We start from the raw sequence: 72,089 nt of genomic DNA, 5'->3' as shown, positions 1-72,089 counted from the left end.
TTACAAGATAAACAGAAAGAAACACGAAAAAAAATTAGACTTGAACAATTAAAAATAAAAAAAGAAAAACTAGATAAAAAATCCTGTAATAAAAAGATAAAAAGTAGAAAATAAGTAAAAAATAAAAGTATTATTATTACAAAATGAAAGTATTATTATAATAAGTATTATAAGTATTAAATAAAAGTATTATAATAACAAGTATTATTATTACTTATTATTTTCACTTATTTTTAATTATTAATAATAATTTTTATTTATTAGTTTAAGTATTATATTATCTACTTATTATAAATAATAATATATAAAATAAAATAATAAAAAATTTTTAATTTCACTTTTTAAAAAAAATTTTTTTTTTAAATAAAAATTACATTTAAAAACATAATTTAGATTATATTTGATTAATATATATGTATAGTTGATTATATTGTAATGTCTTAATTTTTTTTTAGTTTCTTCTCAGTATAAAGATTAAGAAAAAAATAGAAAAAAAGATTATTTAATATAATATAAATATAACATAAGTATTTAACATATAATATGAAAAATTGACAGTAATGTGGTCACTTAGTTGCCACTATTAGGAACGATATGATTTAGAGGTTACCAGTATTAGGTGCATTGGATATGTTCAGTATTATATTAATTGAAAAATAAAAAATCAATTTTATTAAATTTTTTTCTATTTTTTTCTTAATCTTTATACTGAGAAGAAACTAAAAAAAAATTAAGACATTACAATATAATCAACTATACATATATATTAATCAAATATAATTGAATGTCTGCTTAATATGCCAGTAATTGGGTCTTTTACCCTAGCACTTAAAAACTCCTGTATTCTATTTGGTGCTGTCCCGTCGATTTCCGGTATTGGGCTTCGGGTTTCTTTCAACTGCATATAATTGTTAGAATGGGTTGGCCTATTCCTTACGTCAGCGGGGCCTTGGCCGTACGATACGTTTACTTCTGGTGCGTTCATCGCTCCACGTGACGCGTTATTTAGTTCACGGTTACTAGTTGATCCTTGTTGCTGCCCTTGTATACCGTATATTTGTGCGTTAAATCGTTCGTGCAAGTTAAGTATCTGTTGGTGTAAATGTTCTTGCAGCACTTGCGTTTGCGCTCGCATCTCGTTTATCGCGTCTGCTAGCACTCCGATCTGTGTCTCTATTAAATTCTCTTGTATGTCGTTTGTGGCATTGGTCACATTCCCGTCTATGTTGATCTGTCGCCGCGGAGGCTCTCCGTCCTCAATTCGTGCGGTTACGTCGTTTGGCGGTTGTGCCATTGTTATTTCGTTGTTTAATTCTCGCGGATCAAAGATACTACTATCGTACGTAGTCGATGCAGTCTCAGTGCGCTCCGATATTCTACTCAATGGCCTCGTGGGTGTAGGCCTATCCTGGCGCGAATCTTCGCTTATTCCGGATATTAAGCTGTTATCTAATTCGCGGAAAGAATATTCTCGCGTTGTTTCAACGTTTTCGTCGACGTTCGCGATGCTTTCGTCTCTATCGTTTACTACGAATTCTCGCGGTGTTTCGCGCGGTTCCCTCTCGGGGTTACTCAAGGTGTTTATTGCGCGTCGTCCTTGGTCGCTTAACAACCAGGATTGATTCGGTTGTAAACTGGGGTCGTTTTGACTCGGATTACCGCCTAGCCAATATGGAAAACCGTGTCCTTCGCGTCTTTCGGACATTCGCTTTTATTTTACTAATGTATCTTTATTTCGACTTACATTAATACGCTCGCTCGCATGGTGTTGCGTTGCTCGCTGCCCAGTGCTTCGCGGTGAGGTAGGTCACGTTCCGTTCTGGCTGTGCAGTGGCCCTTGCTCGGATTTCGCTGACTCTGCTTGGTCGTTGTGCTCCGTCGGACTTTCTCAGCTGCTTATTGCTCGAACTGCCTTGACTGGACCGCTTCCTCGTGGAGATTTTATTTTCTTTTCTCGCTTTCACTTTTCGCACTTCTAGTTTCTGCGTTATTTTCGGCCACGCTGTTCCCTTGGGTTGATCGTCTTGGTCCTGCTGCCGTGCCCAGGCCATCAGGGTGTCCACCAACAACCGGACTAAGCTGTGTGAAGTTAGCCCCCAATATTAAAAAATTAAAAATTTTTTTTTTGCAAACGTTTGCCCATCGTTTGCCCACGAATGCCCCATCGAAATTTCCGTTTGCCCTCCTCTAGTTCAAAAGTTATAGGCAAATCAATTTTGGGGGGCCAACTTCACATTGGCCCCCCAATATTAAAAGTTTTAAAATTTTTTTTGCAAACGTTTGCCCATTGTTTGCCCACGAATGCCCCATCGAAATTTCCGTTTGCCCCCCTCTAGTTCAAAAGTTATAGGCAAATCAATTTTGGGGGGCCAACTTCACACTGGCCCCCCAATATTAAAAAATTAAAAATTTTTTTTGCAAACGTTTGCCCATTGTTTGCCCACGAATGCCCCATCGAAATTTCCGTTTGCCCTCCTCTAGTTCTAAAGTTATAGGCAAATCAATTATGGGGATGTCAACTTCACACTGGCTCTTCCATATTAAAAATTCGAAATTTTCTTTTTTTGCAAACGTTTACCCTCTAGTTCGAAAGTTATAGACAATTGAATTTGAAAGGGGAGTCATCTTCACTTTGGTCCACATAATCTTGCTCATTTAAAATAAAAACTTTCCGAGTCATGAGTCGTCAAAGTTTATGATACCGCCGGCATTAGCTTAACCCAAGGTGTACAACGTGGATGTTGCGCGGTCGGATTTACACCTCTTGTGTGTGTGTGTGTGTGTGTGTGTGTTTATGTATGTATGTATGTGTGTGTGCGCGCGCGTGCGTGTGCTTGTGACACAGGCAGAGATCAGGACCCCACGGTTCGTCACTTCCGCGGTATTTAATGACTCCAAACCTTCTCTGTTGTGCGCGCGCGCGCGCGTGTGTGTGTGCGCACATGTGCGCACAGGCGCATTATTAATTTTATTCATAAATTTCTGAAATTATGTAAATATCTCTCTCTCTCTTTTGTTTTAATTCGACTTATATTTTAACATACCCTATAATTGCTGGTCGAACAAGCGTGCTTGATAGAGATCCATTGGGAATTAGATCTGCTTTAAATTTTACATCATCACACTGTTTCCATGATCCAGTTACTGTCTTACAGAAAGCAACATAATGGCCAATACCATTTTTTATTTCAGGTGGAATAAAATGTATAACACCGATTAAAACATATTTAATATTTCTTATCATAATAAAATGCGGTATTTCAGATAAAGGTATTTCAGATGAAAATGCGGGATCTATTTGAAGCATACTGATAAAAGGATGTTCTGTATCAATTAACAGGTGTGAGCCTGGTTCACTATATTCATACCCATAACCTTTGCAAGAGTTACAATAAACTTTCTTCTTTGTGGTTGAAAAATATTTATTAACACTTTTCTCTAAACCAGTTTTCAATACTTCGGTCCATATCGGCTTTGAATCAATTTCCAGAACTGATTTAATAATCTTAGAGTTAGTTTTACATTTTTTACAGGTAAGCTCGTTTGTTGTACTTGGTACATCATGTAATAACTTTGAGATTAAACTTGATATATTATAGGAACAATCAAGTATGCTTGCGAGAGGTTTGTCAAGGGCCTTAAATAAATAAAGTGCTCTTTTAATGTACCATTTGCTTGTAATATTGTTCGTTGCATAATCAGTAACTAAATTAAAAAATTCAAAATCGGAAAATTCTATTCCCACCCGTCTTTGATATTCAATATAATCCGAGTACCCATTGGTCATGAGTTCAATGAGTGAATCGAATGAGCAGGTATTCATAACTTGAACTTTTGTCTTTTCTATCTTTACAGAAGCAAGTAAATGGCCATTTTGTATTATGATATCTTTCCGTTTGCGTAAAGGACGATTGTGCATTAAAGTAACGTTTGGACAAGCCCGTAAATATTTTCCTCTTTTAGAAGGAATACTTTTATCATTAGTTCGCATACTTCTTTTATTTTGTCCACGCCAGTTTTCTTCTTCCTGTAAATGTCGCTCTGGAAATTCTAAAGTATAACTCATATTTTCTGATAATTCGACCGCTTTTGTCGCAGAAGTAGAACAATCTGAGCTTTCGGCGGCTTTAGATATTTCCGATAAAACGTCATGTGTATTTAAAGTCGCATTATAAGCAGCACGTTGAATTTTACATGTGGCTATAATTGAACGAACATGTTTTATAATGAATTTATCGAGCCTAAGAGGTTTATTATCGTCACACAGTATAATATTTTTTATTTCATTGAAATATGATTCTGATCTTGCTGAAGATGCTACAGTATAATTTCTCTTACTGCATTCAGACATTACGTTTGTCCACAAAACATAATAATGACATAATCGCATGAAAGATTTTGCGAATTCTGGAGCGTAATAAGGATTGGGTCGCATTAATGAACGCGTTTTTTCAGCTATTAATTTAGCATTATCGTATATTTTGATTAATTGTGGACAATCGTAATCAAATTCCTCGTCGAGATCTTCACTGGATTCTATAGAGATATTTATATCATCGCTTTCTTCATTTAATTCTATTGAAAATGTTTGAATTGCGTTTAAAAGGAAAGTTTCTTGTTTATTACAATCAGTTCCATTGTCATCACATTCACTAAAACAAACTATAAAAACGGCTGATATCATTTTTTCAAAATCTGAATTGGTTTTGCAAGTTGTAATAAGACCAATACACCGGACATAAAAATCTTTAATGCGCGGAAGCTTATTATTAAAACACTTCCACTTCGTGATTATTTTTATCAGATGAGCTATATCTACACGAATGTAGCATCTTATTGTGGTCTGAACACTTTTGCCAGAAAAATGACGTAGACAATAGTCTACATATGTTTTTAAATTACATTCGTTAAAGGCTAAAGAAATTCCGTTTAGTAAAGCAAACGAAAAATCTGTTACAGTTTCATACGGCGCAGAAGCACCGGATCGCAGCCATTCTTTTATAAAATAAGATATAGTATTTGCATCATGTTTTTCTGAAAGAATCTGGAAAACAGGAAATATTCCTTCTGCAGTTGGTACAACAGCTTGATACAAGAAAATTGCATTGGATTGATTAGTAGGTCTTTTTAAATTGTGAACTATTGACCCAGTGGCGTCAATCGATAAAGGTACTTTAGTTTTTATAATATCTTTATACAAGTCGAGCTGCATCGGCGACCAATACATGCAATAAAATTTGTCTAGCGCTATTTCTCGTATTATGCTTGCAAATTCTACATTATATTTCATTTGTTGTAATGACATAAGAGGATCAGGAACCTTGTATAATCCTAAATCTTTATCCTTAGCTTCTTGACGGGCCTTCCTAAGAACACTGCTACTGTATAAATGACTAGGTTCTGGATCTCCATATGTCATAATTTTTGTTGCTTTACAACGCCAATTAGCAGTCTTTGTAGAAAGCAATTCTTGCTGAACTTCCTGTCTTTCTAATCCTTTAAGCATACGTTTGCTAACGTGGGGAACCCCTCGAGTATCTATCGTTTTCACAGAAATTTTAATACCGTGACCAGGAATGGGCTTTTTTAAACAATGTCCTTCAAAAATTGCGCCACATTCATTGCATTTGCCAACTATTTTTAGGTACACGCTTTTTTCATGATCGAAAATCTTCGCTCTCTTAAAAGAATATGCGCAAGGTAATTTACTTTTTTCCCAGCATGCTTTCTGTATAACATCTGTCCAACCCTGTTTTAATACAGTATAGCGACGTTTATTACTGTATCGGCTTTTCTCTTTGTAAACGATAGAAAAAGGTGCAATGCTATTCCATGAAGCATCATCTATATCTAAGTCAAATAATAAATGTGGACAATTATAATTATTTTTGCTGATTCCACTAACATCGCTACTTGCGATGCTTTCAGTAGATTGATCGATTGAGTCTTTCGATCTGTTTACACTTACTTCATTTATATCTGCTATTATATTCATTTGTTGCTTGATTTTAGTTAATACCATATTTCTGTCTTTTTGTACATGAAGGAATAAAGTATCACGTTTAATTTTATTATCTAATAATGCACAAACATTGTTCCAAACTTTGTCGGAGCGTGGCTTAAGCGTCCCTTTAGCGTTTTGAAAAATTTCGGCTTGTGCGAGAGCATTAATAATCTCGTTTGTGGAGACAGCAGCTGCTCGTGGCATTTTTAAATACGAGAAATCAAATGTAACTGTCGCTAAATATGAACAAACAAGTAACAAAGAGCAAAAGTAACAAAGATAACTATTCAAAATAAATTTGCTTCTATAATGTTAAAAAGCCTATTTTATTATTACAAAAGGCAAGAAAAAAAGTCAAAAGTGTGCTGTGTAGTCAGTTCAGTTGTGCGATTTGCTCATACATTTTCGTCAGTCGACGAAAGCCGTTTAAAGTGTAAGCTGCGCTGTGTAAGACAACGACGCATCGGGCGATACTGATAGTAAGAAATCCCCTCTATCACCCAGCATCGCAAGATTACGCCAGGCCTGGCCAAAAGCTTGCTCGCGAGCAGCCTTCAGAGTCCGCTGGATGGGGACTCGGCCCCCACTATCTCGCCGTCCTCACTTATGTTTGTTCGCTATCTTTTGTTCTAAGGCTTAGAACAAAAGATAGCGAACAAACATAAGTGAGGACGGCGAGATAGTGGGGGCCGAGTCCCCATCCAGCGGACTCTGAAGGCTGCTCGCGAGCAAGCTTTTGGCCAGGCCTAGGTTACGCAATGGACGGGACTATGTGCCACCACTGCGCGCGCGCATGCACATTACGCATGCACGCACAGAAAGAGGGGGTGAAGAGTGGAGGGAGGAGGGAGGGAGGAAGAGAGAGTGAGAGAGAGAGAGAGAGAGAGAGATTTTAGATTTTTTAATATTGGGGGCTCAGTGTGAAGTTTGCCCCCCCCCCCTAAATTGATTTGCAAAAAAAAAAATTTTTAATTTTTTAATATTGAGGGGCCAGTGTGAAGTTGGCCCCCCAAAATTGATTTGCCTATAACTTTTGAACTAGAGGGGGGCAAACGGAAATTTCGATGGGGCATTCGTGGGCAAACAATGGGCAAACGTTTACAAAAAAAAATTTTTAATTTTTTAATATTGGGGGGCCAGTGTGAAGTTGGCCCCCCAAAATTGATTTGCCTATAACTTTTGAACTAGAGGGGGGCAAACGGAAATTTCGATGGGGCATTCGTGGGCAAACAATGGGCAAACGTTTGCAAAAAAAAATTTTTAATTTTTTATATTGGGGGGCCAGTGTGAAGTTGGCTCCCCCAAAATTGATTTGCCTATAACTTTTGAACTAAAGGGGGGCAAACGGAAATTTCGATGGGGCATTCGTGGGCAAACGATGGGCAAACGTTTGCAAAAAAAAAATTTTTAATTTTTTAATATTGGGGGGCTAACTTCACACAGCTACCGGACTACGGTGAAGAAGACGGATCCCACCGCTGCCACCAAAATTGTTACGCCGTGCCCGTGACTCAAAGATCTCGTCGCGGGCCAACGCAGGATTCGGGATCCGTCGTGTAGGGCCAAGGGGGTTGATCCAAGGGAGATAATTATTGAACGATGTTCAATGAGAAATAAAATATCTTTATTCACTTAGCACTCGCGTACACTTGATTTAACGGCTTCCTCACAGTCGTTACGATCGCGTAAGATACAAACTCGGAGTTCGCGATACCGACGTGCAGCTCGTGCTTAGATCAAACTTAAAAACCCGTGGTGACGATCGAGTCACCTTCTTTTATACAGATCAGTATCAAGGTTAGCAACGTCTGCTTTCCGTGAATGCTGATCTACTTCGCTTGTTTGTGAGGCAATCCGCCGATCGTTTCCTCATGCGGTTAACGCCTCAGCGTTTAATTATAATCGATTGTTACTTGTCTAAAGAATAGCATTAGTCAATATCTTTGTTAATTTTAAATACCTTATTCGTCTTTCTAAGAACGTGCTTCGAGTTGAAAGTTTTATTTGCTAATTCTTTAAACAATAGCGTTGCTAAATTAAAATATCTCGTTGTAGTCTTTCGACACACAACACCCCCCTTTCTGGTAATATCAGAACTCCCTCTTTATTCTATCGCTTCGGGTACCTACACGACTTTGTGCTGATAATTCTTTGGGCACATTACCTTTGCAACCATTTGACTGAGTTTACATATTTATTCTTTTTGATTTTGACATTTCAGTTTAAGTTTTAATTAAATAATTTTATCATGAGTGTGGAAGCCGAATTTTGGGGCAATATCTTTCTCTGGCTCTTTCATTCTTGTTTGATGTATGAAACTGAGGCTGATTATAAGTACGTATTAGTTTCTGTATAATCATTTTATTTTATAAAATAAAGACCAAAAATGTTAGTTTACACGGGCAATAATATTGTTACAGTTCCAAGTGTCTATCTTCATACATTGGACTTTAATTATTAAGAACTCACTGCGTATTTTATGGTTTTTATTTATTTACTTTCGCAATGTTTCGACTAGCAAGACACTGATTTATTATGTATTTTTTGTAATGTCACTAAGGAAGGCCTAACATAGGCAGAAACGTTTGAATGTAATTGTTATTTGTATTTTTCATAATATAATTTGAATCTTATGCACGAACACCTTGCAACGGCTTTTGTCGCCTTTTAATCATTTTTGACCTCAAATTTATTGAACTTTCAGAATCTATCTTTAGAATTTTTCCAAAATGCGATCCGAAAAAGTTATGTTTGTTTATTTAAAAAAAACCTGATTTTTTTACTCATTTTTTTTAATCGTTATTTTCGCATCGAAATGAGGATGTCTCTGGGAAGTAAAAATCTTGCATCCATGGACCCTAAGCTTCAAAATGTATGGGTGAGTATTTTGAAATTAAAGATGGCGATGTCCAATATGGCGGTCCAAAGTCATTAATGTTACACTTTTTTCGATTATTCCGAGCACAATTTTTTTTGATAAATTTTTAATAAAAATGGGTCTACTGAGGTTTTTTGGGTCGCTGATTACAAATCTCTTATCAGATTTCTCGAAGTCAAGATGGCGGATCTAACATGGCGGACAGAAATTCTGAAAATTGTTCAATTTTTATAAAAATTTGTATATAAGGGTTTTTTAGATCGCTGATTACAAATCTGTAATCAAATTTCCCGAATTCAAGATGGCGGACAAAAATTCTTAAAATGGTTAAATTTTTATACAAATTTGTATATAGGGGTTTTTTGGGTTGCTGATTACGAATCTGTTATCAGTTTCCCGAATTCAAGATGGCGGATCCAATATGGCGGACGGAATAACAATTTATATATATATATATATGGGGCATTCTTTCTCAACTTTACACCCATGCTGCCCATTTTCTAATTAATCTAAAAATTTTTGAAAAAATCTTAAAATTTACAGAAAAATGTAAGCTTTCCAATGGCGCGTGGCAAAATTATCAAATTTAATTGGATCATACTTAAAATTTCAGAAAACCGAAAAAAAATAAAAAAACGGTGATTATTCAAGTGTAGCGATTATTCATTTGACGTTTTTCTCTTCCAATTAACACTTTCGAGTACTCTGTTTATCTGTGCACTGTCACATGAGTCTAAACTAAAATGGCGGATCCAATATGGCCGCCAAAAATTTAAAAAATTTAAGAAATTAACTGATTTTTATAAAACTTGGTATCAAGGGGTTTTTCGGGTTACTGTATACGAGTCTAAAGTTATCTTTCAAAAATACAAAATGGCGGATCCAATATGGCCACCAAAACATTTTGAAAATTTTTAGAAATTAACGAATTTTTATAATACTTGGTATCAGGGACTTTTTCGGGTTGCTAATAACGAATCTGAAGTCGCATTTTGAAAATTCAAAATGGCGGATCTAATATGGCAACTAAGAATTTGAAAAATTTTTTAAAGTAAGGGAGTTTTAAAAAATTTGAACAAAGAGTTTTACGGCCAGCTAAATACAAATCTTAAGTCGGATTTCGAAAATGTCAGATCTAATATGAAAACCAAAAATATTGAAAATTTAGGAAATTGACAGATTTTTATAAAACTTGATACTAGAGATACCTCTGATTCTGATGTCGCCTGAGCTCTTACCCCCTACTTTTTGAAATTTTGATATGAAAAAGTCGAATTATTACCAGCATTGGAATATTTTTTAATCACCATTTCTTTGTTGATTGGGACGAAACAGTGATTTCTCAGAATCTCTGGAACTGGTGGAGCTACATCAAATCGTTTTTTCAAAAATCTTTTTGTCTTTTAGTGCTCTTTGTCATTATGTGACAGTATACTAATGGGGCATTCTTTCTCAACTTTACACCCATGCTGTTTCGTCCCAATCAACAAAGAAATGGTGATTAAGAGATATTCCAATGCTGGTAATAGTTCGACTTTTTCATATCAAGATTTCAAAAAGTAGGAGGTAAGAGCTCAGGCGACATCAGAATCAGAGGTATCTCTAGTATCAAGTTTTATAAAAATCTGTCAATTTCCTAAATTTTCAATATTTTTGGTCTTTATATTAGATCTGACATTTTCAGTTTTCGAAATCCGACTTAAGATTTGTATTTAGCTGGCCGTAAAACTCTGTTCAAATTTTATAAAACTCCCTTACTTTTAAAAATTTTTCAAATTTTTAGTTGCCATATTAAATCCGCCATTTTAAATTTTCGAAATGCGACTTCAGATTTGTTATTAGCAACCCGAAAAAGTCCCTGATACCAAGTATTATAAAAATTCGTTAATTTCTAAAAATTTTCAAAATGTTTTGGTGGCCATATTGGATCCGCCATTTTGTATTTTCAAAAGATAACTTTAGACTCGTATACAGTAACCCGAAAAACCCCTTGATACCAATTTTTCTAAAAATCAGTTAATTTCTTAAATTTTTTAAATTTTTGGCGGCCATATTAGATCCGCCATTTTAGTTTAGACTTATGTGACAGTGCACAGATAAACAGAGTACTCGAAAGTGTTAATTGGAAGAGAAAAACGTCGAATGAATGATCGCTACACTTGAATAATTACCGTTTTTATTATTTTTTTTTTGGTTTTCTGAAATATTAAGTATGATCCAATTGTGTGAGTCCAATGAAATGAGTCCAATGAGTCTAATTGAATTTGATAATTTTGCCACGCGCCATTGAAAAGCTTACATTTTTCTGTAAATTTTAAGATTTTTTCAAAAATTTTTAGATCAAATAGAAAATGGGCAGCATAGGTATAAAGTTGAGAAAGAATGCTCCATATATATATATATATATACAGTGTGTTTTATTTTAATCTAGCCAGGCGAATATTTCAAACGCTGTTGAGTTTAGAGAAAAATGTTTCAGACAAAAGTTATAGGGTTCGGAGGGGGACATAAGCTGGTGGGCTTGAGTTTTTGATGAAGGTAAAATTGAAGGTCATATAAAGGTCAACTTTTTTTTTAAATGAAATGTAGTATTTTTTATTGCATATTCTGAAAAAACATAAAATTTTGCATTAAAATTGTCTGACACGTTTTTCATGAAAATCCATAATTTTTGAAAATTTAGCAAATTTAGCAACCCCGAAAGTGAGAGGCAAGGGGACTCACGTAAATCAAGCACTCCGATAGAATCAGATTTTCGTTACGTCTACGCCGTTGATTCCGGATAAGAACGAGAAATGTTCATGAACATGTACAAATTTATGCATGATTCTCTTTACGAAAAACAAACATTTTTTTTTAATTGCTAAATTTCCTCAAAAATTATGGATTTTTATGAAAAACGTGTCAGAAAATTTTAATGTAGAATTTTATGTTCTTTCAGAATATGCAATAAAAAATACTACATTTTATTTAAAAAAACAAAGTTGACCTTTATATGACCTTCAATTTTACCTTCATCAAAAACTCAAGCCCACCATCTTGTGTCCCCCTCCAAACCCTACAACTTTTGTCTGAAACATTTTCCTCTAAACTCAACAGTTTGAAATATTCGCCTGGCTAGATTAAAATGAAACACCCTGTATATATATAATTATATTTAATATTTAATTTATATATATATAACATAAATATAAAAATGTTTAATTATTTATATTAAGAGACACGGTAGTGTGTCGCGCCAAGTTCACGCGCAGCAGTGATGCGATCTTTCCCACAGCGGTCCCGGCTCCGCTGCTTCACACAACCTTACAGAAGCGCTACGTCACGTATCCGTTTGAGCTCGGCCGTTCAACCAATGGAAGAGAGTGTATTAATATGTTTTTTATTTATTAGTATTAGAAGAGTTTTAACAATATTTTTGTTCATTAATATATTTTGTAGATTGGTAATTTTTATGCGTGGGTTATTACCTCGAATATGATATGATGAGTTGATGTAGTTGTGTTGGAAAATTATTTTGCCATTAGTGTTAAATATAGTTTAAATTTAGCTCTGCTAGATTTTTTTTCTTAAAGACAACTATGTGTTTTTTTTATACCAATTGATTCCTCTCATTATTTTGCGCATAAAAGTGTTGATAATTGAGTAAGATAATTGAAAAATGAATATTTAACGATGTAACGGGGCTCCTTTTTCGACGCCGCGGATCGGCTCGCCGGAGTCAGGGTACGAGAGAAGGGGAAGTCCAGACTGATGTAACTCGAGCGGATATAATTCAGAAACTTTATTGTCCAATACTTAACTTATATTTATATATACATTAGTCGCGTGGTTGCGTGAATCGCGTCGCGAGAGGATAGGCGGAAACCTTTACAATTTGCGTGCGGGGGTACTAGCTTTTACGCGTCTGAATACCGGCAATACTCCGGTCGCGGAGAGGGAGCAACCGCTCTTCGTCGGCGGAAGCGGCGAGAGTCGAACGCCGGGAGCATCCTGGCTTCGAAGAGGGAGCAACCTCTCTTCGTCGACGGACGTAGCGGAAGGCCGAACACCGGGAGCACCCTGGCTTCAAAGAGGGAGCAACCTCTCTTCGTCGGAGGAAGTGGAGATGCGGTTGACTGCCTCGGGAGCTCCCTGAGGCAGTGCTTAGGCAGGATTTCGGATCGAGACAGGTGTCGTTATGCTGGCCGAGCCGGCTTATATACCCGGCTCGGGCCTCCCACTCGCGAGTATCGGTCGCGCAGTGGGAGCAGTCCCCACGCTGGGGCGTCGCATGGGCGCGAGCGCTCGTGGGTATCATAGGCATCGGGCCTATTTTCGGGCGGTCGGGTACTTTAGGGACGGTGTGTGCAACGCATCGTCACAACGAGATATTTCAAAGTTTATGTAAAATTATGTCAAATTAAAATATAAAATATTTTGTAAACCATTCAATTTTTGGCCATTCTAGTCTTATAACTTTTTACGACAAATATTACAAGAAATCGACTTATATAAAAAAATTAATGTCTTTTCATTTGAAAAAGTAAAGATGACCTTTAAATCTCAGAAGCGCCTCCATCCAAGGTCAAACTAATATCCCTATATTTTTTCCCTCTTCAAACCCTACAACTTTTATTTGAAAAATTTTTTTATTTAACTCGGTGTTTCTGAGATATTTGAGTGGATCGTTTAAAATGGGACACTTTGTATTTCTCATTACTCTTGAGCATTGCAGGCATAATAAATACAAAATATATTTTGTATTTATAGAAAATTATAAAGTAAGTAATTCTCCCAATTCGCCAATATACGCGCAACGCGCGTATATCAAAAGTACAAGTACAGTGAGTATACAAAGTACAGTAAGTATAATATAGATACAAAAATACAGTGTCAACTACTGTAAATTATTTTAACCTGTAAATAACAAGTGTAAAAAAGTGGCACAATAGGGCTTCAGGCGACGATCCACTTAAAAAAAAATCGAACGCGCCATAAGTGGAACCTCAAAGGTGGTGCGGAAGACCACTACTTATTAATAGTACTAATAAAATTACTAATCTTACATCTATTTGACTGCATTTTTAATATGTTACTGTGTTCCTCCACTAATCTCCACAGTACATGTATATGTAATTACTGCAGTAACTCTTGCTAATATGCAGTAGTTTAAAATATATAATTAAAAGCTTTGCAGGTGTGTAATCTTTTATGTTGATAAATGTAAAATAGCAAGCATGGCTAAACGAGTAAGGCGAATGGCAAGAATATTAAAAATCTCGTGTTTGAAAACTGATTTTGTAACTTTTTTTCCTTTTTCGATATTTATTTTAAGTAAATTATTAGATAATGTTTTTGGCTAAAAAAAATTATTTTATCTTTATTAAAAATATTCGCATATGTTAAATTAGCACTTTGTTGCAACATTGTAAAATAACTTTTCATTTTTCTATTGACAATAGCAGATCTGTATTATTTATAAAATTGTTAGTTTAACATATGCGAATGTTAATAATAAATAGAAAATATTATTTTTTTGGGCAAAAAAAAAAGATCTAATGATTTACTATGTTAGAAACAAATGCGGAAAAAAGAAAAGAAAGTTGCACGAAGCAGGTCTCGAACAGGTGATCTTTAATATTTCAGCCACTCGCCTCAGAATTTCTTTTCTGAATCAGAAACGCTTGCTTTTAACATGCAAGTAGCATGCATTTATCGTCTGTGTGTCGGCTCGGTGGAAGGGAGACGTTCGCTCTCTTCCATTGGTTGAACGGCCGAGCTCACACGGATACGTGACGTAGCGCTTCTGTAAGGTTGTGTGAGGCAGCCGAGCCGGAACCGCTGTGGGAAAGATCGCATCACTGCCGCCGATGCTTGCCGATCCGAAGTCAGTCGGCCGCCAGCCGGGTATAAAAGAGGCTTGGTTGTACGTCTTTTCACCAGATCCTGTTCGCTGCTAGACAGTGAACATCTCTCTACGAGCGTTCTCGTAGTCCGCCGAGCGTACTCGGCTTCTATGCCTTTTTCCAGCACACGAGCGTTCTCGTGTACCGCCGAGCGTTCTCGGTATTCTCGCCTCAGCATACGAGTGTTCTCGTATACCCGCCGAGCGTACTCGGCTCCTCTAGGCACCGATCTTCGTGCAGCGGACATTCCCGTGTACCTAGCCGGATTGCCGCTCTGAGTCCGCCTTCGTACGAGCGTTCTCGTACTCCCGCCGAGCGTACTCGGCTTCCTGATCCGAATATCGCGTTTCTTCGCCGGGACTTCAAATCGTAATCCTTCCGGCAGGCAAAACCGCGTCGACCAATCCGCGCCGCCGTGCAGTCCGTATCGATCTATCATCGAACGGACTCGCGTCACTGCTACGAACGCACTCACCGACAGGCGCTCCGTCGAGCCAACTGTTACAACTCGATCACACGCGCTTGCGCCGATCGTTCCGCCGATCGCACTAAGACGCCTCACGTCAAAACCGATCATACTTCGCCGTTACTTTTATATTCATTTCGCCGTACCTTTATATTCTTCTCGCATCGCAATCATACATCTCATTTATACAAATTTCACCAAGTACATTTATCGCAATCATACATCGCATTTATACAAACTACACCGAGTACATTGATCGCAATCATACATCGCATGTACACACAGTCATCAGACTCATTATTTTAATAAAACCATTTCTTATTTATTATCAACATACACGTGCATTCTCTTTTTACATACCCCCCACCGAACGAACCCGGATTCCAGCGAACTATACCGCGTCTGAGAAAGCTCACACGGTTTCAACCTTGACATTTAATTTTATTTATTTTAGACTGAAACCGTGTGAGCTTCGGCGGACGCGGAGTAGCTCGCCGGGATCCAGGTTTGGTCGGTTGGGGGTATGTCAACGAAATAAAATGCTCGTTTATAACCAAAGTAAAGAAACAGTGTTTATTGAGAAAGATGTTGATATGATTTGTTTCGAATGATCTGCTTTAATGCTCGTGTGTACATGCGAAGCGTGTGCGGAATGAATTCGAAAGAGTATACAAGGTAGCAAAATATCGGTGCAATCGGTATATTAACAACGGTGAAAGAATTAATAAGTGACAGCGAAATAATTCTTTAAAGCGGCGTGAAATAAATACAAAGCAGCGTGAAAATAAAGGCGAAGTATCGGCAATAGCGAAATAATTATTTGAGCACGGTGAAATAATTATTTAAAAGCGGTGTAAAATAAATGCGAAGTATCGGCAATAGCGAAATAATTATTTGAGCACAGTGAAATAATTATTTAAAAGCGGTGTAAAATGAATGCGAAGTATCGGCAATAGCGAAATAATTATTTGAGCACGGTGAAATAATTATTTAAAAGCGGTGTAAAATAAATGCGAAGTATCGGCAATAGCGAAATAATTATTTGAGCACGGTGAAAAATAATTATTTAAAAGCGGTGTAAAATAAAGGCGAAGTATCGGCAATAGCGAAATAATTATTTGAGCACGGTGAAATAATTATTTAAAAGCGGTGTAAAATAAATGCAAAGTATCGGCAATCGTGAAATAATTATTTGAGTAATGGTGAAATAATTATTCTAAAGCGAAACTATAAAGTATGACGTGAGGCGTCCTGGTGCGGTCGGCGAGAGCGCAAGCGCGGGCGATCGTGTCGCAACGGTTGGTACAAGACGGAGCGCTTGTCGGTGAGTGCGTTCGTAACGGTATCGCGAGTCTGTTCGATCGTAGATCGATGCGGACTATTCGGCGGCGCGGATTGGTCGACGCGGTTTTTGTCTGCCGGATGGATTACAATTTTGAAATCCCGGCGAATAAACGCGATATAAGGACTTAGGCTGCCGATTATGCTCGGCGGGAGTACGAGGACGCTCGTACGAAGGGGGAATTTAGAACGGCGATCTGGCTAGGTACGCGGAAATGCCCGCAATACGAAGTTTGGTGGCCTAGAGGAGCCAAGTACGCTCGGCGGGTATACGAATATATTCGTATGCAGGAGTCAAGAATACCGAGGACGCTCGGCGGTACACGAGGATACTCGTGTGCTGGAATAGGCATAGAATCCGAGTATGCTCGGTCTGGACTACGAGGACACTCGTAGAGGGATGTTCGCTGTCTATCAGCGAACGGGATCTGGTGAGAAGACGTACAGCCGAGCCTCTTTTATACCCGGCTGGCAGCCGAATGGTTTCGAATCGGCAAGCATCGGCGGTTTCGGCGGCGAGTCCCCCACAAAACGGAATTTTGGAACGGTCGGGTGTGGGGGATTTTCGGCGGTTGACCGCCGTTGTTTCGATAAGAAATTTATCGGCGCTCGATGCGCCCTTGGTGGGCTACGGACGATGGACGGTCCGTAGCCGTAACGATGCAGCTTGCGGGCTGCACCGTTACAAGACAAATCATACACTAAAGTCTCGAATCATGTGCTTTTTTGACAGAATGTATGGTAAAATTAAAATTTATATAATCATACCAATTATCACTATGCCTTATGTGACAATTATTTAGAGACTTTAGTGTATGATTAGTCTAAAATAAATAAAATTAAATAGCTTAAAGTTTAATATTTCTGTTCTATGTATACTAAATTAGTTCTAACAATATTTATCATTTCCAGTCAATTTTATTTTGTGTATTACAAAATTTCTTGTCGAGTTTGTGTTTATTTTTCTATGGATAAATAAAATTCAATAATATATCTAAAATATGATCTGAACATTCTCTTACATTTAATTATCTACCCACACTATGTTGTGAATTATTGTTGTCAGCCATAGCGTTCACTACAGAAGGCGACTTATGCTATATTTTTATAAATATAAAATTGACTGGAAATTATAAATGTTGTTGAAACTAATGTAGGATACTCAGAACAGAAATATTAAACTTTGAGCTATTTAATTTTATTTATTTTAGACAAATCATACACTAAAGTCTCGAAACATGTACTTTTTTGACAAAATGTATGGTAAAATTAAAATTTATACAATCACACCATTTATCACTATGCCTTATGTGACAATTGTTTAGAGACTTTAGTGTATGATTTGTCTAAAATAAATAAAATTAAATAGCTCAAAGTTTAATATTTCTGTTCTATGTATACAAAATTAGTTTCAACAATATTTATAATTTCCAGCCAATTTTATTACAATCAAAACAAAACAGTGTTTTACCTTTCAAAAAAATTGTTGTATATATTAAATTAAAAAAAGCTGTCGTATATATATTATTAAAAAAAAAATAATATCTATCAAAAAATTACCTTTTTAAAAAAAAGGTAAAAAAAAGGCGCCAAATACACGCTTTTGTCACAACTAAAACAAAACAGTATTGTTTTACTTTTCAAAAAAATTGTCATATATATTAAACCTTTCAAAAAAACCTGTCGTATATATTAAAATTTTCAAAAAATGCTATTCTATATACTTTTTACAAAAAGATATGATATCAGGAAATGGCACCAAGTGGGACTAAAAAACTATGAAAAAACTTGTACACTATTTCTATAAAACTCTTGTACATAAAGCTGTCGTATATATAATTAATTATATTATATACTATATTTTATCATATTTTACATATATTATACTATATATACTATACATATACTATACATATATATACTATATATATTATTAGATATACTATATATATTATAAAAAAATAAAAAAAATATTTAAAAAATAAAAATATTAAAAAACGCAAAAGAATTTGGCGCTGCTACACCTCCAAGTAATGAAATTAACATGTAGTTTACTGTAGCAGCGCCAAGTTTTTTTGCGTTTTTTAATAAATATTTTTATTTTTTAAATATTTAAAAAATTTTTTTATAATATTTATAGTATATTTAATAATATAGTATATCTAATAATATATATAGTACTATATATATATGTATAGTATATGTATAGTATATATAGTATAGTATATGTAAAATATGATAAAATATAGTATATAATATAATTAATTATATATACTACAGCTTTATATACAAGAGTTTTATAGAAGAGTTTTATAGAAATAATGTACAAGTTTTTTCATAGTTATTTAGTCCCACTTGGTGCCATTTCGTGATATCATATCTTTTTGTAAAAAGTATATAGGATAGCTTTTTTTGAAAATTTTAATATATACGACAGGTTTTTTTGAAAGGTTTAATATATATGACAATTTTTTTGAAAAGTAAAACAATACTGTTTTGTTTTAGTTGTGACAAGAATGTGTACTTGTTTATTATTACATCAAATTAATAAAATTAATTTAAAATTATATTGCAACAACAAATTTTACAATAATCTTTAACTGTTAAATCTTAATTCATTATTTACAAATTAATCAATTTGAAATATTAAATAATTTTTAAAATTTAAATTTACAATTAAAAATAAAATAACTTTAATTCTTTCCGTGACTAAAAATGGCAGGTTTTACAAACTGTCAATTAACTGAATTTTCATATATTTAATAACTTTTTTTTATTAAAATATCAAATTATACATTTGGGTTATTCGCCGTTTCCTCCTCATTTTCTTCTGCGCTGTATTTTTCTTTATCATTTCTCTTAGGTTTTTTTTACTTTTCTTTTGGCACCGTTGTTTCACTGCCCTAAGCACTTCCTGTATTTCTGTTTTAAATTGGACCTTATTTATCGGCCTCTTAAAAAGGGGGCATTTCTGCGCTGCAACTGAAAAAGAAATCAAACGTATATATACATTAATTACATGAGCACGCGAATTACGAGCATGTTAAAAGATTAATTTACGGTATGTATTAAGTATACGTATACCTTACTATGCATTATGTTTACCAGTTTGGTATCACCAAATTTTTCTGTCCTGGAATCTCCAAGCCACGTAAATTGGCAGACAAGCTCGTTCTTCTGGTCTCTTTTATGCACATGTATAGAAAGTATCGCAACTTCGTGCCACCCAGACAAAGAAAATGATGGTACTGAAATAAAATTAAGATCGACAAAGTTACAGAGTAAACCCCACAATAATGTGTTCACTTAAGTTAAACATTTTCGCACATTGTATGTAATGAATTTAAAACGGTACTTGCCAATTTGTTACGTTTACTTTCGTTTGATTCGCTTTTAAAGTCATTAAATTGTTCGACAGTCTCCAACGGAAAGCCCTCCAGCGCCTCATAAAATGTATTTGTCGTATTGACGGCAATAGTGCTGCAAACAATGCCCTGCCCTTCTAGTAACTTCATCATAAACTCTATTATATTATCTTCGAATATCCTGCAAGGTATTAATATAAGTATTACAATTAGATAATATAAAATATAAAAGAAATTTGTTTAACAGTTAAACAATATTAGAGCATGGGGGATGTCACGTTTTTTTTGCATGATTTTTGGATACACGGAATATTGATCATAATTTTTTGGGGGACCTCTGAACACACCCTTTGAGCGTGGCATGCATGTCGTTTACTTGAAAATGTAAAAGTATCTTCCCGAGTAGAAAGGAGGATGTTAAATATAGGTCGATTTTGGCCCATGGTGTGGAACCAAAACTACAAATAATTTCTTATAGATTTCATACCGTAGAATCTTGTGGTAAAGTTTGTTTTCCTTCAGACACCGGGGAAAGTACGGAAAAATTGAAAAAAGACCATAAAAAATGGAATTTCCCGAGCTGGTTGAAGCTTGAAACATTCCTGCAGCGATTTTAAAAAAATGATTTGTCGCTCTTGTCCTTTTGCAGGGAGGAAGTTCTGAGGCCCTCACATGACATACAAAAAAGACCGATCCGATACATGCGTTGGAAGACACCCTTATACCCGAAAAACCACCCCCAAAATCACTTAAACGATTCTCGCCAAACTAGAAATGATTTGTCGCTCTTCTCCTTTTGCATAGAGGAAGTTTTGAGGCCCTCACATGACATACAAAAAAGACCAATCCGATATATGCATCGGAAGACATCCATATATCCGAAAAATCACCCCCAAAATCACTTAAACGATTCTCGCCAAGCTAAAAATGATTTGTCGCTCTTCTCCTTTTGCATAGAGGAAGTTCTGAGGCCCTCACATGACATACAAAAAAGACCGATTTGATACATGTGTCGGAAGACACCCTTATACTCAAAAAACCACCCCAGAGTGCCTAAAAAATTCTCGCCTAGCAAAAAATAATTTGTCGTTTTTTTCCTTCTGCACTGAGAAAGTTCCGAGGCCCTCACACGACATGCAAAAAAGACCGATCCGATACATGCGTCGGAAGACACCCTTAGCTTGACGAGAATCGTTTAAGTGATTTTGGGGGTGGTTTTTCGGGTATAAGAGTGTCTTTCGACGCATGTATCGGATCGTACTTTTTTGCATGTCGTATGAGGGCCTCAGAACTTTCTGTATGCCAAAGGAGAAGAGCGACAAGTTATTTTTTGCTAGGCGAGAATTTTTTAGGCACTCTGGGGTGGTTTTTTGAGTATAAAGGTGTCTTCCGACACATGTATCGAATCGGTCTTTTTTGTATGTCATGTGAGGACCTCAGAACTTTTTCTATGCAAAAGGAGAAGAGCGACAAATCATTTTTAGCTTGGCGAGAATCGTTTAAGTGATTTTGGGGGTGGTTTTTCGGGTATAAGGGTGTCTTCCGACGCATGTATCGGATTGGTCTTTTTTGTATGTCATGTGAGGGCCTCAAAACTTCCTCTATGCAAAAGGAGAAAAACGACAAATCATTTCTAGCTTGGCGAGAATTGTTTAAGTGATTTTGGGGGTGGTTTTTCGGATATAAGGGTGTTTTCCGATGCATGTATCGGATCGGTCTTTTTTGTATGTCATGTGAGGGCCTCAAAACTTCCTCTCTGCAAAAGGACAAAAGCAACAAATCATTTTTTTAAAATCGCTGCTGGAATGTTCCAAGCTTCAATCAGCTCGGGAAATTCCATTTTTTATGGTCTTTTTTCAATTTTTCCGTACTTTCCCCGGTGTCTGGAGGAAAACAAACTTTACCACGTGATTCTACGGTATGAAATCTATAAGAAATCATTTGTAGTTTTGGTTCCATACCATGGGCCAAAATCGACCTATACCCGAGTAGAAATTTGATCAGGCGTGCCTTGTGTCATATAAGGCCCTAATAAGATATAAATAGGGCATGCCTAACTACGGCATGCCAGATCAGTACCTTTATAGGACCGTTTTTACTCTCGTATGTAATATATAATTAAGGCATATCTAATACGGCATCAGTCAGGACCTTCTCTAAGTTGCCCTAAAAAATCTTTACAGTAAAATCTGGTAAAGTAAGAATCAGGATCTTTATGAGTTTTTTTTTTCAATATATAAATTTGAAAGATGTCACTCTGATATGCCAGAGTAATGAAATCCTTATGGCAATTTTTCTCAATTTCTTTTAACAAAAAATTTTCAAAAGTAAATTTGTCTATGATAAAGCATCAATTAGGGCTTTTTTATTTGACTAATATTATTATTGTAGACTACGATTTTTTTTCTTTTATTACGATATTTAGATTTATTTTTTATATACTTGATGTATAATTAATAAAAGGTACTGTGTAAGAATTTTTTTTGGTGTATGAATGATAAGTAATATTTTAAAATAACTTGAATTTAACTATATATTTCTGATATTAACAAATTTAAATTTATTAAAGTTAAAATTATTTCACAAATTTTGGACTCTCTGGTTCATATTTGGCGGAATTATTGCTAATTGTTTCATAATTTGCAAAAGACTGGGACGGATTTCGCTTTATACGGCACCAAAACATAATAGAAAATAAAATTCTCAATTTAAAAAAGCCACAGGATAACAAACATGATAATGATAAAGAGAATAAAATAACGAATCAAGTAATTGAGAGCTTCAGCGAAGAAGACAGCAACGATGAAGAATAGTGAAATAGTTAAAAAAAAATTAAGATTTTTAAACGTAAGAATATTTTATTTCGTTTTTGTTATTTTGTGTGTTTTTTTTTATAAATGATAAACGGATGTTATGATTTGAACAGATGTTTATGTTATGTGGATTTATATGCCAGCTTGTTTATATTTTGTTTTTAAGCGTGCATTTTTTATCTCTTGAAAAATGTTTAAAAAATGTAAAGATTAAATTCTTAGTATTATTTTTTTACTAATTCTGTAAATTCTTTAAAAATCTTAATGTTCTAAATAAATAATAAAAATATTAAAAATATTCAAATTTATAGTTATTTATTTTAGAGCCCGACAGCATCCTTATGTCAATCCTATTAAGGCTCTTTTTCTTTATCCTGATATTGTTCTGATAATATGCCTGAAAAGGTCCTCATAAATCCGGCTAATGTGGTCCTTATTAGGTAAATGAAATCCGGTCCTGACTATGCAACGCGTTACACATCTTGTCAGAACCAAATCAGGTGACCTTACCAAGGCCAGATTATATATTACGGCACTCTGATTTGGACCTGCTCAGACACTTAATAAAATTTCTACTCGGGTGACAGCATCCTTATGTCAATCCTATTAAGGCTCTTTTTCTTTATCCTGATGTTGTCCTGATAATATGCCTGAAAAGGTCCTCATGAATTCGGCTAATGTGGTCCTTATTAGGTAAATGAAATCCGGTCCTGACTATGCAACGCGTTACACATCTTGTCAGAACCAAATCAGGTGACCTTACCAGGGCCAGATTATATATTACGGCACTCTGATTTGGACCTGCTCAGACACTTAATAAAATTTCTACTCGGGTATTTAACATCCTCCTTTGATCAGGCGTGCCTTGTGTCATATAAGGCCCTAATTAGATATAAATAGGGCATGCCTGACTACGGCATGCCAGATCAGTACCTTTATAGGACCTTTTTTACTCTCGTATGTAATATATAATTAAGGCATATCTAATACGGCATCAGTCAGGACCTTCTCTAAGTTGTCTTAAAAAATCTTTACAGTAAAATCTGGTAAAGTAAGAATCAGGATCTTTATGAGTTTTTTTTTTCAATATATAAATTTGAAAGATGTCACTCTGGTATGCTAGAGTAATGAAATCCTTATGGCAATTTTTCTCAATTTCTTCTAACAAAAAATTTTTAAAAGTAAATTTGTCTATGATAAAGCATCAATTAGGGCTTTTTTATTTGACTAATATTATCATTGTAGAAACTACGATTTTTTTTCTTTTATTACGATATTTAAATTTATTTTTTATATACTTGATGTATAATTAATAAAAGGTACTGTGTAAGAATTTTTTTTGGTGTATGAATGATAATATTTTAAAATAACTTGAATTCAACAATATATTTCTGATATTAACAAATTTAAATTTATTAAAGTTAAAATTATTTCACAAATTTTGGATTTTCTGGTTCATATTTGGCGGAATTATTGCTAATTGTTTCATAATTTATAAAATAGAGGTCAGCTTAGTAGTCAAAACTGTCATGGTGTATGTAGTACACGAAATCCCATGTTTATGTAATTCCTATGTTTATGTAAATCATAATTTTTTTCATGTGATTTTTGAAATATAGAGCAAAGTTTTTGCATAAATTATTCAACTTTAATATATATTCAGTGTTATATTATACTGTGATTATACTGTTTAACAGAAGATGAGTGATAATAAAAGAAAACGAAAGCAAGAGCTGACAAGATTACGGGTGAAGTGGCATAGAAAAAAGAAAGGTTGCAATATATTTGGAAACGAGGAAGAATCTGATGACAGTTCAGCTGCTTCTATTTCAAATGTGCAGAAATGCTTTATGAACATTGAACAATTTGATTCATATGATGAGAACGATATGGAAAACAGTAGAGAAAATGTAAATATAACCCAGCATTCCATGGACAATATAGATGATAAAAATAATTTTAAGGATAGTGATCAAGCTGATTTTGAAATGGATGAACTCAATAACACAGATGAAGAGATGGATTTATTGGAAACCAGTATGTCTAAGAATGAATGTGACAACGATGCAGAATTTGATGAAATCGCAGAGCTACGAGCCTGGGCATTATCTAAAAATCCTACTATACCTCACACACGCCTTGATGCATTACTGCGTATCTTGAGGGTCCGCTTACTTCCAAATTTACTAAAATCTTCAAAAACTTTTTTAAAAACAGCAAGTGTGGATTATGATATTTAAATCAATGAAGATTCTAGCGAGTTTGTATACTTTGGCTTAAAAAAGATACTACAAATGTCTATCAATCCAGATCTTTACACAAATAATGTTGTCAATTTAAAAATCAATGTGGATGGTGTACAATTATTTAAATCGTGTTCAAAGCAGTTTTGGCCAATTTTATGCCAAATTCACTCCGAAAAAGATGTTTATCAGCCATTCCCAGTGGCTATTTATTGTGGTACTCACAAACTACGTGATTTAGAACAATTTCTAAAACAATTTATTGAGGAAATTAATTATCTTCATAAAAACGGCCTCGAAGTGAATGGACAACATTTAGAAGTGAAATTAATAGCATTTATTTGTGATAGGCCAGCTCGAGCATTTATTAAATGCATCAAAGGTCATGGAGCATACTGGAGTTGTGAACGTTGCACGGTTTGTGGTGAACGTGTCGAAGGACGAATTGTGTATCCAGTATCAGAAGAAGGAATAAAAAAAAGAACGGATAATTCATTTCGCAGTCGAGAAAACCTTGAACATCATCAAGGCATAACACCCTTATTAAATATTCGTCCTAAACTCAACATGATATCGATATTTTTATTGGATTTCATGCATCTTTTATGTCTCGGTGTTATGAAAAAAATATTGAATTACTGGTTATATGGAAATATAAAGGTACGATTAAGTCAAACTGCCAAATCTCTTTTAACAAATTTACTTGTAAAACTTCAACGTCAAGTTCCTCAAGAATTTCAACGAACGACACGTTCCTTTGCTGATGTGGAGAAGTTTAAAGCGACTGAGCTAAAATTTTTGCTTTTATATTGTGGGCCAATAATTTTTAAGAAAGTTTTACCTATAAATATTTATAAACATTTCTTACTTCCACATGCTGCATGTAGAATATTATGTTCCAAGAGATGGGCTGTAGAAAAAAGAACACATGCAAAAAAATATCTTATATCATTTGTAACATTGGCAACATGTTTTTATGGAAAAGCAAGTCTTATAAGTAATATGCACAGTCTCATTCATTTAACAGACGATGTACGTTACATGAATTGTTCGTTGTCCAGCATATTAGCATTTCCGTTTGAAAGTGCATTAGGAATAATAAAAAAATTTCTTTGAAGTGGCAATAAGCCTCTGGCACAAATTGTTCGACGGTTACATGAATCATTTTTCCTAGGTATTCAAAAACCTTGTATACAACCACGAATTCAAATCTTACGACAATTATGTCCAAATAATGAGGGAGAAATTGTTATTAAACGCCTCAAATATTTAGGAGTTACGCTGACATCTCGTGTACCTGATAATACAGTGTTACTTGATAATGGTTTATTATTGAAAATTGATAGAATCTTTATATTAGCCCATGGAGATGAGAATAATATAAAGATAAGAGGTACTATCTTAAAAAAAGTCAAACCATTATTCACGTACCCTTGTAATTCTGCTGATTTACACATGTGGGTTGTGAATGAGCGAAATACCACATCTCACACTTGTTCTCTAAATAAAGTGAATCAGAAAATGGTTACTCTTGACATTAGTACAGAAATAAAAGAAGAAATTTATACAATGCCACTCCTTCATATGTAATTTTATCATTTCTCTTAAAAAATATTTTGTGCTCAAGTTATATGCATTGAAAAAACAAAACTAAAAATAAAAAAATTCAATACAAATCAACCTGTTTCATTTTTATAAAAGTTCACTTGAGTGTGCTGAAAATATGCAAGCGAAAAATATTAATTAAATTTTTCTTGTGCAAATCAAAATGAACAAAAAATATTGTGATTAACAATTATTACAAACAATTAATGTTGAATTCTTACTTCCAATGTTCAACATTTTATCAGATATGTTATATGAAACATTAATCTTTGTAAATTTTCGTTTCCCATAAACGAAATTTAATTTTTTGTTCCATTCTTATTTTTATTTGAAAAATATAAAAAGCAACTTAAAATATTCAAAAAACTACTAAAACAATTTTTATTTTTAACAAATTTGAATTTAAGCAATGAAACAGATGGAACGACACTACGGCTTTTATTAATATTCCTTATAATTTTGTTTTGGAATATCTTATAAAATCTGATTTGTTGCATATTTTTTATATTAATCAATCTTTAAAAACAACTTAATCAAGAGAGAATATTGCAATATTTTTAAGTTTCTTTTCTCTTTCTCGATATCATTAGTAGTATATGGCAGGTATGGGGCGTCACAACAAACCCCCACCACCTACCCCATATTTGACCCACTGACCTACATTTGGTCTGGCGTCAAAACAAATGACGTCACAGGGAGGGGAGAGGGAAAAGATGGCGGCAGTGGGTCCAACATGGTGGACGTCTACAAGATGGCGGCTGTTGACAAGATGGCGACTGTTGACAAGATGGCGGCTGTTGACAAGTGATTTTTATTTTTCGGAATTGAGAAAAATCCAAGCTGGGTTCGAACCTGGATCACTGGATTTCTAGTCCTGGTCCTAGTCTGCTGGGCTACCTATACATCTAATGATAGTAAAATGGTGTGTCGTATTTATGGCTATGGGACCTGGCAGGGAAGGGATGTACATATGCTGGGACCGCGTCTATATGATGTACCCCGGACTCTGTGGCAGGTATGGAGCACGTAAACAAACGACGTCACACAGTCGCCTCTAGTCTGCGAAGGGAAGGGATGTATATATGTTGGGGCCGCGTCTATACGAGGTACCCCGGACTCTCTGGCAGATATGGAGCACGTAAACAAACGACGTCACACAGTCGCCTCTAGTCTGCGAAGGGAAGGGATGTATATGTGCTGGGGCCGCGTCTATATGAGGTACCCCGGACTCTCTGGCACGTATAGCGAACAAAAGAATGACGTCGCAGCGACGAATGATCATTCGACTTTTAGTTTGATATTTGGTGTGATGGTTAAGGGGTCGAGCGCGCGATATTGCGTGAACGGGGTGAGCGTCAGCCACCCGTTTTTGCAGATTGAACGTGCTGTAAGAATTGACGATGGCGAGTGGAGCGTGCAGGAACATGCGAAAAGGGAAGGAAACAAATGCAAGAAATGGAATACAAAAATATGTTTATTTGCAACAATTTTTCTTAAAAGTACATGGTCGAACGTTATAGACAAAAATATTTTATTTATTTGGAGAGTTTTCAGAGAGTCATAAACAAATCCATATATGCAAGAAAAATGTACGTTCGTATAGATTACAATTTTCGCTGCAACTTGATTATCCGTACAATTTGATTGAAGTAAAGTGCAATTAATTCTAAAAATATTATTTCAAAGTACGTATCGAGAAATGTTAAATCTTTTAGTTGCAAACGTACATTATGTTGAATATTGTGACAGTTAGTGTTTATAGTGTGTTTTACAATGTTACTTTCGATGAAGTTCTTGTTGGGTAAATTTACCTGTATTTCATTAATAAGATATTTAGAGCAATCATTAACACTGTTTGCGATTATATTTAACTGATTTAAATTAGCGTTTACGCAATCGAGTAAGTTTTCCAGTCCGAGAAAAGTAGTCTTTTGCATTGCTGTTGCGTAGGAATATGTTCGTGGTTTCTTCGGAGTATGGATGATTTCTTCTGCAGCCAAGTTACTTCCCGAAGAAGGCTCTTCTTGCTCCTGATATTTCAATAGCAGGGCTCTTGCTCCATAGGTGGTGGTGAAATTTATAATTATCTTCTTGATAATAATAGAGTTAGACTTAACACTATTTCCATTTAAATAATCAGTCATAAGTTCCATGTTTTCTTGAAATTGCTGCCACTCCACCATGTTGAAGCAAATACCCTCGGCTCCCTTGGAAGTAAATTTAACAGCGGGTTGGAAATCAAACTCGTCATCGTTGATTGAAGTTTGCAACCCAACATGAATTTTTTTCGTATATGAGGAATTGAGTCCGTAAGTGGTGTTGGCTAACATCATATAATTTTGCTCAAATTTTTCTCCATTGAAGTATCTTGCTCCGGAAACGTCACCGCGCACTTCGTGATGTTCAGAATTTAAAATTTCTTTGCGTTTACTCATGATACTAGTTTTCACGTAGACACAAAATGAAATACAAAAATGCTGTATCTTCTTTATTGTTGCTGCTGTTGTTACTGCTGTTGCTGCTGCTGCTGAACCCGCACGTTCGAATGTCAGAAAACGAATGATTAAAATTTTCCCAATCGCATGGAGTAGAAAATCGGAAAAGTAGTGGGAAAATGCGTGCGCATAAAAATTTTGAGTCATCTGATTGGATACGATGTTTATTGCTTCTACATTTTCTCGAACTCTCTTAAAAACGACCGTTGATAAAAGAAGGAGTAAGGACATCGGTTCGTGCGCTGTTACATCCTGCACAGTCTCGCATTACAATTATTCGGAAAAAAATCAAAGGGTACAAAAGGAAGAGAAACTGAGGACTGAGGAATGAGAAAAAATTAAAATATTGCAGTCAACGGAATTTTTACGAGCTTTCATCCTAAAAAGCTCTAAAACTATAAATCTCCAATCCGATAAAACTATTTATTTACACTTGGACCCTGGAAAAATTACATTTTAAACATATGGAATCTAAAGGGTTAGACAAAAAAAAGATCGGAAATATCCGTACCGTTAAAAAAAGAAGCAATTTACAATAGGGTAAGCAAATGTAAACCTTTTTATATTACACGTGAAAGTTTATTACTGTGAGTTTTCGAAATTAAGTTTTGCTCACGTACTAACTCTCAATTAAATTGTAAAAAGTTATAGGAAAAGAATATCGACATCGTCCGAAGGGTATTTTTTGTCTGATAAACCCTTCGAACACTAAAGTAATATACACCTTGTAAAGTTGCCGCCAATGTGCGGAAATCTTTGTGAAAGATGTACAACTTGAAACCGATTGATTTTTTTGATCCGACTGAAGGTATAAATAGGAGGTTTGAGACGGAGAAAAATCGCATTTCAAAATTCTCAGTGTAGTGGACAACACGCGTCGTGTTTCTTCGTATCGTGAATTCGGGCGAGATTATCTTGAGTACGCGAAAATGGTTGAGAATTTAAGAAAAACCGTCGAGACATGCTTACTACTGTCACGCGCTTTGTGCGGACTCGATGTGAGCAGATATTTATCGCTGTTATCAGACAACGATGAAAAAAATTTTGAAGTGTTTGCGAAATTTGCGGGGCTGTGTCCTAGTGCAGTGCTAGCGGTGCTATTTCGCTTGGGGCATTTTGCCTCCTATCAGAGACTTGTAATCTACGCGGGTGAAGTTATCGAAATGAGAAGTATTTTCGGTGATGGAGAAGTGGAGGATGCGGGTGGGCATATAGCTTTTCTATTATTTTATTTTCATCGATCGATTTCGGAAGCGAGTGAAAACGGTGAGTTTATATTCCAATTTTTATTATATATATATGTATATATAATTTTCAAAAATTAAAAGAGTAAAATCTTTTAGGAGTAGAACATCGGAACGTATCGCCTCGCAGGATCGCGGGGGTGAGAGGAGTGCAACGTATTGCACGTCCTGAAGAGTATACTCCTCCTCACGGAATAAGGCGACGGGCTGATACTTCACCCGAAGCCGGACCCTCACGTGAGTCTTATCACACATTCTTTTATGAAAAATAAGCATTTCATATTGGTAAATTTTTTTAAAATAATGAAATATTAAATGTTTTTAGGGCGTGCACGTATCGAGCTCACACCTGAGCCACCTCTCGTTAACTTGGATAGCGAGAGCGAGGAAGAAGAAGTTGGAACTCACGAAGTGAGTTCATTTGACGAGGAAGAGATTTTTTCACCAGGTGAGTAATGAGAAATTTATCGCAGTAAGAAAATGGATAAAAATTTTTTATCCGCTAAAAAACAATGGTGAATTTTTTAGAGTTTAACCAAGAAGGTGAAAATACAATAATAATAGAAGATTCGGAGGAGGAGGAGGAGGATGAGGATGATGATGATAATGAGGTACAAGAGGAAGATATGGGGGAGGAGCTGAGTGGAACGGAAGAACAGACTCTAGAGGAACTTTTGAGGGAAAGAGGTAAATACAATTATACATTTTTGCATAGATAACGCTTTTTCATACTCGAATACCTTTATTCTAACCGGACGAAATTTTTAGGAATTGTTTTCCCGGAAATTTCTTACTCGCCGGAATATTAGTGATCAATGATCAACACGATCAACGGTGAACAAGAAAGGGAATAATCCTGTATAAAGGTGAGAGAATTTAATATGAAATGTATTACTATTTTTAATTTTAACAACGCGTAAAATTCGAGTATGGAAGTGTAAAAACAATAATTTTAAAGATAAACTAATTCGTTTGTTTTCGATTTTTCCAGTTCAGTTTGGTGGAGGAGGGGGAGGAATGGAAGAAAACACGCAGCAGCAGCAGCAGTCGGCGGAAAATCAAGCCGAAGAAACCGACGACAACGAGATAGGAGTTCGTGGGGAGGGGAGACTGGAGAGAGAAGAGGATGAGGAAGCGTTGTTTCCGGAGAATCAGGTTGGTGCGCCGGAACAGATCGCGAATCATAACGGGGATAATTTTAATTATTTAGATTTAATAAGGGAAAACGTGCGTGAGTTTAGAAATTTCGGTGTAGTAGGGAGAGAGGCTGGTTTTCGCCTTCGATCATTACCAGAGGGGGAGGAGGTTTACGCGTGGTTAGAAAACGCGTTTCGCGAGCTTCACGCGTACGCGGTACTTTCCTGTGTTCCCGGTGATTACATCGGACTTAGTTTCGATTCCCCGAATCTTTCACACGGGCCCGCGGGTATTTCGTTCCGACCATCTCGTGATTTGACTCACGAGAATATCTGGAACCTCGTGAGTTCGTTAGCTCAAAGCTCCGGGGGCTTGAACGTAGCGCAAGAATTCAATATCCACGTTTACCGTGTCACTCCTCCTACGGGTCGTGCGGGTAATGCGCTTGATATCGCTGGTAAACGCTCGATTTTAACGATATCCAACTCGGATAACTTATGTTTTCCTCGCGCACTCGTAACGGCGCAAATTTACAATGAACGTGGTAATTTACGTACGGGTAGCCTACAAGAAAGATGGAACGCCGTGAGATACCGTCATTCCTCGTTACAACGTGAGTTGGCACGTGATTTAACGAGGAAAGTCGGTATTACAATTCCAGAAGAGGGTTGCGGTATTCGCGAAATCGAGCATTTTCAGCAATATTTAGCCGCGGAAAACATCGCGATAATGGTTTATAGCGCGGAAACTTTTGGTCACGGGGGTAAAGTCTTATTTGATGGAAATGCGATACTAGCCTCACTACATCGCGAACCGGTCGCGTGTTTAAACATATTACATCACGCTGAATTACGACATTACAGCGTTATTTTAAATTTAAGAGCCGCCGCGGGTAGCCGAGGTTATTGTGTACCGTGTAACGTCGGTTACCGCAGCGATGTAAGGGGACACCGATGCTCAAATAAATGCCCTCGGTGTTACGCGGTACCTTCGTGCGAGCGATTCGACGCGGAGCGTATTCATTGCGAAAATTGTAATCGCGAATTTTTCAATCACGCGTGTCTTGAGCATCATCGTGCGCAAAAATCATACGATGGGCAATCGTCTCGTAGCGTTTGCAACACCGTATGTTTTTGCGAAGAATGCGGTCGTTTAATCGAGCGTAATAGACAACACGAATGCGGCGTGACTTACTGTTCAACGTGTCGTTCTGCCCAGCCGTTGAATCATCTTTGTCACATGCTTCCTCTCCCTCACAAAGCTAATTTCCGTACTAACGACACGGAGCACATTTTGGGAGAGGGAGGAGAGCAACAACAAAACGCGGGTGAGTGCGTACTTAAAACAGAAAGTCGCGTCGCATTCGTGTTTTACGATTTCGAGACGCGACAGGATGACACGCTTCAAGGTACCGCGAGTGTAAATATTCACGTACCTACACTTTGCGTCGCGCAGCAGATTTGCGAAACGTGTGCCGAGATTGAGGATACTTCGGTGCGCTGTCGGTGGTGCGGTATTCGTGAATACATATTTCGTCGTGATCCTGTAAAGGAGTTTGTAGATTTCGCGACACGTCCGACTAAATATTTTAACCACATAATTTGTATAGCTCATAACGCGAAAGCATTCGATGCGCAATTTATCCTACGCTATATTGTTGAGAGCGGAACCGCCTTAGAACCGCGGGTAATCTTAAACGGGACGAAAATTGTAGTACTAACAGTGGGACATACGAAATTTATCGATAGTATTAATTATATGCCAATGCGTTTATCGGAGTTACCGAAGGCTTTTGGCCTGACGAATACTTCGGACAAAGGCATTTTTCCGCATTTATTTAATACCAACGATAATCAGTCATATGTCGGTCCGTTGCCGGATATTCGATATTATTCACCCGATAGTATGAATACGAACGAGCGAGAAAAGTTTTTAGCGTGGCACGCGGAAATGATTCGTACGAATTATGTGTTTGATTTCGAATGCGAGATATTGCGTTACTGTCGCAACGACGTGAATATTCTGAGACGCGCGTGTATGTCTTTCAGAAAGATTTTCTTGAAGTGCGGTCGCGTGTGTCCGTTCGAGGAATGCACAACAATCGCTTCCACGTGTATGAGGGTTTTTAGAAAAAACTTTTTACGTGAAAGAGAAATTGGAATAATTCCACCGGGCGGGTACAGACGCGCGAATACCCAATCGCGGAAGGCGCTTCAGTGGCTGGTGTGGAAGGAGCGCGAGCTCGGACATAACATCACCCACGCAGGACGCACTCGGGAATATCGTCTGCAAGACGGCACGCTAGTCGATGGTTATTACGAGTCGGTGGAAAACGGTATAACACACTATCACGTGTTGCAATTCCACGGTTGTTTTTGGCACGGATGTCCGTCGTGTTTTAAGATTAATCGCGATAGGGAACTAACGGTAAACAACGAACGCGGCGATACGATTGATTTGCGTTATGAGCGCACCATCGCAACAACGTATCGTCTTCGAAGACGGGGGTACTCGGTGATAGAGAAGTGGGAATGCGTCTTTGATCGCGAAATGATGGAAAATAGGGAAATGCGTGAATTTTTACAAAATCACCCGATGATAGAAATTGAGCCGCTCAACCCGCGCGATGCGTTCTACGGTGGACGTACGGGGAACATCGTGACGCGGTACGAGATTACGGATACGGAGAAGATACGTTACGTGGATGTGTGTTCTCTGTACCCGTACGTACTGAAGACCGGGGTTTTCCCGATCGGACATCCCACGGTGTACGTCGCGGAGGAATGCTCGACTCTAATTGGCATAGGACCGTGTTACAATTTTGATTCCGTCGAAGGTCTCGTGCGTTGCAGGGTACTCCCTCCGAGTGATCTCTTTCACCCCGTATTACCCTATCGCGTGCGTGGAAAGCTACTATTCGCGTTGTGTCGCAGTTGTTGCGAAACATTTTCACACGAAGAATGTACCCACGAGCCGTCCGAGCGAGAATTCGAGGGTACGTGGGTATCGCTTGAATTGCGCAAAGCCATCGACAAAGGTTATCTCGTAACGAGGGTTTGTGAGATTTGGCAATACACCACAGCTCGCTACGATCCCGATACACAGCAGGGTGGATTATTCACGGAATATATAAACACATTTTTAAAATTGAAACAAGAAGCCAGCGGATGGCCGAGCGAGTGTGAGGATGACGTGTCTAAAGAACAATATCTTCGCGACTACGAGAAAACCGAGGGTGTCGTTCTCGATAAGCAAAACATCGCGAAAAATCCTGGTTTGCGCTCGGTCGCGAAGCTATGTTTAAATTCTTTTTGGGGGAAATTTGGTCAACGATCCAACCTGCCGAATACCGAGATCGTAAAAACTCAACAGCGTTTAGCGAGTTTACTCACGAGTCCTCAGCATGAGATAATCGAAATATTACCCGTAAACGAGGAAGTGATGTATGTTTCGTGGCGACTGCGAGAAGAGCTGGACGTACCCTCGCCTCTTACTAACGTGGTTATAGCGGCTTTCACGACGGCACAGGCGCGTCTTGTATTATACGAATATTTAGATAAATTGAATCGTCGCGTTTTATATTACGATACCGACTCGTGTATTTACGTGAGCAGCGGTGTCTCCGATGAATACGAAGTGCGTAAAGGTAATTTCCTAGGCGATATGACGGACGAACTCGAGAGCTATGGTCGCGGTAGCTATATCGAGGCGTTTGTATCGGGTGGTCCGAAATTTTACGCATACGTGGTTCGCACAGCGGAAGGGCAAACGCGAGAAGTTTGCAAAGTAAAGGGCATAACTCTAAATTTCGAAAACTCACGCTTAGTTAATTTTAATAGTATTAGGGAATTATTATTACGTAAAGAGCGAGAAGGTCAAGAGGAGGAGGAGGAAGGGACGGAGTCGGCAACGGTAGAATCGCGTTCGATAAATCTATGTTTCAGAGCAATTCGACGTACAGCCTTTCACGAAATAATAACACGCGACGAAGTGAAAGCTTGCACACCCGTGTTGCTAAAACGTAGATTTCTCGACAGTCGTTGTTCCGTCCCTTATGGATATTTATCCGAACGCTAATTGTTATTTCACGATGCTGTTCCTTCGCTCTATTTTATTATTTAAATAATTACACGCATGTTTTCCCCATATATGTAAAGTTTATAAATTTTTTTGTAAAAAGTAAATAAAAATTGTGTTGTAAAAATAGAATAAGAATAGGCTAAGAAAATGATAAAATTATAGAAAAAAGTCATGTAAAGATTTAAGAAATAATAAAATTGTTTATATTTTATATCGTTTTTGCTTTGTATTTATATTCTGAAAAAATAATTCTCCAATGATTTTTCTCCAAGTTTATTTTCCCCTTTCTCTCTCTCTCTCTCCTCCCCACATACATTCACGTAAAACGACTATTTTTGCCCAATTCTTTCCGTGGAAAGCAGCTTTTCATCGTGGGGGAGTATCATAAGCTCATGAACTCACTCCCCCGCGCGCGCAGGCGCTGACGCGAGCAATTCCGCTTGTTCAGCATTTACGCTTGTCCAGCTTCTCCGGTCTGAATCAGCTCGTAAAAGACCGCCGCGAAGTACGCTGGCGCGCGCGCACCTCCGCCGCGGAGTGCCCTCTGCCGCGATGGTAAGCTTACTTCATCGTACCGTTACACGGCTTTTTTTATGTTAGTGAAGACACGAGCGGTGTTCATTTCACAAGATGGACGTACGCTGGAAACATCCCTGGACGGCTATTGTCAGCGGTCCCACCGGCTGTGGTAAAACGGTCTTTGTAAAATCCTTTCTCAAATATTTACCCGAAATGGCCGATGTTTCTTTTGAAAGAGTCTTATTTTATTACGCCGAATGGCAAGACGCATATCGTCAACTACAATACATGTTTGCGAAAACAAAAGAGAAAGTGGGAGGACATGGAAGAGGGGAGGGTAAAATAAAGAGAAATATAATCGAGTTTCGCGAAGGGCTACCGCAAACGGACGATTATTCTTGCGATCCTCTCGCACCAAAATTGGTGATAATCGACGATCTTATGAGAGAATCATCCTCGTGCGACGTAATCGTGGATCTTTTTACAAAGGGTAGTCATCATAAGAATCTCAGTGTTATACTCATCACGCAAAATCTATTTCACCAGGGACGCGGACAGCGCGACATATCTCTTAATTCTAACTACATAACCGTCTTCAAGAACCCGCGCGATCGCGCTCAAATTCGCCATCTCGCGCGACAAGTGTACCCCCATGACCCAAAGTTTCTAGAAGAAGCATACTTTGACGCAACCTCACGCCCTCACGGATATTTATTACTCGATCTGAAACAATCGACTCCGGACAAATATCGATTTCGGACAAACATCTTTCCCGACGATGCGTTGCATTACGTCTACGTACCGCGCAGATCATTCTCAAGCGTATAAAAAGTATGTACTTGCGTTCGCGTGACGTCAGTTGCGAGAGACTTTCACACGATGAAAGAAGCGGTAGCAGCGTCAGACAGTGCAACGAAAACCGCTAAACGTTCGATCGGAAAGAGAAACGTTTGTCTTCTAGAGGCATTGTGTCATCTGAACAAAAATCAACGCACCTCCTTCCTGCGAACCGCGGATGAAAAATTTATTCGCTGTATTTGCGAATGCGTTTTCAACACACTCAATGGTAACGTTGCGCTCGAACGACGCGAAAAAAATCGTCTGAGCAAATACAAAACGGCGCTGCGTCGTATCGCGTCAAAGCGTGGAAATTGGAAGAATAAAAGAAAGCTATTGGTACAACGAGGTGGATTCTTATCCTATATCATCGTTCCTTTATTAGAGGCCTTATTTTCGCGAATTATAGACAGGGCGACGGATTAAAACACAAGAGAGAAAATAATATTGAGCGTTATGGAAAGAGCGAAAAAAATGGTTTTAATTTCTACGGAAAATCTCGAGAGAATGCAGCGTCAATTACATCATCCGCAGCCGACTACCGACGGTGTACCTCTGGTGGAAAACACATCGGGGAACAACGAAAGCGCTAATAATAATAATTCCGTGCGAACTCCCGGGACCCCTTTATCCAGACTCGATGCGGAGTTGAGTCAAATTCTTAATTCACCCTATCCGAAGGATGAAGCCGAGAGATGGAAGATGTACAAAGAGGTTCTTTGGCGATATCTTCACTTTGTACGAGTAGCACGAGGACGACGAAATCAAGAGGACGACACGCGTAACGCCGAGGAAGAAGAAGAGGAAGAAAAAGACGAAAATGCGTTGGACACACGTGAAGGAGTACCGGCGCACGATCTCACGGGCTCATTCGTTCCGGACTCTAGTCGTACGAGAAGCTTCCCGAAAGAACACGACACAAGTCTCGAGGTGATGAAAAGCGTCGGAAGAATAGTGGAAAGCGTACCGAAATCTTACCGTGCCGAAGCTCGCTTACTAACGAAACACCTACTCGATAAAACATCGTCGAGTAGAATTAGCTGGGATGAGCAAGGAGTCGTGACTATAGACGGTAACGTCGTAAAAGATTCAAATATCTCAGACCTGATAAACGAGGCGATGCGCGATAGAAAAACCGTGAAAGCCGTGGGAAGAGTTCAGTTCGCGCGGTTACTTCACGACTTGAACATTCCCTCCACACTAGTGAGAAATAAAAAATTATTAGCAGTCGGTTCTTCGCAAAATATCGCGAAACTTAGCGGTCCTACGGCGAGTTCCACTCCTAAGAGAAACACGGATTCTCCGGTAGCGAGACGCCTGCTCGATTGGAATAAATTGGAATGACGGGTCTTGAAAAATTGTACTATGATCCCGCGCATTATGCCGGTTATTCGGCTGTTGATAATCTGTTTCGCGCGGCGAATTTATCCCGTAACAATGTCGCGCGATGGCTCGAAGCGCAAGATGCGTACACACTGCATCGTCCATTGCGACGGAAATTTCCACGAATGCATTACAACGTAACGAATATCGACGATCTGTGGGAGGCTGATTTGATCGAACTCCGAAATCTCAAAAGTTACAACGACGGATATGCGTATTTACTCGTGATTATCGATGTACTTAGTAAATACGTCTGGGTAGAACCATTGCGCGACAAGACGAGTAATTCCGTAATGGGAGCTTTCCAGTGCGTGCTCTCGAGAAGTAACGGACGCGTACCCGTATACCTACAAACGGACAAGGGTAAAGAATTTGTCGGGCGACCGCTACAAAAGCTTTTGGAAGAAAATGACATTCGTTTTCGCGTAGCCCGCAATCCGGATGTCAAAGCCGCCATCGTCGAGCGCTTCAACAGAACGTTGAAAGAACGAATGTGGCGTTATTTTACGCATAAAAATACGCGACGCTACATCGATGTTTTGCAAAATATCGTAAACGCCTATAATCACACCCGTCATTCGAGCACCAGAATGCAACCGTATGTCGTTACGAGAGAAAATGCACGTATCGCACGTGAAAATATAACGCGCCAATGGAGGAGCAACGACGACGAAGCGAACGAGAAACGTCGAAAGGCTAAATACCACGTCGGTGATCTCGTTCGTATCAGTAGAGCAAAAGTCGTCTTCGAGAAAGGATACGAGGCACGGTGGAGCGAGGAGATATTTCGAATTCACCGTATACTCGATTGGCGAAAACCACGTGTGTACGAGCTGAGCGATTTAGCGGGAGAAGTCATAGACGGCATTTTTTACGAACAAGAATTGGCTCGGGTTGAGAAAAACTTGCAGGAGGAGGAGTTTATCGTCGATCGTGTGATAAGAAGTCGGGGTCGCGGTAATAATAAACAGGTGCTGGTTAGTTGGCGTGGTTATCCCAGCAAGTTTGATTCTTGGATCCCTGCTTCGAGTTTAACCCCGCTTGTTCGAAATGAGGACGGATCAATTTCTCTTGATTCTTCCCAGCAATAGTAGTATGCGCTATTTTCCGGACAATGCAACCACTTCCTTCATTACAGAATTACCCCATCCTATACACTTACACGGCGAATGGGAAGTCGCGCTTAACGAGATCCAATTTCCCACTACTTTTTTACACATAAATCACGGTGAAAATGTCATTAGATTCGTCGATATTGAAAATGGTCGCGAGACGAGGAAAGGCGGGACGACGTTAACGTCGACGCAAGGAGTAATACCGAATGGTATTTACAAAAATATCGAGGAACTTATCTCCGCTATTAATTCGGCGTGCAAAAATGCGAATTCGCATATTAATTTGACACTAGAAGACGCTAGTGGTGGTAAAATCTTGTTCGAGATTACATGCGATGAAAATAAATGCAATCTGGTTCATCATATGAACGTTTCCGATAATCTTCTACGAATACTCGGTTGCGGTGGGGCCCTAACGACTAGTGAAATCGAATTCTATACAACACTTACTGCAACTAATCCTAATTCCAAAGATATTTTTACAGCACCTTTTATCAAACTCGGGTTTAAAAGAGAACAAAGAGGGCGCGCTGGAAATTTCTATACTCTCGAACCGCACGGATTGCTGCGCGGTATTCCCGATAAACTCTTTGTTTATTGTGATATTTGTGAACCTTATATAACCGGCGATGTGCAAACTCCACTTCTTCGAATAGTACCGGTCGAGCTGCAGCATTACGGTCATTATTACGCGTACGGAGCGAATCAAGTGAAACATTTCTCCGTCCCGCATTATATACCATTACGACAAACGTATTTTCGTAGGATTGAAATAGATATAAAAGATCAATTCGGAAAAAGAATACCATTCCAATCGGGAACGCTGACGGTGACGTTGCACTTTAGACGTTTCCAGTAAGAAAAAATCAGTCAGAAAAGCCGCACGCTATGACTAGACCGGAGGACCATGAATATTACGATATACAAAACGGAGGTCGGAGTGAAGGAATCACACGAGTTTTCGTCGGAGCACCCTATCAACGAGGACACGGAATCGGTAGTTTTCTCGGAGGATTATTCAGGAGAGCGCTTCCTTATCTGAGTAAAGGTGTACGAGCGGTTGGTAAAGAAGCTTTACGCGCCGGCATTAGCGTGATGGAGGATGTTGAAAATAATACACCGTTCAAGGAGGCGGTCAAATCTCGTTTCAAGGAATCGAGTGGAAATCTCAAAAGAAAAGCCCAAGAAAAAATAACTAGCTTGATGAAGGGTACAGGTTATAAAGTATCAGCGAAAACAGCCGCGCTTCAGTTTCCTTTCTTCAGTCACGAAAGACGCATCGCGGTTCCCAAGTGTCGTCGTCCTCATCGTCAGACGAGCAAAAAGAAATCGTCGAAAAATAGCAGCGTGCGAAGGAAAATCACGAAGAAAAAAAAGACAACGAAAAAAAAGAAAATTCGCACAGCGGCTAGAAAGACCAACAGCAAAAAGCCATCCGGCACCACGAGGCGTCGTCGAGTCAAGAAACGTAGTGTAGCCGACATATTCTCTTAATCAGTGCGTGAATTAGGAATTTACGGAGCATGTCCTTTCTTCATACACATTCAAACGAGTGTTTAAAAAGTGAACTCGATCTCTTTTCTTTACCACTCACACAAACCAGCATCGAGAGTTCGCAATGGATTTATTACAAACCCGTAACGTCGCTCGCGGACGACGCGCCTATAGAATTCGTCATACCCGGTCATGGAGAAGATTATCTAGATCTCACGCACACCATGCTGAGCCTTCGCGTACGCGTAGAATCTTCCCCCCTAGCAGGAGGTGGTACCGCCGTTGGCACCCCCGAATTCAAAGTAGGCCCTGTAAATCATTTACTGCATTCCATGTTCAACCAAATCGACATATATTTCAATCAAAAACTCGTGTCGCCCCCAAACAACGCTTACGCGTATCGGGCTTACATCGAGGCGTTATTAAATTATTCTTCACCCGCAAAAAACTCCCATCTGACCTGCTGTCTGTGGGATATGGATACCCCAGGTTTAATGGACGCCCTCCTAGAGTCGCAAACCCCAAATCAGGCTCTCGTGAGACGCTCGCGTTACATTCGAGACGAACAGGCGCTAGATCTCATAGGCCATCTTCACTGCGACGTTTTCAATCAGGATAAATTCTTAATCAACGGGGTGGAAGTTAGAATGAGGCTCGTTCGCTCGAAAGATTCGTTTTGCCTTATGGAATCTAATTCACTGTCAAAAATACGCCTTCTAGACGCTAGTCTGCTCGTTAGAAGAGCAAAGATAAGCCCTGGTGTGTTACTCTCGCATGCGAGAATGTTGAGTAAAACCACCGCCAAATATCCTCTCACAAAAGTCGAGGTTAAAACATTTACGATTCACGCTGGACTCATAGGGGAATCGATAGATAATGTAATACTCGGACAACTGCCAAAACGTGTAATAGTCGGTTTTGTCGATAACAGAGCGTTTAATGGTGATAGAAAACTGAATCCGTTTAATTTCAAAAACTACGGTATAAATTTTTTTTCTCTGTATGCCGATGGTATGCAAATTCCCAGTAGACCGTTACAACCGAACTTCTCGAAAGACGAAGGCCTTTACGTCGAAGCCTACCACACGCTCTTCTCGGGAACCGGCATTCACTTCTTGAACGAGGGAAATTCTATAAGTAGAGAGGATTATGGCCAGGGCTACACTCTTTTCGCTTTTGATCTTACCCCCGACTTGTCCGCTCATTGCGCCGGGCATTGGAATCTCGTGAAACATGGTAGTTTGCGATTAGAAGTGAAATTTGAAAAGGCGCTTACCGCGACCGTTAATTGTATCGTTTACGCAGAGTTCGATAACATTCTAGAAATAGACTCCTCTCGACAAGTTATCGTCGATTTTGCCGGTTAGACTTTTATAACGCCAAACCCCCGCCTCCCACCACTACTACTACACACATTTTTCCCTCACGTCTGTTTTCTTAAATGGCGTGTGAAGCAGCGGAAACAGATTCAGTCCTGTTCGAGACACGAACGTCGTCGCTTCGTTTGAAAATAAAGAGTGAGTACTTGGACATAACTATGGATATAGTCATTGATATACAGGGTTTCCGCGATGCCGCCGAGAAGTTTATTCCGAAAGAAGTAGCTGTCGTTGCGATTAACTCACCAATCATCGGACACTGGATTATGACGCCTCCCTATCCCTTTGACGATTTACCCGATAAATCGAGACGAGAAAACAACTGGCTTTCGCGAAATTATCACGGTATCGAGTGGTTCGATGGTGAAACTGATCTTAAATGTTTCGTAATACAACTACGTGAAATAACACGTCGAGCGCGCTACATCTATAGCAGGGGGCAGGAAAAGGCACACTATCTGAGGCGTCTACTTTCCAGAAACGTATATAATCTAGAAGGAATTTCTCCGGCATTTAAAAATTTACCAGAAGTCAAAGAGAGCGGACATCGGTGCTCTCACCACGGCTTTCGATTTTGCTCTACAGACAAATTTCTTTGCGCGTTACGCAACGCTTGCAAATTGAAACGCTGGATAGTCACTCAAAACACTAGCAGCGAGTGTAGCATCGTTTCGAGCTGCGATGATCTTTCTCATGAGAATTGGAGCGTAAGCGAAAAAACCGACAGTGCTGTTTTTATGAAAAAGAATAAAAATCTTGATATAATTCGCAATATCAAAGCGTGGCGTAACGCTACGGAAGAAGAAGAAGAAGAGAAGAATCAATCACTTTATTACATTGCAAAAGATACACCGTACGTAAAGAAAGAAGAAGAATATCCTACCGATAGCTACGCTCAACAAACCATCCCCGTTAACACACAATCATTCGAGAACGTCTACTCTTTGCGTAAGGAGGTAAACCCCTGCGACTCTACTATACAAATAATTCCTCGCACGCGAGCACCGTCTTGTTACGCGACAAATGAATTCGTTGGAAATCTTACACGCGTTGCATCGTCTCAATGTCAGATATGCGGGAGTCTATCCTGCCGACAGACTACCGAGGGTGTGGACGAGGTCGACAGCCATTGTCGCTAATACAGACGAACATGACCGCCCCGGAAGACACTGGGTCGCCTTTTACATCGACGAGCATGGTACCGGCACATATTTCGATAGTTACGGAATCCCGCCACACTCGGATCAACGATTTCATCTGCGACTTCGACGAAATTCCATCACGTATCGATGGAACACCGAGCAGCTACAAGGATTTTTTTCGCAAACATGCGGTCAATATTGCTGCGTGTTTCTTTACTATTTGTCTCTTGGTTACAGCCTTCAGCAATTTCTTCGTCTTTTCACCGATGATTATAACCAAAACGACAGACTGATAGTATGCTTATATCGCAAAATTTTTCTTTGCAAAAAGAATGAGCAAACGAAACTACCTACTAGTACTTGTTGTAATATTCAACGATGTATTTTTAAAAATTTAAAATAAAACATTTTTTTCATATATTTAACATTTCTCGATGCGCGCTTTGAAATAATATTTTTAGAATGTATTCAGTAAGTCGAATAAAATATTTTTATATTTTGACTGTAATGTTCAATTATGTATTTTTAAAAAAAAATTCCAAATAAACGATTTTGTATTTCATTTCTTGCATTCGTTTCCTTCCCCTTTTCACATGTTCCTGCACGCTCCACTCGCCATCGTCAATTTTTACAGCACGCTCAATCTGCGAAAACGAGTGGCTGACGCTCACCCCGTTCACGCAATATCGCGCGCTCGACCCCTTAACCATCACACCAAATATCAAACTAAAAGTCGCATGATCATTCGTCGCTGCGACGTCATTCTTTTGTTCGCTATACGTGCCAGAGAGTCCGGGGTACCTCATATAGACGCGGCCCCAGCACATATACATCCCTTCCCTTCGCAGACTAGAGGCGACTGTGTGACGTCGTTTGTTTACATGCCCCATACCTGCCAGAGAGTCCGGGGTACCTCATATAGACGCGGCCCCAGCACATATACATCCCTTCCCTTCGCAGACTAGAGGCGACTGTGTGACGTCGTTTGTTTACATGCTCCATATCTGCCAGAGAGTCCGGGGTACCTCGTATAGACGCGGCCCCAACATATATACATCCCTTCCCTTCGCAGACTAGAGGCGACTGTGTGACGTCATTTGTTTACATGTTCCATACCTGCCACAGAGTCCGGGGTACATCATATAGACGCGGTCCCAGCATATATACATCCCTTCCCTGCCAGGTCCCATAGTCATAAATACGACACACCATTTTACTATCATTAGATGTATAGGTAGCCCAGCAGACTAGGACCAGGACTAGAAATCCAGCGATCCAGGTTCGAACCCAGCTTGGATTTTTCTCAATTCCGAAAAATAAAAATTACTTGTCAACATCCGCCATCTTGTCAACAGCCGCCATCTTGTCAACAGCCGCCATCTTGTCAACAACCGCCATTTTGTAGACGTCCACCATGCTGGACCCACTGCCGCCATCTTTTCCCCCTCCCCTCCCTGTGACGTCATTTGTTTTGACGCCAGACCAAATGTAGGTCAGTGGGTCAAATATGGGGTAGGTGGTGGGGGTTTGTTGTGACGCCCCATACCTGCCATATACTACTATCATTCGATGTCGACAGTCGATGGTTTATTCACATCTATATATAATAGAGGCTGCGGTCGAGTTGCCGCTACAAATGCTTCGAAGTATTCTTTCTCTCTTTCTTTATTGAAAAAAAGAGAAAAAGAATGTTTCGAAGCATTTATAGCGGCAATTCGACCGTAGCCAGAAATGTTCATACAGGGTTATTATGATATTAGCCGGTAGCTAGCTGGGACGTTAGCTTATGCATGCGCTAGTAATATCATCTCTGTAGCGTTCCCGGCATCATTGGGACTTCATTGTTTCTTGTGCCATCACTCACGGCTTACGGCACGTGCAAAAGCTTTCGCGATTGGAAAAAAGTCACGACCACGTCAATCGTCTCTTTTTATTTTGTATGTAAATAATATTGTCCGTAAATAATATTCAATGTTTTCATTTGTGTAGCTATAAAAAAAACTGTAAGTACTTATAATAAAGTTATAATAAAGTTAAAAGCAGTAATCATTGATAGAGTTGTGTGTGATGTCGTTTTGTTAAAATATGCAACACGAACAGAATATCTCAAAGATCGCTATCTTTGTTATGTATTCGTATTCTCTGAAAATAAGCGTTAAAATAATGGTTAAATACGGTTTATTAATATAAAATTTTTAAAATTTTTTTTATTGTTTGCTAGATATAACCTTATAATGGCATGATGACGATTTATTTTGATTCTTTCTCTCTATTGTACATTTTCTATTTTCTTTTCTTCGTTCTTTATTTTGATTTTTTTATTCTGTTACATCGCAATGCCGGTCACATATAAAAGTGTTTTTATTTCATGATTAAAATTATATTAATCTCAACATCGAAGAATTGCAGTCGTTCTATTGTTATAATTTCACTATTCTAATAAAAATTAAGAAATTGCTTCAAAATTTCTTGTTTTTTAAATATATTTTTTATTCATTCATAAACAACTTAATATTTTTTATTTTTATATTGCATATAATTTAGCAGCTGATATTTTATCGTGTAAAGAAATATAAAATTTCAAACTCTTAATAATTCTTTAATTTTTATTTTTATAATCAGAAGATGCTGTATATATATATTTTTTCAATTTTATAGAAAAAATGAAAGAAGACTTAGATGATATTAAAGTTTATGTCTTAGTTTCTTTCCCGGATGACGATGGCCCACTGAAAAGCATTGATATTATTCCAAAACATTGGATACCACCTTTAAAAAAATCTGACGATGAGCTTTATTGTTATTATATGTCCAATATAAAAGATGAAAAAGCTAAAGCTAAATTTAGAAAGAAGATCAACTTCTGTGAACCATTTGAAAAAGGTTGGCCTCTTCATCGCATAGAAATAAGAGGCTCAGCAGGTGACTATTAGGCAGATAATTATTGTTTTAAATGACTATAGAAAATTTGATACTTAATAAGTTTATTTTATCATAGATTCTTATAAAGAAGCTGAAATCAAATTGGAAAAACTCAGTAGAGCTTCCTATGCTTATACAACAGATGAAGAGATGAATGCTAAACAAAAAGCAGAGATAGACACAAGAAAATTAAAATGCAGAGGTGTAACATATAGTCTCAAGACAGTTACTGAAAAATTGGAAAAGGCAAAAACAGATTTTAATGATTTCTTAAGTGATGAGGATACCATTGATGAAAAAAAGGTAGACCTTCCCATTTAATAATTAAATAATTTCATTTATTCTTTATTATTTTTTTTATTATTATTATTGGTTTATTATTTTTGTTTATTTAATTTTAGTTAGTATTTCGTCGTCATCGTTACAAAATTTCGACATTGATTCCGATGATTTAAAGAAAAAAAGTCCTGTACCCACTCAACGAAGAATACAAAAAAATATTTCAATAGAGGATAGTTCTTCAGAAATCGAGAATAACAGGGATCAATGTGTAACAGAAAACAAAATCAGGTCAAAAAACAAAAAAGAAAACAAAAAATTCAAGTCAAATTCGAAAAAAAAGCAAATTACATGCTTTCAGTTCTCAAATAAAAATTTACTTGAGAATCAGAAAAATTCTAAAGAACCAAGTTTTCATGAGCTCAAATCTAAAAAATTATTTCCGGCTAAATCCTTCAATGTCCATGAGAACAAAATAAAAAAATTTTCAGAATGTGATCTGAATCGAAGGACATCAAAAGTTGTCATTAATGAGAAAGACAGTGAAAATGATTTATTAATGAAAGAGAACAAGGATAATGATGAGATCGATGAAAGTACATAAAAAAAATATTTATAACAATTTTTTCACTCTAGAATCTATAATTCATTGATTTCAAAATTATCATTTGCTTTCAGAATGCTTGAAAACATTAATGGAAAAAATTCATCAAAGTTTATCGATGCAAATTTCTCGAGTTAAAGGAGAAGTAATATCAATAAAGAATATATTGGAAAATTTACAGCTGCAACGTGAAGGACAAAATGTTGATGGACAATTAGAATCAGACGCAGAAGATGATGGATTTAAATTTCCCCTTACAACATATGATGCTTTCAAAAAATTTGATGAGAAACTGAAGACTGATCAGACCTACAGAAGAAAAATCTTATGTTGTTTTTTTTTTCTATTCATGATTGATATAATTGAATACTATACTTAAATAATTCTTATTATTCTTATTTGTTTTTCTTTTATTGCAGAAAAAAGTGATAAGGTCTCAAATTAATGTTACACAGAATTGTTCAAAAAATTTAAGTGAAATTACAAGGTTTTTTATAGTCAGAATAGTTGCTTCGAAATTTACAGCGGTTAAAAAAATAAAAGATAAAGAGCTATTCAAGGATACGCATTTCTATAAGTTACTAGAAGGTGGCTACAAAATAATTATTTAAATTTTTTTTATCTCATTAATTTTTTTCTCATTATTTATAATCGTGAAATTTCAGGACTATTTTTAAGTACTCGTAAAGTAGTCAACTCAAAACAATTTGGACAATTGATGGGAAAAGTTTTAAATAACGCAAAAGACTGGGACGGATTTCGCTTTATACGGCACCAAAACACAATAGAAAATAAAATTCTCAATTCAAAAAAGCCACAGGATAACAAACATGATAATGATAAAGAGAATGATAATGATAATGATAAAGAGAATGAAATAATGAATCAAGTAATTGAGCTTCAGCGAAAAAGACAGCAACGATGAAGGATAGTAAAATAGTTAAAAAAAAAATTAAGATTTTTAAACGTAAGAATATTTTATTTCGTTTTTGTTATTTTGTGTTTTTTTTTATAAATGATAAACGGATGTTATGATTTGAACAGATGTTTATGTTATGTGGATTTATATATCAGCTTGTTTATATTTTGTTTTTGGGTGCAGTTCCGAATAGGTGAAACGCCCGATTGTTTTGAAACTCCACTATTTTATGTAATTTGGCGCGCTGATTACGAATATGATAATGAAAATCGCCGACAAGGTCATTTTCAAGGTCAAAACTCCAAAAAAAGTGAAAAAATATCACTTTTTTGAGATTATTTCGAGAAATATTAATGTAACGAAAAAATGTCTCAAATAAAAGTTGTAGTTCTTGTAAAAATACATCATTTATGTCTTATGCATTTTTTGTGTAAAACTGATAGTTTTCGAGAAAATTGACGTTAAAGATTAAAAACTTTGGTAAGTAGGATGAAACACGGGGGGTTCGGGGAGCGGAGCCCCCCGAGGGGGAAATGGGTGCAGGCGGGGAGGGGGGTGCAGGGGGAGAGGCTCCGCCTATTACATAGCTAGTGTCTATTATAGAAGTTGAAAATAACTTTTAAACACAATATGCTCTCTACCTTGCGTAGGGGTCTTGCTAATCTTTTCAGTATCAAATATTTTTAGTATATTGTAGACTCATCATACTTTTAGTAAGGCAAAGATTTAATTCATATAAACTTTCTGCGCGCACACACCTTGCGTTGGGATCTTGCTAATCTTTTCAGTATCTAGTATTTTTAGTATATTGTAGACTCATTAGATTTTTAGCAAGGCAAAGATTTAATAAATATACATAAATTGTATACGCACACACGCCGCTACATTCTTGAACGGCATGCGCATGCAAGCTAAGGCCTACCTGTTTACCAAAGTTTTTAATCTTTAACGTCAATTTTCTCGAAAATTATCAGTTTTACACAAAAAATGCATAGAACATAAATAATGTATTTTTACAAGAACTACAACTTTTATTTGAGACATTTTTTCGTTACATCAATATTTCTCGAAATAATCTCAAAAAAGTAATATTTTTTCACTTTTTTTGGAGTTTTGACCTTGAAAATGACCTTGTCGGCGATTTTCATTATCATATTCGTAATCAGCGCGCCAAAATACATAAAATAGTGCAGTTTCAAAAAAATCGGGCGTTTCACCTATTCGGAACTTTATCCTTGTTTTTAAGCGTGCATTTTTTATCTCTTGAAGAATATTTAAAAAATGTAAAGATTAAATTCTTAGTATTATTTTTTTACTAATTCTGTAAATTTTTAAAAATCTTAATGTTCTAAATAAATAATAAAAATATTAAAAATATTTAAATTTATAGTTATTTATTTTAGAGCCTAACAGCATCCTTATGTCAATCCTATTAGGGCTCTTTTTCTTTATCCTGATATTGTCCTGATAATATGCCTGAAAAGGTCCTCATGAATCCGGCTAATGTGGTCCTTATTAGGTAAATGAAATCCGGTCCTGACTATGCAACGCGTTACACATCTTGTCAGAACCAAATCAGGTGACCTTACCAGGGCCAGATTATATATTACGGCACTCTGATTTGGACCTGCTCAGACACTTAATAAAATTTCTACTCGGGTTTAAAGGGAATTGTTGTAATGAGGTAAAAATAAATATAATATTGAAATATATATTTTGAAATGAATCGTTTCTAATATTCTTACATTTTACATAAGAACTGAATGTAATGTCATTAAGTATATAATTTTACTTTTTTTTCAAGCTGCGCTTTTTGTTGAAAAAAGATGTCATCGTAAGTTTATTTTGATATTTACAAATACTTCATTAAAAATTATCTTTTCAACATTTTCAATTTCTTAATTATCACATGCATAGGACTACAACTGGGTAAAAATGTTTTTCTGAAACTCACTTACATATATATTATGTGTATATATACAAGGTGTTCGGTAACTCATGGATCAATGCTCGTGAGCGGATAGAGCACATTAAACAGAACAAAAAAGTTCTTTACCATTTTGCAATTCTCGCAATAATAATTATTGCGAGCAATAAAAATTATCAGAAGAGGTGATTCACCTTGTACAGGACATCCTGTATAGTAATTTTAAAATTGCTGTTCAAACAAAAGGCATAATTTCCCGGATTGTAAATATTTTTACGTTACTCACTTCAATTGTTTCAAGGTTTCAGAGCAATTGCACTTGCTCCCACTTCCGACAATACGCTCAAAATGAGCGTTTCTTTCTTCAATTTTACTCTGCGCATTGAAAGATGTCTGATTATCTTCTATCTCATCATCTGCATCCTTCGGAGATTGAACCGGGGAGTTACAATAATTTTCTTCACTTCTTTAAAAATAAAACATATATGTATATAATAAATTAAAATATTAAACATAATCTGTATTCCAGTAAATTATTTTTTGCTTCTAAATTACATTTATTATATGATACATTGTGTCTTATCAAAATGTAAAATTTTCAAATATATTTTATGTTTATATGTGTTACGTCCTAACCTGGAGGGAAAGGGGCAGGTCAGGTATACGGACGGACGCAACAATAAAAGTATAAATTTGTGGTGTTTGCTCGCTGGTCGGTATGAGAGGAGGCGACCGCGCGAGCCGAACGATTTCCCTTGGCTGAGAACAGGTCAACGATCGTAATGATCGATATTACACTGTTAGAGGCCTCAACCAATCGTTCGTGGTTCCCTTTTCTGGTCAAGAGAATTAACTCCTTTTACCAAGGGCGGAACCTCGTGCAAATTTTCAAAAGGAGAGGGGGGGGGGAGTAGAAGAGGAAGGTGAGAGGTCTTACAACTAATTTAATTATGAAGGTTTTGACTTACTACTTGGATGTCCTGAAAATATATCTGGATCTTCTTGGGTCGTTCAGTGGTCCGTATTCACGTCAATGTACAATGAATATTGCTCGGAGGTTGGTTTAATATGTTGGAGAAGCAATTGCCGCGCGCGGTACTTCACTCCTCCGCGACAAGTTTTGAATTTCGGGATAAGAAAGGAATTTTGTGTTAGTCCAGAAATTCCAGGCGTAAAGCGTGCGGTGGGCCGCACCACAATACGCGGGGATACAGAAATTGATACCACGTGCGATGGTCCGCATCGAAAATATCGATACTGAGTGCTGATCTGAAGAAACAATTAGGAATAAGGCGGGGGTAGGTTGAATGTGTGAGAAATGGTTTTAGTCGAAATATTGTTTAACAAACACGTTTACTATAATTATTGATATACAAGCACTTTGAGATACAATCGGTTTTTCTAATATTTTAAGGTATGAACTAAGATTCGATTGAGCTGGATTCAGAGATGTTGAGAGAACTATATTAACTGCTTAACTGTTGCCTTCACGGGTGGGTGTCTGCCCTTTTATACTCGAAATTTTGGGTTTTGGAAGGGAGACATTCCTTCCGAGGGGTTGTTAATAAAAATAAGATAAAAAAGGTTGTTTGAAGATTAATAGATGGATTGCTCGAATGACATGTATATCGTTTCGTCGGCTTTTCTGTCGGCGAAAATTCAAAGTCTACTATCGCGGTCGCGTGTCTTATCTCGATAAATTTTCGATTGAAGGCCTAAAAGATTATTATGGTACATTCGGGATCTTAAATCATTAAAATAATATTATCGGAACGTTTCTTTGAATTTTCCCGACTGGTCGTGAGAAACTTGTGCAAAGGAAACTTGTGTCCGTACAGGACGTAACACCCCCCGCGTTAGACAAATGTTGGGGGTGCACAACATTTGCAATCTATGAAATTTTTTTTCCATTGCGCAAGAGTGTATGGTGGATCACGTATCTAGTATTTTTAATTAGTTTTAACTTATTTTAATTAAGAGGAAGGAAAAAGAAAGCGACCATCAAAACCACTTTCTTCTTCCCCTTTTTGTTTTTACTTATTCTAAGTTTTATATTTACGAAGATCTCCCTTTTTTATGAAGATATTTACGTGAGATTTTGCTGAGCCCGTATGGAATCTTTTTTTTCTGTTTCTCATGTGGCTTTGAAATGATATTATGTTTGATATGTAATGTTTGCGTGATTGACAATTCTGGATTCTAATGAACGGCCTAAAGATCGGCCGGACTTATACCCCCCTTTTTTTTTTTGCTTTAGGGTCTCTTTTCTAATTTAATGGTCGCCCTGCGTCGTTTTTATTGTCTGTTTCGACAGAGGATCCTTCCGACTTGGTCTTGCGACGATGTGTAGGTCTTTTATTTCGCCACTCGTACATCGTATTTGAATTCACATAGAAGGGTGGTCTTTTGACCGGATTAAGAGATGTTACGAGTGCGTACTATCTTTGACCAGTGCGTCATAGCACAATATACACATATATATATATTTGTTTCTACTTTACTTGGTTAGAATTTTTTTTTACAGCGCAGAGGTTCCTCGGACAGGAGTAGGCCTTGGGCGGGTCTTTACGCTCGGACCTTGATGGTTCCTTGCGCCAGTGCCCGTTGCGATATCCTTCTCTGTTTCTTCTGGTGATATACTAGACCATAATTATCTTTACTCCTTCTTCCGGAACTGTCGATCAAGCTTTATTAGTTTCTTTAACAAGTAATTTTAATACAAAAAAAAAAAAATTTCCATACTTGCTCGTCTGGTTAATGTTATTTCCTAAAAATTATAATTCGTACGAGTATATGTATATATAAATGGGCTTATCCATAGTAGAGGATGCTACTGACTTAAAACATATTCTTACATTATTCATATTTATACAGAAAAATTTTGTTTTTTACCTATTTTAAATTGATTAATTTTGTGGCTTTCGTGACTTCTTCTGAATACTAATAACTAAATTAATTATAACTTATAGTTAATGCTTATCCTAATTGCTTACAATTAACATTTATTTTACTAAGTGAATCTTAAATCTAACTTGTTTACATGTTTACTGTGGGATATACTACCACAGCGGGGGTCGAGGCCCTTTGTACGACCCCTAGGTGCATAAGGTCTTGTAACACATCTTGAGCAATGACGCCTCGCTGCTGTACTATAGTGAGACGGACCAGTGCACCTTCTTCTCTTATGGGTTTGAGTATCTGGAAGCTTCCTTCCCGGTTTTCGGTTAGGCCCTTCAACAGCGTTCTGACCCTGTGGGGCCATAGTAATCCTTGGGTGGCGGGCTTGGCGTAAGCAAAGCCACACGGTATGGCGTGCCAGTTTTCCAGAAGAAATGGTCCGGCAATCGATATAGGCCGTATTTTGGGTGGCGTATGAACGCTCCCCAGTCTCGCAGCATCAACTGCACGGTGTCGTCTTTATTAAATTTTATGAGGACGGCTCTTTGCCATCCTTTGTTCGTGCGGGCCGCTACTACGTCACCTTCTTTTAGATAATACGGCATGATTAGGAATTTATCTTTTCTTCGGTCCATATATTCGTTCAGGTCTTCCATAAATTCATCAAACTGCTTATCGCAGTGGGTGAGGTGGACCCAGAATAATGTAGGTGATATTGCTTTCACTACCCTAACTCCCATGGTGGAGCGGGATAGGTTTTTGGTGTTGATGAATTGGATACTCATTTTTTCTAAAAAAAAAAAAGGTTTTAAATTGAGGGCTTCTGGCGTGTGACTTTTATTGAAATTATCAAAGGCGGTTGTTTGGAGGACGAGAATGATGCAGAAGGAGAGGAAAATTGGTGTAGAACAAAGGCTTGTCTTCCTTTAATTTTATAAGAAGAGAGATGTAAAATAATCGATTATTCTTTTAAAGAAAATTTATATGCGGTCGTTTCCTTTAGTGGGAGCGAGGGGTAAGTCCCCTGAAGATCAGTGTCTTCTTTTATTTCTCCTTCTTCAGTTAATGATGCGATTGCGTTGTTATTTTTATCTTCTCGTTTTCTGAGCCCCACGTGTAGTAAAAGTTGAGTCATGGAGTCCCAGACTCCAAGTAGGTATACGGACCATCCGTATACAGTGTGCAGCGCGTAGCCATGCACGATCGTATCCAATATTAATTTTATAGCTCTGGCCGCCAGATATATTCCTATGAAACCTGCGCTTATATTACCAAATATAAGAAATTTGTTCCAGAATTTTTTCCATGCTGAGATGGTTATTTTCTCAATAGATGCTTCGTCTAGGAAATTGGCAAAAGATCCTCCGCCGTGCATTGTAGTGGATTGCCCCATCATTCCTCTAGCTAGTGTGTTTAACACTGCCGGTCTCTCTGCGGGGAACATAATGTGGTCTCTGATTTCTTTTAAATCGTTTTCGTTGTATATGCCACTTGTGGCAAGCGACCCAGGACTAATATAATTCCAGTTAGTTTTTGTCATTGGTTTTATGGTGATTGGAGGCACGGTATGCATTGGTTTTGGAGTGAGTCTGTACCAGGCATCTCCTAAGAGATACATGGGCGGAGCAAATAGATTGCATGTAATTTGAGTTCCTTGTCTTAATAGTATGTGAGTTTGCGGAGTTAGAAATTGTGTTTCGTTATTTCGTACTACAGGCAATTGATCATAACACTCTTCGGTTTGCGCTACTTTTACTTCAACAGGTACACATCTTATTATGTGAATCACTTCTCCGGATAATACAGCCGTGTACCCAGGTCCTTTCATAAAATGGTAAGCAAAAATATCTGGTGATTGGCCAATGAATTATGTAGTATTTGTTGTTCTAGTCGGCATTGTTGGAGTAAGAGATTTCTATATAAACTGCTCATTTGAGTGCAAATATGCTTTTCTACATATACAAATTTCGAATTCATGTACGTAAAAATGTCTAAATTAGAAACACGGGATTCTTTTCGAAAGATTGCGATGCTTGGTTCGGTCTCGAAAATTATTAATTTTGGGTGTTCTGTGCGAGCAACGATATACCCACAAACAGTATAAATTTCTCTTTTTGCTAGTGCAAATACTGTGTCTTCAGTGGTGATAGAGTAACGGTTTGGGCTTCTTTTCCGGTAATGTCGGTTAATTTATCCGCGTATCCTTGGTATAATACTCCGTTAGTGCCAAATTGGCAAGTATCTGCGGGCACTGATTCCCAATAAGTATTTTTTCCTTCGATATCAGTGCAATGTGTTACGCTTAGTGCGCATGTTACTCTAGATCTTAATAAAACTTTATTCGTGTTTATTTTTACGTCAGCTATGTAGTCTTGTAATGTGAGTCTTATAGTAGCCAGAACTACGGCCTCTTCCCACGTGCCATATGGATCGCTATACGTGGTTCCTGAACAGCTTCCATCAAGGTTTACTTGTCCAGCTAAGGTCACTGGGCGTGTTGCAGTTTGATTGGATTTTAATCCAACTATGTGAGTGTTGTCTATTTGGTAGGTTCCATAGTTATGCATTTTTTGACACGCTTTGCGTGAAACTTCTTCTATATAGGCGTGTTTTCCGTTATGAACATCCATGGAGTGCGAGAACATTTTGCATCTTCTAATTAACCTGTCAATTTCCACCTTGCACTGGATAACCCTTGCGGATGAGAATTCGTTAATTTGGAGTAATTGTATATACGTTTTTTGAGAGTCTATTTTCGGCTCTGGTATGTCACATTCTTCTATGTCCAATGGTGATAAAGTAGTTATATTTGTTGAGGCCGATCCACAATCGTACCCTATTAATCCATCTGCGTCATTTAGCCAGGAAATTAACAAGGCTATAATTATTATTCTTCTGGCATTGGCGTCCATCTAGAAATTCATACTTAGGATTGATATTAGTATACAATATGTATAGAATTTTTCTACTGCTTATGTCGGCTCAATATATTTCATGTTCTTTATCAGCATGTATCTTTGTTTATTACTTATTTGTTTGTAGTCGGTTGGATGTGTGAGATTCGTAATCTATTAATATGCACTACCCGACTGTTTTTCTTTATTCTTATTCTTACATTGTTTTTATTCAATATCTCTAATATTTCATGAGGGCCTGTGTACTGATTTCCGAATTTGCCAGGCTTAGGGCCTTTTAATAAAAATACATGATCGCCAGGTTTGAATGTTTGCGGATTAATCTTTTTGTCGTAGTATTTTTTTTATTTGATTTTGGCGTCGACAACATTGTGGCGGGCATTTTTCTGAATTGCATGTAATTGGGTTACTAAATTTATAAGATATTCGTCATAACTTGCTAATTTATCGTCTAGTGCTAGAGGTTCGTTTGACGGGATTCGTGCTATTTTTCCGAAAACTAATTCATAAGGTGTGTGTTTAGTAGCTTCGTGTACATTCGTGTTATAATTAAACATCGCGAGACTTATCCATCTATCCCACTGTTTTTGTTCGTTTGCGTATTGTTTTAGATATTCACTTAGCGCGTGATGAGATCTTTCTAACGAACTATTAGATTGCGGATGAAACGCGGTTGTACGTGTTGTAGGTCCAAAGAACCACAACCAATTATTAATAATAAAATATATATATATTAATAAAATATAAGAAAATATCTATTGCATATCAGATTAAGATATCTAATATTCAGTTTCCGACTCATGCGAGACACCGGATAAATCGCGCAGCGAAAATTAAAACCTAATTCACTTTTTACGCGACAATGCTGACGAACGATCGAATTTCGTCAGCAAGTTAGATCGTTAAAACTGCAATCAAGTGCAGTTTCACATATATAAAATCGCCGTCGCGAAATCACGACGGCGGGTCTAAAACTATCAGTCACAAGAAACGGACGTATGTCCGTTGGGACCACAAATCTAGAAGAACGCGAATTATAACAATTCGCTAAAAGCGAATAAGAATAACTTGGGGCTCCGTGATACCACATTAAGACAAGGATTCCTGACGGAACCTAGACTAACTAGAAGTAAGGGAATTTGTAATAGAACAAGAAACCAATAAATATATGGGAGACTGTTTTTTATTGAAAAAACGTCAAAGGATTATTCCCGGATTCCCGGCCTAACTCCTCGGCAGATCCCGAACCCGTGCCCTATCACCAAGGGCACAACAAATATCTGGTGGCAGCGGTGGGATCTGCCTCTCCTTCGGGACCAAGAATCCGGAAAGTCCAGAGCCTGAAACAAAAAGAAAAAATTTTAAGTGAGTGAAAATTAGTCGGCGGACAAGTTTCAATACGGAGATTATTGAAACGAGAAGACCCCGACCAACGCAGCAGTAAGCAGCCGAAAATTGAGTGCAAAATAGTCGGCGGACAAGTTTCAATACGGAGATTATTGAAACGAGAAGACCCCGACCAACGCAACGGTAAGCAGAGTAGCAGCGCAGCAGCAGACTATCCAGAGCCAAGCAGTGCCGAGCGGAGTCAGCGAAATAGGAGCCAGCCGCAGAAAGCAGCCGAGCGACCTACACCTACAGCCTACGATCTACAGCCGGACAGCGAACCGCAGCTAAGGACGAGGCAACATGCGAGCGATCATACTACTACTACTGTAAGTCCGAACCATTATATAAAATATAAAAACGCGTGAATGTACAAAAGCGAAAGCGATCCCGGTCCCATACGAAATAGGTCATGGCTATTAAGCAACCAAGCGCGACACGCAATCCGCACAGCGTTAAACCCGATACGCGTTATCGAAGACGCGACTCGCGACATAAGCGATAACGTACGCCGTACATTACAATACACAAACTCGGACGGTGATACCGACGACGAATTAGATGCAAACATAGAAACTAAACGAGATTACACTTTCGAAGATATCGATTCGAGTTTAATTCCCGCTCTTAACGATACCGTGATAGAAGTAAAAACTAAAAAGACTAGACCTAACATTAGTAAAACACCAAGCCGCGTGTCAGATTACAGCGAGTTTGAGCTAACATCATACGATAGTAGCATATTTGATCCGGACGAAATCCGTGAAAGAAGAAACGAAAAAATGTCTCAAAGAAGGAAGAGTGAGGCAGACATCGAAATAGAAAACGAAATATCCGCGTTAATGGAGCAAAATACAAGAGAAAACGAAGCCAGCGGACTTCGAACGGGAACACGCCCAAAAAATAAAAATCAGATTTCAGCACTAGAAGAAACAATGCACGAAATGCGCGAACAGATCGCGACATTATTTGAGTATCTTCATGCGCATCATCACGAACGAAATCCGCGACAAGAACGCGAAACCGACATTTCATACGGTCGAACTACTGAAGACATACGAAACAGACAATCCACTGACGCACAACGCTACATGACATCAAAAAACGCGATAAATTTAATACCTATTTTTGACGGTACGTCACGAACGAACTTAAAATCATTTCTAAGCGCTTGTACATGTGCAATGAAGTATATAAAGCCCGAGTTCGCAGACGAGCTACTCGACGTCATAATGTCGACTAAATTGCAAGGCAAAGCATTAATAAATTTTGAGATCAAAGATATCAGATCGTTTGAACAGTTAAAAAACGAACTGGAAAGCTTTTACTACCCTAAGAAAAATCCTGCATCGATTCAAATTGAATTTAATCATTTGAAACAACGACCCGGAGAAAGTGCAGTAGAATATGGGGCACGAGCAGACCATTTAGCGATGCAGCTATACGAATCTCTAACAGACAGTCCAGGAAAGACACCGCAAGATAAACGCACTATATTAGATACAGTTAAACAGCAAGCGCTACAAAACTTTGTGTATGGACTGCGCGAGGATATACGAATGATAATACGCGCGCAACGATATGCAACCCTGCAAGAAGCCATCGAAGGGGCCAAAGCAGAGGAAAAATTAAAGAGACCACATGATTCCGCGTACAACGCGAATAAAAGTTTTAATAATCCTAAGGCAATTCAATGCCATAAATGCGGCAAGCAAGGACATTACGGTCGCGATTGCCGAACGAGCCGCTACGGTAATCAATTCACTTTGCCTAAACCGAGCGGATCAAGATTTAATACGCTGGATAAACATTGTAATTATTGCAAGAAATCCGGACATAACCGTACCGAATGTTGGATATTAAACGGAAAACCGGAATATACTAAAAATAAGAAAATAAATGAAGAATCAAACACGCGAAATACCATAAATGAAACTAATAAGCATCGCAAGACTGAGGACGACGATGCAGAAAGGAAAACAATTAAAGCAACAGCTAAGACAGTACGAGAGCATAAGGTACTAACAGCTGATGAGATAAATCATGCACACACTGAGCTCGATCTGATTTCACTACCCATGAATGAAGTGATTGACGATAAAATAAATATGTTGATCGACACAGGAGCTACCATGAGTCTAATAAAATTGAATAAATTGAAAGATGAAACCATAATATACGATAAAAAGATAACAATCATTGGCGCAACAGGGCACAAAGCGCGGATACTATAGGCGTAATGCAAGCAACTATTCCGTTAAAAACAAGAAATGTTAAACATGAATTAAACGTGATAAAAGACGACTTTCCTATCGAATATGACGGAATCCTCGGAGCTGACTTCCTACAAAAATATCAAGCATCTTGGGACTATACTACCAAAAAACTACGCATCGATAAAAATTTATTTACGCTTTTCCCATGCAAAAAGTTTACTTTAGAAGCTAGAAGCGAAACTATTATAACAGCCATAACTAAAGAAAACACAGCAGGAATAATCCAAGCAGTGGAAACTAGACCAGGAATATTTATCGGAAATTGCCTAGTCGAGCCAAAAAATAATAGTTGCCCGATTAGCATAATAAATACTACCGAAACTAAAATAGAAATGCAAGCTCCAGTAGTAGAAATTGAAGAAGTAAAGACAGAAGAAAATGCCGAGATATTAATAGCTCAGACGTATATACCAAAGGAAATTCCCTTGTCACGCATGCAACGAATTAAAGAGGCGCTTCGTCTCGATCACTTAAATAACGAAGAGCGAAAAACTCTACTTAAAATCTGCGAAGATTTCGATGATGTATTCCATTTGGACGGAGAACCCCTGACCTGCACCGAGGCACTGCAACACGAGATCGTAACTCGAGCCGGTACGGCACCCGCGAATACGCGACCGTATAGATTACCGGAGAAGCATAAGGCCGAAGTAAATAGACAGGTACAGGAAATGTTAAGAAACGATATCGTACGTCCAAGCTCGAGTCAATGGAACGCACCACTTTTGGTGGTACCAAAGAAAACAGACGCTTCGGGAAAACCTAAAATGAGAGTCGTGGTCGATTTCCGAAAATTAAACGACCTAACAGTCGGAGACTTTTTTCCACTGCCAAATATAACAGATATTTTGGACCAACTAGGGAATTCAAAATATTTTACAACGTTAGATCTGGCATCGGGCTATCATCAAATACCCATGGCAGACAGAGATAAGCAAAAAACGGCTTTTTCAACGCCCTACGGGCATTATGAATTTAATCGGATGCCGTTCGGACTAAAGAATGCCCCGGCAACGTTTCAAAGATTAATGAATACTATTCTGGCGGGCATACAAGGAATACGGTGTCTGGTCTATTTAGACGACATCGTGATATACGGCGCTAGTTTAGAAGACCACAACCGGCGACTATTAGAAGTATTACAAAAAATACGCGACAATAATCTGAAATTACGGCCGGACAAGTGTGAATTTCTTAGAAAAGAAGTGGCATATTTAGGACACATAATTACCGAACATGGAATTATGCCTGACCCTGGAAAAATCCAGGCAGTAAAGAATTTCCCTACGCCAAAACGAGTCAAGGATGTGCAATCATTCATAGGACTGGCGGGCTATTATAGACGGTTTATCGAAAATTTTTCGAAAATAGTCCAACCACTCACAAAATTAGTTAAAAAGGGAGTAAAATTCGAGTGGACACAAGAGCAGCAAAAAGCTTTTGACAATCTAAAAGAGAAACTAATTACCGCCCCCGTCTTGCAGTACCCAAATTTCAACGATGAATTTATACTGACTACCGACGCATCGGATTTCGCGATAGGAGGTATCTTGTCACAAGGAATGATAGGACAAGACCGACCAATAGCTTATGCTAGCAGAATTCTTTCTCGTGCAGAACAAAATTATAACACGACGGAAAAAGAATTACTCGCGATTGTGTGGGCGGTCAAACATTTTCGACCGTACCTATACGGGACCAAATTTAAAATTGTCACCGACCATAAACCGCTAATTTGGTTGTTTAACGTGACCGATCCAGGATCTCGTCTAATTAGATGGAGACTGAAATTGGAAGAGTACGACTATGAAATCGTACACAAAGCCGGAAAATACAATACAAATGCTGACGCACTAAGTCGCAACGTCGCTCACGCTATACATATAATCGACAAGGAGAAAGAGAGTGACGAAGAGGAAGAAGAAAGAGATAGCGAAAAAGAGATAAAAAGGTACACGGAGGAAGAGAAACAGCAAATATTATATGAGTATCATGATGCACCGATAGGCGGGCATCAAGGCGTGCAACGCACCATAAATCGAATCCGTTTAACTCACAACTGGAAAGGGTTAACAAAAGACGTAAAACAATACATCGCCAAATGCGAGCATTGCCAAAAGAATAAATTAAAACGGCGAAGTAAAACGCCAATGATTATTACCGATACTCCGGATAGGGCATTCGAAAAATGCGCACTAGATATAGTAGGACCGTTAACCGTAACTCTAACCGGAAATAAATACGTACTAACATTCCAAGATCATTTCACGAAATTGAGCAAGGCAATGCCCATCAAAAATCAGGAAGCTGGTACAGTAGCGAAGGCATTCGTTACAAAAATAATTTTGGAATACGGAGTGCCTGATAAAATTCTCACCGACCAGGGAACGAATTTTATAAGCGAAGTGTTTAAGAGCACTTGCAAACTGTTAAAAATTGAGAAGATTCGTACAAGCGCGTACCACCCGGAAAGTAACGGCGCGCTCGAAAGATCGCACAGGACACTAGCAGAGTACTTGCGACACTACATAAACGGAGATCAGACCGATTGGGACGAATGGCTGCCCTACGCGATGTTTACATACAATACTACACCACACACAGCGACAGGTTATACGCCATTTGAACTGTTGTACGGACACCAGGTTACGCTCCCTACGGCCCTGACATGTCCTCCGAAATTAACGTATACGTATGATGACTACATATCCGAATTCAAAGAAAGATTGCGTACAGCACACCAGGTAGCGAAAGCGAACATGCAAGAGGAGAAAGCAAAGTCAAAAGAAAGCTACGACAAAAAGGCTAATATAAGCACACTTAGAGCAGGCAACAAGGTATTATTATACGACGAAACACTAAGACGAGGACGCTCGAAAAAACTTGACGCGTTATGGACAGGACCTTACATAGTAATTGAGAAAAAATCAAGCGTTAACTACATTATAAAAAAGGGGCGAAAAACAATGCTGGTGCATGCAAACCGCATTAAGCATTTTATCGAAAACTAAATCACACTTACCGCATTATGGAGAATCAGGATAATCCTCGTTCTCGCTGGCCTCCTCCTGGAGCCAAAAAATCCGATTCAGGGTGCAAGTCGCCTCGAGTATGGCCAACATTGCACGTCGCCACTCTAAATACCCCACACGACGACGACGATGCCCACCAAATCGAAACTGCCTCGACACCACACTACGCAACCCTTCGATGAGTTCAAGAGTAAGGGCCGTTCTTCCGCAGCGAATATGACATCGCTCCACCGAACCCTGAACGTAAGCAGGAACTACGTCCTCCAATAGCTCCGCCGTAGTTAACTCACGCACAATCACCACTCGCTGGCCGGTCGTAGGCCGCACAATAATAATTAAATTTTCAAAAGAAGGATCCATTATTAAGCACGATCTAACAAGAACTGACACACAGTAGCAGTCGCGAGAATCACAAGACCCTTTCAAAGGACAAAATGCAGAACACGCACATATAAAAAATTATCGTAACACCCTACACTATTGATATAATATAACACGTAGCATAAAACTTCCAGGTACGCTATACTAGAGGATAAACTAATCAAGGTGAGAACTGAAACAATATCCCCAGTCAAGATAGAGTACTTCTCACAAGAACCAGGGCTATATTATGAACAAATAGGAGAACTAAATCTCATCGAAACAAAATGGAAACTAGTAATAAAATTAGATATTACGGCAATAAATATAAGATTTAAACGTATTAAGGAAAAAATACAAGATACGGATGAAATTTGTAATGAAATTAATAATAAATCCACTAAACAACCATGCCGAAACATGAAGTTAATAATCGAAAAGAACATTAATCAATTGACGGAATCGATAAAACAAATAAATACCGTTTATAAAAAACCTTCCGACAAACGACGCGGATTAATAAACGGGATAGGTAGTATCGCTAAAACTCTATTTGGAACCATGGACGCAGATGACGAGAAAAATATTAAGGAACAATTACACTTGATAAAAAATAACGAACAAATAACACAACACGCCGCAAAAACGCAAATAAAAATATTAAACACAACGCTTACACACATAAATAAGCTAGAAGATACACTAGAACATAATAACGAATTATTAAAAAACGCTACAAAAAATATTTACAATCGAATCTCAGATGAAATTAAACGAGAAGATATATTAGAACACTTTCTAATAATAAATGCAATTCTAACTGATCTACAGCGAGACATTCAAGATATTATGGATTTTCTGACACAAATACAAAACGGAATATTAAATCCAAAAATAACACCAATAGAAAAAATAATTTCTGAATTAAAAGAAGCGACGCCTCATTTGCCTCAAGGAACACAATTTTCCTTTGGACTCAAAATAGAAGAATGGAATACCATCAAAAAATTAATTACCACAAGCGCATACTATGACAATACAAATATTTATACTATACTACAATTCTCTTTGATAACATTTCCTAAATACAAAATAATAAAAATAATTCCTTTACCTATACATGACCATGACAACATTTTCGTTTTCACTGAAGTAAATCAACATATAATCGCGATAAGTACAGACGGACCGACATACATGACTATAACAAAAAAAAACTTAAATAAATGTATCAATGTACACAATACATATTTATGCGAACCTTATAGTCCTATTTATATTGTAAACACAAATTCTCTTTGCGAAATACAAACGTACTCACATATAACAAAAAATGCGGATAATTGCGATAAGCGTTATATTAAGAGTAATCAAACTTTATGGATAGCATTAAGAACACCAAATACATGGTTGTACTCTACACTTAAGGAACAACAAATATATATACATTGTAAAAATAATAAAGAAACTGTTGTAGTAATTAAGCGAACAGGAAAAATAACGTTAAAAGAAAACTGTAAGGTAATTGCAACAGATATGACAATAAAAACAAAAAACGTTGAGCAAATCGCGAATATACAAACTTATTTACCAAATTTTAATTTAACATTTAGCAAAGATCAGAATACACAAAATAAGAAAAGTCCATTGCAAGGACTAAAATTTAAAAAAATTATACAAGATCCGAAAGAATTAATGGACCTCAGTAATAAACTTGAAGAAATAAATAAAGATGTTAACGACAATCTAAAAAATCCATTCGCAGAACAAGCATTTGTCTATCCTATGACAACAAGTAGCATAGCTGTTGTAGTTGCCATAATACTTGCCATTATATTAGGAATAAAACTATGGAAAGAACGAAATCCATTTTAGAATAAATAAATGGAGCCTCAAGGTTACGAAAACTCGTATCTCCTCGTTTTCTTTTCTCAACGGGGGGAGGATGTTGTGGGTCCAAAGAACCACAACCAATTATTAATAATAAAATATATATATATTAATAAAATATAAGAAAATATCTATTGCATATCAGATTAAGATATCTAATATTCAGTTTCTGGCTCATGCGAGACACCGGATAAATCGCGCAGCGAAAATTAAAACCTAATTCACTTTTTACGCGACAATGCTGACGAACGATCGAATTTCGTCAGCAAGTTAGATCGTTAAAACTGCAATCAAGTGCAGTTTCACATATATAAAATCGCCGTCGCGAGATCACGACGGCGGGTCTAAAACTATCAGTCACAAGAAACGGACGTATGTCCGTTGGGACCACAAATCTAGAAGAACGCGAATTATAACAATTCGCTAAAAGCGAATAAGAATAACTTGGGGCTCCGTGATACTACACTAAGGCAAGGATTCCTGACGGAACCTAGATTACATAGAAGTAAGGGAATTTGTAATGAATCAAGAGATCAATAAATATGTGGAAGACTGTTTTTTTATTAAAAAAACGTCAAAGGATTATTCCCGGATTCCCGGCCTAACTCCTTGGCAGATCCCGAACCGTGCCCTATTACCAAGGGCACAACAAGTGCTGAAATCGATTTCCACACTCTCTGGCAATATTTCAGCAGGAAGGTTTTCCAATTTTTTTTGAAGCATACTTCAATCCGATATGCAGATATTCTCCTCTAGGTATTTCTTGGACACGTGTAGTAGCGGGAGCAGCAAGGGTACATAGTAAGGTTCTCACATCTTTTGGTAGGAAACCCAGATTAAATGGGTGCTCACGTAATGTTTGAAGTAATAAATTACCTTGTTTGTGTTTTATATTGGCTACTAAAAATGCATTTTTTAATGCCTTTTTCTTGAAATCATGTGGATTTTGTAGTACATTATTCTCCACACTTTCCAAAGAATTGGATGTATTATTTTGTTCTTCCACATTCAATTCACATTCAACATTACCACCCTCTACTTCTTCAGTATTTTTACTAATGTTTCCTTCTTCCTCTTCTTTCTTTCTTCTTCATCTTCCTTAGCAATTTCATCATCGTCTTCTTCAATGTCTTCATTATTTTCCGCTTCTTCACCTCTGTTAGAACGCTGTTCCTCTTCGTCAGCTTGTTCCTCATTATTCTGGAGATTGTCTCCACTAACAGTTAGAGCAAAATGTAGTGCTTGATTTTGTAATGGTTCATCGTTCTCTGAATTTTCATCTGATGTAGAACCATCAAATTCCTGTGCTGAAGAGTCTTTTAGATGATCTTGAAATGAAGATAACCGCCTTCTTTTCTGCCTCGCACTGAGGCTAAGAAATCTTTTACATTTGAAGGACATCTTTGTGGTAGGTTTACTCTGTTTTTAATAAATACAACCGTGAAAGCAAGTTTGTGGATAAGCAAATGTTAATGTTAATAGTAAAAATTAATCAAAAATGAAGCACGTGCAAGCGCAGGCATTAGAACTGACAATTGGTATTAATGGCGAATAGTTAACTCAGAATCAGCACCACAAACAAATAGAAGGTATAACAAGCATATAACCCACAATTGCTGTGCATCCAACTCCTTATTCGAACAAATTGCAATGGATTAAAAAATGCCCGTAATTTTTATTTCTTTCTATAATATATCTAATATATCTTACAAAGTTTTTTTATTTGTGTGCAAAGTTAATAATAATATAATTGTACGGAATCTTTAAACTTCCATTGTAGTATTCTATTGATACATCATTCAACATAAAGTAAATAAAAAACGTAAACATTTAAAAAAATTGTTAGAAGTATGTACGTACGCACGTTGTTTAAATGCAGGTATATAAAATATTCATTAATTATGTGAGCATTTAATTTAGAAGGAGGAGGAGAGAGAGGGAAATAGTTCGTTACACTTTACACATGCGTTAACGTAGTGGGAGGTGTCATGGGATTTTTGTAAACTTTGATATGATTATATTTTTTTGTTTTATCATGATTTGAAATGTACATGTATAAAAATAATCAAAAAATTTTTTTTAAATGTAACAGAATTAATAAAAATTAACAGAAAGTTTAAGTAATAATAATCATAAAATGTAAGCTTTCTTTGTTTTAATCTTTTTTTTGCAGATTTTTGTTTTGTTTTTTGATCAATACTGTATATTCTGTATAAAATATGTATGATTTATGCAAATCAGCTTTTGTTTACTTTAAATAGTCTATACAATATGAAGCGACTTATAAAAAACACATTCACCATCAACAGAATATATTTTTTAAATACCGTGTTTGGGTATTATTTATTATATTAACTTCATTCTGCACTAAGAACTTACTACTTAATTAATTTCAATTTTATTAATATAGTTACGTTGTTTCGACTGATAATCATAATGGCTTAGTTAACCACGATAAAAATGCCAGAACTATCTTAAATTAGTTTTTTAATAACCAAAGCAAATGTTAATTTAGCTCTTTTAAACAGTTATAGTAATATTCTTATTTCTTAGATGAAGTATTGTAAATGAAAAATTTTTATGTATACAATTCTCTTAAATCATATTAAAGATTTGATATTTTATCTTTCAATATATCATACAAATTTATTTATTTTATATATTTGTAATAAATCATTAGAAATTATGACAAAACATAAATTATGTAATAATAATAATTATTATTGTTACGTCCTGATCAGACTTCACGATTCTTTTCTTTTTGTTAAATACCAGACCTAGTAAACACGGGACCAACAAAAAACTCTTAAAGAATATTATAACGCCAGAGCTGTTTTTCTCACGAGACACCAGGAGCTCGAACTTTCTCACAGAGAAAAATAGCAAGGGGGATAGATATTTGAAAATACCTTGGTCGGTCAGCGTGCCTATCGTCGTCAGAAAAATCATAAAAGTCAAAACTTGCGGTAACCGGAGTCTTTAGTCGACTCCAGATGTTTAAAGTAAGAAATAAAAACTGGCACCAGCTAGCCATATACTTGGATTCCGCCTATGAAAACCCTAGTAGATAGGGTTTTACCGAGTGACGATCGGGCAATGACCACAGTCGCACGCCTAGAAGGCATGACACCTGATACGGTGCACGTGTTCAGTAGGTCTGGGAAACCGAGATGCATTAATCGCACTCTCCACGCGACCCCAGGGCCACGCGACAGTCGTAAACTGTCAAATTTATTAGATCAGTGACCCAAGGCCTCGCGAACTCATATACCGATTCTCAACCGTCCAATCCGAAAGCCGGGAATCGGGGCAAGTACTTCTATAGACCACCCTTCATTTCGTCGTACGGTCTAAAGACTACGCCCACCTAGATCTTAAGACACTAAGATGCACCCCACCTATACTAATTAACACCAACCGGGTTACGCCACCTCAAAAACCTACCCCCATCGCATATGGACCCAAAACGACGCTATTCCTTATTTGTTAGGGCCCCTTTCTTCCTACCCCCATTCCAAGTAACCTAATTACCTAAACCTAATCCTATTAGCTAAAAATGACGCCACCCTCTCCCACATTAAAAATCTTCTCACAAGACTAATTCCTATTCGATCCCTGCTTCAAAAACCTAAGATTTTCCAAATGGATCCACCCCAAGGAAAGGGTATAAAAACCCGTGTTTTGGTGGCTCCATACGCAATTATACACAATTAGTCACTTAGTTCATCAAGCAAGTTTTGCCAAGTCCTTCAGACAGTTTTTCGAGTAGTTCGGGCCGCGAAATAAAAAAAAAGTCGATGCTTTGTCACGACCAAGTGGTGCATCTCAAGTAGAGGGTCCATCACCCTGACGACACCATCCTGCAGCAGGGTGCCCACACGTTTACAAAAGGGTCCGACGCCTACACACCATCCCTCAACGGAGCGCCTGCTCAGAACCACCGAACATATTCAACCCGATCCGAAACTATCCTGCAACGAGTAAGTCAGTTCATTCCTCTTTATTTTATTATTTCTTCTGTCCTCCCTCCGGAAAAATGAAACACTCACACACACACACACACACTATTGTAAAGAATACAGAAATAAAATTATTAACACATGCGATCAAGAATTAAGTTTTTGTATCCTAATTATAAATTCAATCAAATTAAAATGTTGTCTTTAGTAAATTAAACTTTTGTCCTTTTTCATTTAACCACACCCTCCTCGTTCGTTACCCCCTCACACCTTCCCTCTCAAATTGCGCACAAAGGTTCCGTCCCGGGTAATAGGGATTCAATTCCTTGACCCAAAAAGGGAACCACGAGCGGTTGACTTGTTGACGGAGTAAAAACGACTCTTCCAGTCGCTGACCCGTCGCAAGTCCTAAACGTGCCGCTCGGCTCGTGCGGTCAGGCCCGTTTACGTCGATCGCCGAGCCCAACGAAAAAATTCTACATCTATCAGGACGTAACAGACTTGATAGAAAGAATAAAAATTGGGGGCTCGTCCGGGATGAAAAGTGCAATTTTTGAGAGGTAGGAATGACAACGAGGTCTAACTCCGATAAAGATAAAATACAAGAACAATTTAATGCCGCAATAAAAAGCAAAAAAAAAACTAAATCAGACACATTAGATACACTTCACACATCCACTCCAGCAGCCTCCTCCGCTCGCGTCCTTAAACGAATTAAACTCAACGCTAACGAACCTGAAATTGAAGCGTTTTTAGTGGAACCTAGTGTTCCCGAGTACGATTCCGACGATTCTGGTGACGAGACTATTAGACCGTGTGGTGAGAGCCAACACTTAAAATTTAAACTAAGTCCAAGTGACAATAAAAGGGTGAAAAATATGGCGCAAGGTAATCCGTTTGCTACCTTAAAATACGCGGTCGAAGCCGTTCCATTTTTTGACGGAAAAAATATCCCATTAAATTATTTTATCGAAGGATGCGAAGAGGCAAAGTCTATGTTGCCCAATGAAGCAGAGCTTCAATTTACTAAAATTTTACGAACGCGAATAGTAGGCGAAGCGCGACGAACAATTAGAGATCAAGATTTCGAAACAGTAGCTCAATTAACTAAATATCTAAAACAAATTTACGGCGGATCTAAAAATGTGTATCAGCTACAGGGAGAATTAGGAAACGTATATCAAAAGAATGACGAGGATGTCGTCACTTATGCTAATCGTGTAAAACTCTTAGGAAAACAGATACGAGAAGCTTGTCGTAGTTCAGAACACGCGTTAACAGATCACAACGTGCGAGCATCTTTAGAAAAAGACATGTGTAAATGTTTCATCCGAGGTCTAAAACCCGAAATCGAGCAGAGGATCGCTCGAAACTTAGACGTACAGGCGACTGTAACAGATGCCCTACGCATAGAAAGAGAGCTTCGTGCTATTACAGATTTACGACATGGACCTGCTAACTCCGACCGAAATAATGTACAGGAAAATTGTTCCACCGGAATTTGTCAAATTTGCTTTAAAATTGGCCACTCAGCAGCTAATTGTAGAAAACTTATGCAAATGGCAGACTCTTTTAAACAAAATAATTTAGGTACTGAAATCCTAATTTGCCAGATTTGTAAAAAACGCGGACATAGTGCAGAAAAGTGTCGATTACGTGATCCTCAAGCTCAACGGTCGATAAATATGGTGCAAGAAAATACCATAAAATGTCAATTATGTTTTAAACCGGGTCATAATGGAAAAAATTGCCGCTTAAATAATTCTAATAACCAAACAAGTAATTTTAACAATAAGGTCTCCATAATTTGCCAGTGGTGCGACCGACCGGGCCATTCTGCCAATAATTGTTGGAAAAAACAAAATGAGCAAGCAAATCTTAATAATCAAACCAGAATCATCTGCCAAATTTGTAATAACTTGGGCCATACAGCTAAAAACTGCCGTTCAAATTCTAATCAACGAGCAAATTCTGCTGACGGAACGTTTTGCCGTTATTGTAAAGAAAACGGGCACCTAATTGAAAATTGTCAATTACGCATTGCAAGCAATAATCGTAAAAGAAAAGGAAACGGGAACGGCCCCTCGAAATCGGGTGTACCGCAGTGGTCCGACCAGACTTCACGCCCGTCGACCTCACAGAAAAATGCGTAAAAAGTGATCCTTCGGAAATTTGGCCCGTAACTGTAAATCTTAACAAGCAGAGTCGCGTGCCTACTGTCAAAATAAAAATTAACGAAATGATTTTGCCCATAACCTTTATGCTAGACACCGGTTCCGGTCCTAACATAATTAAGGAAAATTTTGTGCCTCAAAATTTAAATATTACTTATAATAACGTTTTACAGTTAAATGGTATAAATAATTACCCCGTTTATACACTCGGAAAAATCGCTTTTACTCTTTTTGGCGAGTCAGTAAAATTCCACATAGTGGCCGATGACGCAATCAGGAATATTCCCACATAGCAAAATTTCATCCTACGGATGTCCGTGGGATGTAATGTAAAGGATTTTCAGATATCCCTGGGATGTCTGTACAAAGCCGTAGGATATCCGTAGGGCATCCGTGGGATATCCGAATGTCCGCTTTTCAGATATCCGTAGGACATCCAAAAATAAATCCCTGGGATATTCCTGGGATATCTTACATATGATTAAATTAGATCCCAACAATGTCCCCTGGATATCTTTTTTTATCCAGATAAAATCCAAATAAAATTATTGAATATAGGATGGTGTTAATAATCCGATCTTATATTCGAAATCATTTTAAAACATTCAATCAACAAAATGGTTGCGCAACATTATTTCATTAGTTGAATGAAATCATAAGAAGATTCTAAATATAAAATCGGACTATAAAGACCACCCAGAAAAATATTTATTTTAAATATTTATTTAAAATGTCTTTAAAAAATATATTTTTTAAAAAGATTTAAACAGAAATTGTTTAGTTTTAAGTTAAGAAAGCAATAAAACAGTAATCTTAATAAGTAATGTTTCTCTCTTTCTCTCTCGAAAAATTTCATATTAATTATTTATATTTTAAAAAATTACGACAATCTCGCTTTAATGACACCACTATCAAGATATTGTTTTATTACTACTTTTTATTACTCCTTTAAAACTAAACAATTTTTGAAACATTTTTTCAAAATACATATTTTTTCAAATATTTTATATAGACATTTGACATGTATGTATCTTTATGAGCATAAAGGAAAGATTATTAGCAAAATTTCTAAAAATAAAAGCTTCTATTATATTACATTATTTTAAGAAATAGACACATT

At 37.5% G+C, this 72,089-nt stretch overlaps 4 protein-coding genes and 2 long non-coding RNA genes across 6 annotated transcripts in view; 5 read left to right on the top strand and 1 right to left on the bottom strand.

The window, feature by feature from the left end:
- Positions 1–28,374: 28,374 nt before the first annotated feature.
- Positions 28,375–35,608, top strand: LOC137000046 (uncharacterized). The gene has a single exon (XM_067355643.1). The coding sequence runs from the start codon at positions 31,360–31,362 to the stop codon at positions 35,554–35,556; it is 4,197 nt and encodes a 1,398-aa protein (XP_067211744.1). The 5' UTR covers positions 28,375–31,359; the 3' UTR covers positions 35,557–35,608.
- Positions 35,609–38,255: 2,647 nt separating this feature from the next.
- LOC137000182 (uncharacterized) lies at positions 38,256–39,389 on the top strand. The gene has a single exon (XM_067356137.1). The coding sequence runs from the start codon at positions 38,256–38,258 to the stop codon at positions 39,387–39,389; it is 1,134 nt and encodes a 377-aa protein (XP_067212238.1).
- Positions 39,390–40,936: 1,547 nt separating this feature from the next.
- LOC137000181 (uncharacterized protein F54H12.2-like) lies at positions 40,937–42,274 on the top strand. Its single transcript, XM_067356136.1, has one exon. The coding sequence runs from the start codon at positions 40,937–40,939 to the stop codon at positions 42,272–42,274; it is 1,338 nt and encodes a 445-aa protein (XP_067212237.1).
- Positions 42,275–45,686: 3,412 nt separating this feature from the next.
- On the top strand, positions 45,687–47,558 carry LOC137000265 (uncharacterized). The gene is made up of 2 exons (XR_010890545.1): positions 45,687–46,653; positions 47,308–47,558. It is a non-coding gene; the product is annotated as an uncharacterized lncRNA (long non-coding RNA).
- Positions 47,559–47,742: 184 nt separating this feature from the next.
- On the top strand, positions 47,743–48,048 carry LOC137000266 (uncharacterized). Its single transcript, XR_010890546.1, has 2 exons — positions 47,743–47,821; positions 47,899–48,048. It is a non-coding gene; the product is annotated as an uncharacterized lncRNA (long non-coding RNA).
- Positions 48,049–71,676: 23,628 nt separating this feature from the next.
- The window catches only part of LOC105679272 (extracellular matrix-binding protein ebh-like), a 7,965-nt gene continuing 7,552 nt past the window's right edge, over positions 71,677–72,089 (bottom strand). Inside the window, exon 7 of the mRNA XM_067356389.1 lies at positions 71,677–72,089. This exon is cut by the window's right edge and continues 464 nt beyond it. The gene's annotated coding sequence lies outside the window, so the exon portion shown is untranslated.

The sequence above is a fragment of the Linepithema humile genome, chromosome 5, assembly GCF_040581485.1.
Source record: "Linepithema humile isolate Giens D197 chromosome 5, Lhum_UNIL_v1.0, whole genome shotgun sequence".
Lineage (NCBI taxonomy): Eukaryota > Metazoa > Arthropoda > Insecta > Hymenoptera > Formicidae > Linepithema > Linepithema humile.
Note: the sequence above shows the minus strand (reverse complement) of the source record. Positions and strands in the feature narration are given on the sequence as shown.

Coding starts and splice junctions, on each gene's coding strand:
- LOC137000046 (XM_067355643.1), top strand. CDS start 31,360: ATGGAAGAAAACACGCAGCAGCAGCAGCAGTCGGCGGAAAATCAAGCC.
- LOC137000182 (XM_067356137.1), top strand. CDS start 38,256: ATGACGGGTCTTGAAAAATTGTACTATGATCCCGCGCATTATGCCGGT.
- LOC137000181 (XM_067356136.1), top strand. CDS start 40,937: ATGTCCTTTCTTCATACACATTCAAACGAGTGTTTAAAAAGTGAACTC.